Source organism: Talpa europaea, assembly GCF_964194135.1.
Source record: "Talpa europaea genome assembly, chromosome: 7".
Lineage (NCBI taxonomy): Eukaryota > Metazoa > Chordata > Mammalia > Eulipotyphla > Talpidae > Talpa > Talpa europaea.
Window position 1 is genome coordinate 76,801,438 of NC_140074.1, and position 58,039 is coordinate 76,859,476.

Consider the following 58,039-nt stretch of genomic DNA (forward strand, 5'->3'; position numbering starts at 1 on the left):
CAAAAACATTAATTCAAAAGAATACCTGCACCCCTATGTTTATTACAGCACTATTTACAATAGGTAAACTATGGAAACAACTCCAATGGCCCCAAATAGATGACTGGATGAAGAAGATGTGCTATATATACACAACGGAATATTACTCATCAAAAAAGATAAACTCATGCCATTCACAGCAACATGGATGGAGCTGGAACGGATCACGCTCAGTGAAATAAGCCAGAAAGAAGAAGAAAAATATCGGATGGCCTCACTTATAGGAGGAATGTAGACGATCCAAATAAGGGATCGGGGTAAAAAAAGTAACTATAATAAAGTAAAAATCAAAATCAACAGACAACTATAAACCAGAGACATTCTGCAGGTGGGGAGAAGGGAATAGGATCAAAACAGGGTCGGGAAGAGTGCAAGGGATCATGGTGATAGTTCATGGGTGAATGGGAAGCCCCTGGATCTGCTGACTCTTCACCTCCATTGCCACCACCCTAGTCCAAGACACTATTACCTAGCTCTGCAACAATCTTCAGCTTGGTGTCCCTGCATCTATTTTGACCTCCCTCCAAGTCACAGCTTCACATTGCACTTAGAATGGCGTTTTCAAATATATATTCATGCTTACAATTTACTTCCCACTGCTCCTAGAATAAAGACCGAAATAAGACCCTCCCCCAACTCTTTGCAATCCAGTCACACAGGATTTCTTCCAGCAGGAATAGGTAGCGCTTCATCCCACAGCAATTCCCCCACACTTGCTGTTGTCACTGCCCTGGTCATCCTTCAGCCTCAGCTTAAGCGTCACTTGCGAGGGAAAGCCTTCCCAAGCTCCTAATTAATTCATGTCCTTTCTTTCGCTATGAGCTCGGAAAGAAGTCCTGCCCCTTTCCTGAACAGCACTTTTTCTGTCTCTACACCTTAAGATCCAAGAAATTACGGAGCTAGAATGCTCCACAATATAATGCCGGCACATAGTAAGTGCTCTATTTGCAGCTGATGAGTGATTAAACGGTTACATAAACTTCAAAGAGAGCAGCCGGTAACGAGAGAACACCAACAACGACAAATAATGGCCGGCAGCCTCCGACCACCACCGAGCGGCCGGGACCCCAGACCTGAGATTACTCCCAGGAGCGCCGCCCCTTTGGCCCCGCCCCTCTCCGCGGAGTCGTGGGGCGGGGCATAGAGGTCGCGTGACGTGACAGCAACCAGTCGCTGATTGGGCTTCCAGACAGGCATGCTAGAGAAGGGGGCGTGTCCGCGTGCGCTGATTGGCTCTCTCGCGGCGGCGGGGCGGGAGGCGGCGGCAGCGCGGGGGCGGGCACCGGGAGGGCCGGGACCCGGCGGGGCTGGGAGGGCGGCGGCGGCGGGCGGGATGGGACCGCGCAGCCGGCTCCGCTGAGACGCGCTCGCGTGGGCTGCCCGCGGCGGGCCCGCAGTGGCCGCGGCGGCATGAAGGGCGCCCTCGGGAGTCCCGTGGCCGCGGCTGCGGCCGGCGCCGCCATGCAGGAGAGTTTCGGCTGCGTCGTGGCCAACCGCTTCCACCAGCTGCTGGACGACGAGTCGGACCCGTTCGACATCCTGCGCGAGGCCGAGCGCCGGCGCCAGCAGCAGCTGCAGCGCAAGAGGCGCGACGAGGTGGCGGCGGCCGGGGCCGGCAGCCGCGGTGGCCGGAGTCCGGCCGGGGCCTCGGGCCACAAGCCCGGCGCGGGCGGCGGCCGGCGGGAGTCCCAGAAGGAGCGCAAGAGCCTCCCGGGCCCCGGCGCGCCGCGGCCGGACAGCCCCGGGGGCGGCCCGCCACCGCCGGGTAAGCGCGCCACGCCCGGGTGGGCGCGGGGGCGGGAGGGGAGAGGGAACGGGGTCGCGGCGGTCACCCCGCTCCGGCAGCCCGGGACCCCGGTGCCGACTGGAGTCGCTGGAACGCGCCGCTGCCGGGGAGGGCGTCGCGGGAGGCGGGCTGAGCGCGGTGCCGCGGGAGGGCGCGCCGGGCCCGGCTGAGGGGTCACGCCCCTCCGGCCTTTCCCGGTCTAGGGGAGCGCAGGGGTGCTGCGGACTTGAGGGGGGTCTTAAAACCCGGGACCTGGGCCTCTGCAAGTTGGGCGAAGTTGAGCAACATGGCTGGGTGGGGCGCCTTCTCCTCCCCCAGCCCGAGCCCTGCCGGGGTCCCGCCGGGAGGAGGGGCGCCCGCGGCCCCGGAGCGGGAACCCTGGATGCGCGGAGCGTTCTCGGGGACGTGCGGCTCTGGGCCTTCTGTGATGGAGGGGGCCGGGGTGACCGCGGGGGCGGCTGTGACGTCAGGGCCGCCTGCCGCGCGCGGCGGGGGCGGGGTGGGGGCGCGCGCGGGGCCCGGGAGCCTGCCCGGCTCGGTGGCTGCGTCCCATCCCCTTGCGGTGGCTTCGAGCCCTCCGCCGGCAGCTTTTCCCGTGCTGTCTGTGGTGTTGATGGGGTGTGTAACTTGTCACTAACTCGGGCTGCTTCAGGAGACCGTTTTTAACCTTTTCAACAAGAATATTAACGTTCCCTACCCCCCGTTTAGCCGGCATGGCCAGTACAAAGCGCGGTGCCCCGCTGTCTGCGTCCAGGTAGCAAAGTACTGGAGATTTCGCTGCTCACCGGAATTGCATTAACGAAATAGCAAGACTTCACGGGTGCCTCCATCTGTTTTTCCTAAAGCAAAGCAGTTGTGCTTAAGTTTAATGAGAGTGTTAAGATGTGTAGTTCGACCTGCTCCAGCCAGTGTCTGGCATGTGTTCTAGTGGGCTTTACTGACTTGTTCCTTGCGTGATAAAAATTGTGCATTTCACCTAGGTGATGTTTACTCTTACCTGAAAAAGTTCAGTCCAGCATATAGCTTGAGAATCAGAAATCAAGTCACTGTAATAAAGATGTTAAAAAGTATTTAAGGGCCTCCCCGGTGGCGCAGCGGTTGAGCGCTGGGTTGCGAAGCTGCCTGCGGCCTCTGCGGCGCCGGTTTGATCCCCGGCTGCTCCCGGCCACCGGAGGAGGATCCCACATGGTGCGCAGACCTCTCCTGCCACCCGCTGCTCCCCTCAGCAGTGTACTTCAGTCCCTCTGCCTGCTCTGCTCCCCACTCTGGCTCTGGTGAATTCTCTCACCCTCCCGCGCTTCTGACTGTACCCAGTGCATGTATAAACAAAACAAACAAATATAATAAATAAATAAAAACATGCCTCTATAAAAAAATAAATAAATAAAATATTTAAAAATTTAAAAAAAAGTATTTAAAATGCTATACTGATTATGTCAAGATCCCTTGGTAGATCAGTAAGATTATGAGCCTATTTCAACAGTGAGACTTGAAATTTATTGTGCTCTATTTTTTTTCCTCTACAATCCATTTAGATAAATATAATAAAAGAATTGAAGACTAAACTTTTCCTGTTTTATCACAAATGAACATTTGTATTTTATCCATAAAACAGCGTGAAACTGCATTTTGTGTTGATTCCATACATTTTGTATAAAAATTTTAAGCAATTCACAAATACTATATTTTAAGTAAAATGAAAACTCTGAATTTTTCTTACTGTTAACAATTTGCATTTATATACATAAATGCTGAAAGCTGTTTTTTCCCTAAAGTGATATAAACTGGGTTGCAACTTACTGTCATTTAACATTATAATCTAATGTATTTATAACTGTTTTCTGTCAGTTGTTCATGATCCAGATGATCTGCCTTTTGAGTTCTGTGTTAATGATCTTAAGTTGTTTTTGTAGTTAGGATGGAAATTCCATGTGTGTTATTTCAGGAACAAACAGCTCATTAATTTCCTTTTATGTATTAAATTTATGTCTAATGGATATTAGCTACTCTACCAAGGTTTTATATTTGTAACACTCAAATATAATTAGAATTGGGTTAGAATTAGGGACTCCCCGGTGGCACAGCAATTGAGCGCTGGGTTGCGAAGCTGCCCGCAGCCTCTGCAAGACGATTCGATCCCGGCCACCAGGTGAGGGTCCCACATGGCTCTCAGACCTCTCCTGCAGCCCACTGCTCCCCTCAGCAGTGTATTTTGTCAGTCTGCCTGCTCTGCCCTCCGCTCTGCCCTCCACTCTGACTCTGGTGAATATTCTCACCCCCTCAGGCGCTTCTGACTGTACCCAGTGCTTGTATAAATAAATCTTTAAAAAAATTTTTTTTGGTTAGAATATTATAAGTGAATTCATAGTATAGATAAGAATCTAAGTCAAAATGTGTCATATAATGGAAACATTAATCTGAAAAGGTGATTCATAAGGCTTTCTCATGGATATGGTGGCTTTTAATGTGCTCAACTATTTTTATTCTAGATATACAAACCATTGAGTGAGCATTGCTCAATAAATTCATTCTGCAAGTCCTGGGAACCTGTTTTAGTTTGGCTTTTCCTACCCTTTCAGAACTGTTTTTGAGTAAAAGCTCATCTTCATTTTGTAGGCTATCTCACTAAGTTTCACTGTATTTTGTCCCTTCATATCCTCTTTAGATCAGCGATCAGACTGCACGTGTCAGTCTTTTATTGGATTGGGCTAGTGAAATTTAGTGTTTGTGTTATCCACCTAAGCTGCCCATCTAGCACAGAAACAAGTTATGTGTGGTTGCAATCTTGATGTCAGTACTAACTTGTGAGGAAAAACTGAACCCCTATATCATTGTGGTTTTTTTGTTTATTTTAGTGAGAAAATAAGATGTTTGCAAGATATTGATGGTAATTCTGAGAAGTACTCAGTCATATTTAATGGTTTTCAATTTATGCACAAACTTTGGAAGAAGCTTTAATATAAGTATGCAGTGAATGTCATTTTTAAGTTTTTTTTTTAAATTTTAAGATTTATTTATTTATACAAGAACCGGGGTACAGGTCAGATGCACGGGAGGGTGAGAGAATTCACCAGAGACAGAGCTGGGAACAGAACGGGCAGATTGATGAAATACAATGCTGAGGGGAGCAGCGCACAAGACAGAAGAGGTCTGCCGCACCATGTGGGACCCTCCCAGGCCCCAGGGATCGAACTGGCGCTGCAGAGACTGCGGACAGCGTCACAGCACCACACTCAACCGCATGCCCCACCAGGGGAGGCCCCATTTTAAGTTTTAATTTGCGAATGCCAGACTTAATTGATATAATTTTGAAAATAACCTTCAGGAAACAGAAAGAAAGTGGGATAAGCCACCAAGTAATTTTGTTGTTGAGTAGCAATATTGTTTTTTTAATTATGGATTATAAATAAGAAATTTGAAACTATTAAAATAACTTTACTGAGGGAAAAGTATTGAAAACTATTGCATCTTTGCTGATGGCTGTTAGATCATGGTCTAGTACAGCTTTCAGATTGTTAGATAATGAACTTTCATAGTATTTTCTAACTTACATTTCAAATGCTACTTCTAAATTTGATCTCTGTTAATAGTGTATGTGCCCTCAGATCTGGCATTGCATACTCCTGAGATACTGGGCATGAGTATTAGTTAGTTTTATTCTTTATGCAGTAAAAGCATAATGATCTATTGATAATAATGTTGTTCCCATCTCAACATGTTACAAGCTCAGATTGTGACTATAGTACAGGACACAAATCTATTAAAAGGTTATGGGACGTTAAGATTGAACTTAACATCTATTGTGCAACTTTTCACATTGGAAAAAGATAGTTAACTAGCAAGTAAACTACAGTTTTAGTGGTGTCACAGACATAATTTTTATTTTAAAGTAAAATCAGTAAAGTAATGGAACTTAATATTTGCATATGCCTAGTTTATAACATTTTGGTAAAAAAATATTAAGTGGAAAAATTAAAATATGTATAAACATATGTTGAATCATGTATTTATAAATAGGAGAGGAAGCCAGCAGTTTGAAAACCATTAATTTTAAGTAAATCTGGGTTATAATCTGATAAAATTTTCTTTTTAGAAAGATGACATTGATGATGATAATCATCAACACTTTAATAGAACTCAGTGAATGGTACACACCATTCTGAAAAATAAATGCATTTTATATTTTATTGCCATACAACCAATCTGAAAGGTAATTTTGTACCAAAAATAACTGATAACTATAACCTGCTGTAAAAAAAAGGTACATAACATTTGAGGTGGAGACCTTTTAAAATGTATACAAAGGAAGCTATATAGACATTTTTGGAAGAAAACTTAAGTGACAGCTCTTCACAACGTTTACCAAGTATCAGATGTCTTCAAATGTAGACTGTTTAAAATTTCTAAAGCATCAAAACTAGATAGGAGTGAGAAAGGTAAGAGGAGAAAGGACTAGACTAGAGTGGCTGTCCCTTCTTAGTGCTGGACTCTCGAGGGACGGGCGAGGCCCCCTTCAAGTATTGACTGGCCCTTGTATGAGATTCCAATACCAGTTTGGTTTCATATTTTGGAAGTACGATCATAACTATATAAATTTCATCAAAGAACAGGGAAATTGTTTTCAAATGAAAAAGATATAGCAGTACAAGCTATTTAAAGGCAAAAATTTTGTAGCTAAAAATAAACCTTATTTGGGATTGTGAAAACACAATTTGAAATACAGAGAGAGAGAGTGTGTGTGTGTGTGTACATGTGTGTGTATGTTCTTTTATTTTCTGGATAGAGCTTAGCTACTGTGGTTTTGATAGAGCTGCTTTTGTGAAATGCAGCTCTTTAGCAATATATATATATATATATATATATATATATATCCATAACCATCACAAAATCATTGTTAGATACTTTCTAAGACATAAGTATAAGTATCTTATAGTTTCTAGGACATAAGTAACTTAGAAGTTTTATTCTAAAGTATTTGATCCTGGGTAGTATTTGTCCTTGGCACTCTCCTTCTTCTTTGAACTTTCCTAAACTTTTAAAATTTTCCTATGACCGCTGATGTCTGTAAAAGTGAAATTGAAATGATGTGCTGTTGCAGAGCTATGCTCAGCTCTTTTCTGTGACCTTTTCCTGGCAGGCCAGAAGCGAACTCCCAGAAGAGGGGAGCAGCAAGCATGGAATGATAGCCGGGGAACAGAGGTGGCACTTGATAGAGCAGAGCGAAGATCCTACAGGGAATATCGCCCCTATGAGACCGAGAGGCAGGTGGACTTCACACCCGAGAAGTTTACAGGTGAAAAGTACGTACAGAAGGCTTAAGCCAGGAGGGTTGGGAAGCCAACAGATTTTCAGAATACTACTAGTCTTCTCAACCTTTTTGTGGCACCAGTCCTAGGACTATTTCATCAATTTAGATAGTAAATCACATTACCTTAGGTGACATGTACAGGATCTTCCATTGATCTTATAGATGACCTTTAAGTCTTGGTTCAACAGATGAGTCTACACTGAAAAATGAATTATTTATTGGCAACTATTGCAATCCTTATAAAAAAAACTTGTTACATGTAAAATATCAAAAATTTTCTTCTGAAATTCAGGCTTGAGATTTAATTGTATTTTTTTAATTTAGCCTTGCTAACTTAGGCCACTAATGAATTTACATAAATTCTGAGCCCCAGGGTCAGGTCAATAGGCTATTGTTGTGAAATTGGAAGAAAAACTAATATAATGTGTAGCACTGGTTTCTGACTTCCATACTTTCCCTAGAAAGTGCTCTGACTTGGCAGCTGCTCTCCTTGGGCCCAGCTGTACACAGGTAGCAATTTTTTGTGTTTTGTGCTTGGCACTAACAAGAAACATGCTTGCTGCCTAAAGTTTTCGTTTAACTGCTAAACCCACATAGCAATGAGTTTAGATTAAACAGAAACAACTTGGGAATTGCATTTGAAGGAAAATAAAGCTGAAAGGTAATGAAGACTAGAATAATATACAGTCTAATGTCACGGTAGTCCATTATTCCCAAAGTCTTTCAGTTTTTTGACTACTTGTACATCCTTGCTACAAGTTTTAACCAAAGAACATGGCTTTATGAAACTATACGTGCTCTAGAGTCCATTGAAACAAACCAAAAACCAAAAGTTCAGCAGAGAATACTCCACCTGAGAGGGCTGAGCAGCTGGTGATTTCTGCAGATCTGCTCTGGAAGGAACACATTCAAAACATCAAGATGGTGGATCTGCCACCATGTTGGAGGATGAGGGTAAGAGAAAAGCTAAATTCTTCTCTTTTTGGTGATTGCTTCAAATTTGCCACAGCCTGCTTGCTTACATAAATCCTTCTGGATCAGAGCTGCTTATTTTTGGAAGCATTGTATATTTTTTTCTTACCTCAGGGATTTATTCTGTGGAAATAAGGAAATGATAGCTCAGAAACAATGCCATGTTGCCACCTATATTTAGTTGCAAAACTGAATCTTTAAAAAAAGGATGAGCAGTCTTTATATGTTAACACGAAAAGATGGCTGTTAATCACAGAAGTATGTAAGGATAAGGATAGGCTGAGACATGGGATTATGAAGAGTTTTTTTTTTCTTTAAAAATAATTTTAGATTTACAGAAAACTTGCCAGAGCTATACAAAGAATTCCCATATACCCTCATCCCTCAAAAATGTTAATTAGTCTGCTTAAATATCCTCCCTCTCTCCACCTGCCCCACTCCCCAATCCCATCTCACCCTATTCTTTGTCATTTGAGAGTAAGGTACGGGAATGTGCCTTTATCCCTAAATACTTTAAATAAATGTATTCTCTAAAAACATAGTACAGTTACTGGGAATCTGTCTGGTGGCCTAGGGGTTAAGTCTCAGCATTATCATGCTATCACTGCTACAACCAGAGTTCGACTCCCAGCCGGAGAGCTAACCCAAATCGCGCTGCAGACTTCTCCTGTCTCCCCGCTGCTCCTCTCACCAGTGTATTTCAGTAGATCCGCCTGTTCTGCTCCCCACTATGTGGTGAATCCTCTCACCCCTCCCCCCAAACCTCTGGCCTACACCCCAGTTATTCTGTGCAGAAATAAAAATCTTTAAAAGATACGTATTTAAAGCATGGTAGAGTTGGGCCTCCCCTGGTGGCACAGGCAGTTGAGCACCACGCTGTGAAGCTGTCTGCAGCCTCTGCAGTGCCGGTTCCATCCCTGCCGTCCGGTGAGGTTCCCACATGGTGCGGCAGACCTCTCCTGTCATGCCCGCTGCTCCCCGCAGCAGTGTATTTCGTCAGTCTGCCTGTTCTGCTCCCTGCTCTGTCTCTGGTGAATCTTCTCACCCTCCCGCACATCTGGCCTGAACCCCGGTTCTTGTATGTATGTATGTATGTACAAATAAATAAATAAATAAAATCTTTAAAAAAAAAAAAAAAACATAGTAAAGTTACCAGTGTCTTTAATGTAAATGTACTATCTAATTTTCTGAATTAAGTAATCACAGACTAAAATTTGACTAATTGTCCTAATAATGTCCTTTTAGCAAAAGAAAAACATTTCTGGTTCTGGATTCAGCCCAGGAATATGCATTGCATTTAGTTGTCTTTAATTTGGAATAGCTCCTAGTCTTTATCTTTTATATATTTGACATTTTCGAAGAGTTTGGGGCAGTTATTTTGTACACCAGCCCAGAATTTGACTTTGTCTTATTTTTCATCCTGGAACAAGGTGTATAATTAGCAGGAATTACCACAGAAGTGATGTCTTATGACCTTCTCAAATGTATCACATTAGAAATTTTTACTTTCAAGGAAATTTGGAATTTTTTTGATTCATCATGTGCTATCAGGAAAGATGGTTTCCTTAGTTCCTGAAAAAGTACACTTGTATTAATAGAGACTCATAGGATCTTTAATAAAAGTAAATTACAGTCACGTTAGATAATTTGGAAAATTCATTAAATTATAAAAATTATTGTAATTGCCTTACACCTGAGATCATTACACATAATGCTTTTGCTTATTTTTCCCTTTTTGCATAAATATATGTAAATACTAAGATGATAATGCATTTGCACTGAGTATATTTTTTCTTTCCACTTGCCATGGCAGAAGTCTTTTCCATGTTAGTAAAAATGTTTGGTAACCATGTTTGGTAAGCATTTTAATGGTTCCATTGTGATCTGTTATTTGATTGTATTATAGTCTAAATGTTTCCATAGTGCTGAATTTTCCCTCAGTTACCAGTTTTTTTTTGCTTTATAAGTAATACCCAGTGAGCAGTTTTTGATAAATGTTGGGACTTTCCCATATGGAGTTCTAGAAGTGGGAATCCCAGTTAGGGTCACAAAACAGTGGTTCTCAGCTGGGTGTCATGTATTCATATCAGTTTAAGCTTCAGTGCAAGAGTTCATGGGAACATGTAGTATGAAAAGGAACGAAAAACTGAAACATGGTCAGGGAACTATTGATAGAGACAATCACTACACTAACTTAATAACCTATTAATTTTCTTTGTCACTAATATCTATAAAAAGCATTTCTCTTAGCACTTTCTCCAGGCTTGAATATATTGGATCTTTGCTTATTAATAGTGAAAAATGGTATTATCTTACATTTTTTAGATACCTGGACATATTTACGAGACAGACTTATACAGTCTTAGTAATATTAAATGATTTCCTGATTCAGTCCTCTTCATTTATGGATGTGGAAACAAAGACCTAGAATTTTGGCTGACTTGCATTTTTAGTCCCTAAGGCAGAACACAAATCTTCACATGGAAGCGTTGTGTCTTGGTGCTTCTGGAATAACTGTGAATATGACTCAATGCAGAACAGCCACATGACTTGTTATAGCTGGACTGGGAGAGCAAGTACTGTTTCTAGTGCAGTAGAATTTTTTTTTTTTTTTAGGCTCCAAATGATTAACTTAAGTGAACTCTTAAATATAGACTATTTACAAATTAATCTGCCTCTCTCTGGACTTTTGCTCTCTCTCTGGCTTTTTCCACAGTTTACTGCCAGCCATTTAAAGTCAGCTCTAGGGCCTCCCTGGTGGCACAAGGGGTTAAGCACCACACTGTGAAGCAATCCTCAGCCTCTGCAGCACGAGTTCGATCCCCGGCCGTCCAGGGAGCAACCCACATGGCAAAGCAGACCTCTCCTGTCTCGCCCGCCACTCCCCTCAGCAGTGTATTTCAGTCAGTCTGCCTGTTCTGCTCCCCACTCTGTCTCTGGTGAATCCTCTCATACCCAGCATCTCGGGACTGTACCCCAGCTCTTGTATGCATAAATAAATAAATCTTTAAAAAAAATAATAAAGTCAGCTCTAGTTGAAAGAATCACTTAATTGTTTAAAAAAAAATTTTCCCTCTCATAAGGAAGCATTTAAAAATTGTGGTAAAATATATTGAATAAAAAAATGTACCATTGTAGGGCCTCCCCAGTGGTGCAGCAGGTTGAGCGCCAAGCTATGAAGCTGTCCGCAGCCTCTGCAGCGCGGGTTCAATTCTCAGCTGGCCAGGGAGAAACCCACATGGCGTGGCAGACCTCTCCTGCCTCGCCCACTGCTCCCCTCGGCAATGTCTTTGGTCTGTCTGCCTGTTCTGCTCCCCGATCTGTCTCTGGCGAATTCTCTCATCCTCCCGCGCCTCTGACTATACCCCAGTTCTTGTATAAATAAATCTAAAAAAAAAAAAAGTACCATTTTAACCACTGTTAATTGAAAAGCTCAGTAGCATTAAGTCCATTCTCATGTGCAACTAACAACACTGTCCATCTTAGAACTTTTTCATCTTCTCAAACTCAGACTCTGAACCTGTTAAACTCTCCATTCAGCCTTCATTGAGCTATAAAATAATATAAAATTGAGGACTATGAAATAGGCACTCATGTCTACTTAATAGGTTTGTGTTAAGAGTAGATTACAGATAATATGAAGCAAAATGTTTGGCTCAAATGTTATTTTCCCCTTTTTTGCTTGTAAACACATCAGAAATAAAGCTCTAAAGAGTACAGGAGTCCTCAGTGCTCACCAGCATGTTAAAAAGAGGATTTATTTTATAATAAGGGGATTATAAAGGAGCAAATATATTTAGTCGGGGTGGAAGTAAGCATGCGGGTAAAGAAGACAATGGTTAGAGGGATTAAAATATACCATACGCACAGGTTGTTTTTAGGATGGGTCTTGATCACTATTATATTTTGGATGAATTTGATGTTTTGTCAGTATCTCAAAAAAAAAAAAAAATCCTTAGCCCTTCAGTCCCACTCACAACTTATTATTACATTCATCTTTTCCTAGACCATTTGACAGACTTGATCGAGATAGACTACCAAAAGGACGTGGTGGCCCAAGAGGGGGCATGCGAAGCAGAGGCAGAGGTGGTCCTGGGAACAGAGCTTTTGATGGTTTTGACCAGAGAGGAAAACGAGAATTTGAAAGATATGGTGGGAATGATAAAATGTAAGTTTCTTTGTAAATGCTATTTTTACTTTAAGATCTTTGTAATTATGTGGCATAAATCTGTTATGTTTTCCTTTTCACTTGACTTCATCTTAGTTACTATTATTCCCAAGGGAGCTGGTTCCAGGAAAGCTTTTATCATCAACTTTGCTGACTTGCTGATGGACTGGAAACCAGCTTCCAGTTTAAGGGAATATTCTTTCTTCCTCTAGAGCAATCAGAACTGAAGACAACATGGGTGGATGTGGAGTTCGCACCTGGGGATCAGGTAAAGATAGCAGGTATGGTGCAAAGGTGTACTCTCTGTGAAATCTCTGTATTTTTGTTCGCTTTCTTGAAAGTTAAGACCTTTGTGTTGTGCTTGTAATGTATTTATATACTGGTGTGCCCTTCCTTGGAGATTGTTTTTTAGGCTTTTTTTTCCCCCAGTGACATAACTTGAAAAAATCTGCTACACTGTGGATTTGAGAGTGCTTTTATATTCTCTTATTTTAGTGGAACAAATTTTGAGGGTATATTTGCTGATACCCCAGGCATGTGATGTGGAATGTTTGATTTTTAAGCTCCTGAATCAAGATCAAAGCTTAATGACAAGATTCACCTGAGATTCAAATTTCTGAGGCTTCATGGTACCATATATCTGTGCCAGTTTAAGCACTTAGGTAGGGTGCTTCATTCTGCTGTTTGTGTCATTTCGTGACTACTGGGAACAGTGCCTCCCTGCTGTCTGCAGAGGAGCAGGCTTGGGGTGATTCAGACTTCCACTTTAGTTCTTTTGAAGAATATGATTTTTACATAAACTTATTTTCCTTTAAAGCCTTCTTTAAAAAAAAAAAGATTTATTTTTATTTATACAAGAGCCGGGGTACAGTCCAGATGCACGGGAGGGTGAGAGAATTCACCAGAGACAGAGCAGGGAACAGAACAGTCACACTGACTGATATACACTGCTGAGGGGAGAAGCGGGTGAGACAGGAGAGGTCTGCTCACCATGTGGGTTGCTCCGGCGGGGATCAAACCGGCACTGCAGAGGCTGCAGACAGCTTCACAGTGCTGTGCTCAACCACCTGCACCACCAGGGAGGCCCTCCTTTAAAGCCTTCTTAAAAGACAAATGTGCAGAATAATATCAAATGTAATGTTTATTTTACTGCATCAGACATATATGTTGTCCTTGAAAGGATGAAAAATTTGTTGAATGTGTCTCAGTCTTGATTTCCATAGGATGTCTATCACAAACCTTTTAATTTTGTTTTATTTTACTTTGTAGATAATTGGATAGAATCATCTGATTTACCACCTTATCTAATACTAAATAAACCTTGTCTCATTCTTGGTTTCCATAGGATCTCTATCACATACCTTTTAATTTTTACTTTTACTTTGCATATAATTGGATAGAATCATTTAGCACCCTTATCTAATACTGAATACCATTTCAGTTTGCATTTGAACATTTGCTCCAAGTAACTATGTATAGTGGCCTTATTATAACATTAAAAAGGGACCATTATGCTCCCATCAGATCTGCTTGTTAGTGTTAAATGTTAAAATAACATGCGTCTCATGTCTCTCATTTCATACAGTTTTGTGAGTTATAAAGTAAAAGCTCTTAAGTGATAATTTGAAACTAAAAGATTGTCATAGAATAAGACTTAAATTTTTTATTTATGAGATTTAGTATCACAAAAACAGTGTAGAACAGTGGAATTATGTTCCTTCTTTGATAAATGAGAGCTGAGCAGAGGTAAGAATAAGTGATGTGCTCATGACTGATGAGGCCCAATAACACATAGTTTGTTGTCCATGTGGGGAGTTGGCTGTAGTTTAGTATTCCTGTTTGAAGACATTGGTAGTAAAACTAGATCCATGGACAAGATGCTTTTAAAATGGAATGACTAAGCTATTTCCAATGTTACTGGTTTTTTTAGCATTCTGATACTGCATGTTTTTGCTGAAAATAGACTACTCCCGCTGCAGTAATTAAAAAGTATAATATCAGATATTGTTTTCATGTTACCAGTTGAATAGACACCCATGAATGTTTTCAGTAATGCCACCTTCCAACTTTCATTGTGAAGACATGACAGTGTTATGTGGTAATCAAGCTATATTTGATTAAAATTTGTTCATTGCCAAAGATTAGGTTAAGTGTGAAATCTGATTAAATTTGAACTAGATAAACTCTTGAAGTGTTTAACCTTATTTTGTCATATGTGCAAATAGGCTTTTTTAATATTCGTATAACTGAAATCAAAATATAGACATAGGCCCTGGGGCAGTATTTCTCTTTTAGTAAATCCAACATTGGTGATTTTCTTTCAACAAAATCTGCCAAAATAAATTGTTTTGTGATTTTTGAAACTTGATTGTTTTGTAGTTTTGGTTATAAATTTCTGTATAAGCTCTAAGAACAACATTAGTTTTATGGTTATTCATAGATTATAGGATGTTGGGGTAAGGAAGTCTGATTTTTCTTTAAAATTGGCTGCTCAAGTATAAGAAAAAAAAATTTTTACATAGCCTCTTTACATAGACTTTTACATAGTCTTTTACTTTTTATATTTTGATTTTTTTTCCTTCCCTGTATTTTATAGCCTGATTATGATTTCAGTTATAGAAAAATGTTTTTCTTCCCCTTAGTTTATTATGTGGCCATCAGAATAAAGAGAAGGTTGAAGTAATTCAGTGTTGTCACTGCTGCTAGATTTGGGGGCACCTGGGTGCTAAAACCTCCTTAAGCAACTGAGTTCAGACTTGTGTATAGGAGGCGCCTCTGTGGCGAGACCTCCTGCCTTGCACAATGCTGTCAATGTCCTGCGAAGCCTGAAGTGCAGTTGATTTAGGGACTTTTTTAAAAGCAAAAATGATTCAAATTTTATGTTGAAAAACTGTTAAAAAATTGATTATAATAGCTTTAATTGAGAATTTTTTAAAACAAATATTCTGTTATTGCAGTTCAATTTATGCTTACTACTTCTTAGGGAAAAAATAACTATTAAGCTTTTTCCTGAATTGTGAATGAAAAAATAATGGTACCGTATATAAAGTGTACTCTACTTCCTGTGGATATACTTATGTTGACTAAGCATTTTCCTGCAAATGAAATTTCTTTTTCTGGGACTTAGTTTTTATTTTTGAAAAAAGGAATATTCCAGTAAGATTGATGTTAACACCAAAAAGAAAAATTATGAGCATGTAGATTAAAATTCAAATTGTTTTTCATTGCATGTCATTACCATCTGTAGGATGTGTACTTAGATGTGACATATCAATTGGTGTCTCAAAGTCTTATTTTTCCAGCATAAGCATCACCAACTTATTTGTACACACTCATTTTTATAGTGGAATCTGTTCTAAGTTTGTGACATATTCTAATCTATAGTAAGTCATTTAATACTTAAGAATTTTTATGGCCCTTGTTATATTTGGAATTGCCTAGGATAAGAGCAGTTTTGAATAATCATTCTAGTCCTTTATAGCCTGTTCTTAATTTTAGGCTATCATGGAAACTTTTATTTCACAAAGTACTTGTCACATTTTTGGAAAGAATTAAGAGCATTTTCTCTTTTTCATTTTGATATGTATATAACCCCTTGAAGAATGTTTACTTAAGAAAAAAGGACACTAAAATGTGTTTGTTACTCTCTTAAATTATATAGGGCATTAAGATGAACATATTTGTGTGACAGGAGTGGTTCTTGCTGCTTTTCAGTGACATGGAGCCAGCTGCGCTGATGGAAGAGACCACAGTGGTGGAGGAGTTCTTGGGCCCCCCAGAGGAGGAAGCTCCAGCCAAGTGGGTGTTTCACTTATTTTCCTCATGTTGGTCTTTCTATTTATGATTTCTTCTAAGAATACTTCATAGAGCAGGAAGCTCAGCCTTTTGTCATATCACAGAGTTTACATTTCTTAATGTAATAATGAATAATTGTATTAAAATTTAATTCAAATAATCTATGGATGATCATTTAATGATAATCATTGGGTTAAATTAATATCTTTAGCTCTGTGCCCACAAGCAGCCTGTCCTGTGACTAATGTCTTGTTAGGACCCCCTTCACCTGCCATTTTATTCTCCCCCAGTCATCTTCCTCCCTTATTTCATGCACCTGAGGTCCCTGGTCCCTCTCTAGAATGCCTATTGAGTCATTAATCCCGTTGGATCTTTTGAACCTTCCTAGCAAAATCCATCTCTTATCTGACCTGTCTGATCACCCATAATCACCAGCACTGATCACCAGCCTTCTGAAATGGGCCCTCAACACCCCACACATCAGTTGCTGATTCTTAGAGATTTACTCTTTATCCCACTCTCTACAATGACTGGCTCAGGCCCATCTTGTCTTCTCAAAAGAAGACAAGATACTCCCTGATACATCCTGATACTCCCTCCTACTTCACCCTTCTCCTAGCCTGTCCACATCTGCACCTCCTCTTTCATTTTCTGGATACAATTTTGCCTCTTATGATACTAAGGAATTAGGAGCCATCAGTTGGGGGCTTCATCAAAAGGAAAGGTACAGCCCTGCCTGCACCTGTACTCCTGACCTCCTTCCCTCAAGGGAAAATGGAGGCGCCATTTGTCCTTCCACCTCTTGTAGCTTTGGATCCTGTTTCCTACTAACTTCACAGAAACCTGGAACTATCAGTTGACTCCTCCATTTTTAGGTAAATTCACCTCCTTCCTCCCAACTCCACTCCTCCAATCAACATTTTATACATGGTCAGTCTCTTTCTTCTTTTCAATCTTCTCCTCTTAACCCCACATTCTCACTTAGCTACCCTTTTCAGAGTTGTGTGTACTTTTTCATTCTCCTCTCACTTAATCTTCACTCCTGGCCTGGCACTGTCCTCTTTGTCCCTCTAAAACAACTACCCCATATTTCTAGACCTAATGGATATTTCTGTCTGTGTCTTTCTCGACCTCTCAGAACATTGGCTTTATTGATTTCTTAAATGAATTCTCCCATTGGTTTCTGTGATAACTTTCACTCTTCTGATCTTCTGCCTCCCAACTCCTTACTTTTCTGATCTTTTAAAATGTCATGTTTTTCCGGACTCTACCTCAAGCCTGCTTCTCTTTCCCTAGCCATATCTGTATAGGATGTCATGCTCCCCTAAGTCTTGAATTTTCACTTATCCACTGACTCCTGAATCTATACCTCTGAGGACAGTTCAACATGAGCTACAAGCCTGTGCACCCCTCAGCTACTGGACACCTCTCCTTGGGCATCCCATATGCTTCTCATATTTAGCACGTCCAAGACTGAGGTGCACAAACCTCTGGCCCTCGTTAGGTATTTCCATCTTGTGGGAAAGCTTTGGTTTCCACTCAGTTGCACAAACTGGAAACATAGAAATGTCCTTCTTCATCCCCCTCACCCCCAAAACCAATCTGTCATCCTGCCTGGTGCTTTGTACCTCAAATAGCCACCTCTCCATTCACCACTGTGTTCTTAGTCTCTGTCATCTGGGCTGTTGTCACGGCTCCTACAAGGCTCTCTGCCCTCCCACCTCCTTCCAATCCCTTTCCTCACCAGAGTAGTTTTCATACTGGCATTCAGATTGTCATCTGCATCCCAGTGGTGCAGTGGGTTGAACACAGTGCTGTGAGGCTGTCTGCAGCCTCCGTGGAGCCAGTTCAATTCCCGGCCGGCCAGAGAGATTCCCACATGGCACAGCAGACCTCTCCTGTCTCGCCTGCTGCTCCTCTCAGCATTGTATTTCAGTCCTTCTGCCTATTCTGCTCCCTGCTGTTTCTTGTGGATTCTCTCACCCTCCTGTGCCTCTGGCCTGTACCCCAGTGCTTGTATAAATAAATAATTAAAAAACAAAACTAAACAGATTATCATCTAAGATCCCTAGTGATTTCCTATCCTTTTTCTGTCCCTTTCCTGATCTGCATGGTCTTGTATGGTCCGGCCCTTTCAGAAGTCTTAAATGTCACCACTCCTGTGCCTTGTCTGGATTTACCACCTGGCCCTTATTTCATGTTTTCAAACATACCTTCCTTCTACTCTCCCTCCCCCCATACACACACACTTCCATGAAGATTTTAAAATTTCCTTGTATTTTTGTACCTCTCCTCCAAAGCTCCTTCACCCTTCACTGTTTAACTCCTGTTCACCCCTCAGCTGCCAAGAGGCAGTGTATCTAGTGGTTGAGAGTACAGATACCAAGTCAGTATACTGGGTTCAATTCCAAGCTCTGCCACTTATTAGTTTGGGCAAGTTATTTGTTCTCTCCATGTCTCAATTTTCTTCATCTGTAAAATGGGAATAATACTAGTACCTACATCAAAGGGTTGTTATAAGGCTTGTTTGGGTATGTGTGTGCACACGGCATAGAGTGGTGCCTGACGTAGTTATTGCTCTATAAATACCTGCTATTGTTATTGTTACTTCTTGCAAGAGAAGAATACTAAAATGATTAATGATTGTGAAAGTAGTAATTTGCTACTTAAAACAACTAAGAAATATACTTAATGAAAGAAATAGATTAACAGCTAATATGAAGGTTAATGTGACAGTGAGTTAACATAAATTAATAGTATATATTAATATTAAGAAAGTGAGTTAACGCACTTCAGGAAAAATTATGTTCTTTTTAAACCAATAAACATTTATAGAAATTCAGGTTGTATAATAGAGAATAAATTATAACATAATTGAATCAATTATTGATTGAGGTGTTCTAATATTCATAATTCATATTGGACAATTTTTTTTCAATTTATTAATCTCTCTGGGAGACAAATAATAGTTGATGATTTGGTGGCAGTCTCTTTGTCTGCACCCAGCAGAGCCAGCCATTAGGTCTCTCTATTGCTCTTTGTGGTCCCTATGACCACAGTGCATAGGGAACATCTAGGTAGAACAGCAGGAGCTGCATGGTAGAGCCACGTGGGTAGTCTGTACGCTGGCCATGCTGAGCAGTCGTTTCTGTACTGCCTTGCTAAACTTTAAAATGATTGCTAAAATGTCTAATCATGGCCTCCCTTGTGGCGGCTCCTGAGAGCAATGTGACAATTGCCACAATCTCGCATTAATTGGGTGGCTGTGCTAGTGTGGCATAATAAGCCCCCTGCCCCTGTGCGCTGGACTGGACAGTCAATGACGGGTAAGATCAGGAAGTGAATTCTGACAACCTAAGACAGACGCAGTCCCCGAGGGGAATTTGGTTCCCACCTTTTCAGCCATGACGAATAACTGGAACAATTAGGCCTGGGCGTTGTTAAGGCACCACCAAAATATGTTGTTACTCATTGCCAGTAACAAGGATCATAGTAAAGGAATGCAGCCATGGAAACTGATTCTATTACTTAGTAAATAATATAGCCAAACAAAGGTATAAGAATAAATAATAGTATATGAAAAATATAATACTAAAATAATAATAACAATGTAATCATAATGCAAATGTGCTAGAGTGAACCTCCAGTATGGAGATTAGAGTAAGAAATGTTCTTGATTTGCACTTGATTTCTTGATAGATAATAAGCAAGATGTAATGATATATGACACAATATGCACTTATGCCTTGGTAAATGATTAACCAGACACTGTACAAAACACAATGAAGTAATTACTGTAAAAATGTATAAAAAGAGAAGATTGCTTTCAATAAATTGCACTCAGATTTTCACTCTCCCTTGAGTGTGTCTGTGTGTCATTCTTTCTTGTCCCTCGCCCTAATTCCTTCGATCACCTTTTGCTCATTCACATTCAACCCTGAGATTGTCTCAATCTCCCGCCACTGCTGGGCTGGTCCGCGGCAGCTGGCGCCCAAACGTGGGGCCCGAGTCCCAAACTGTGGGAGCTCTGTGAAGCTGGACGATTTGGCCTTCTCTGCTTTGTGTGCCTGCGTGTATGTTAGTGTGAGTGCTTGTGTTTGCGCTCCAAGGCTCTTTTGAGCCGCGGAGCCTGTGTGGGCTCGTACCTGCAGTTCCGCGAAAGCCGTCACGGTTTAGTGGGGTCTCCCTTGGGAGTCCGAGACCGGGGCTTATACGGTCACCCCTATACCAAGGCTTTCTAATACTCCGCGAGGAGTACGGTCAGGCGAGCATCGCTGAGTGTTTTTAGTTTCGCTTTCTAAGCGATCCACTCTCTAGGTTTTTCCTTAAGAAGAAGACGTGTTCGCGAGGAATGAGCTCTAGGTAAGCTATCTCTTCGCTTTTATATTTTCCTTTATTATCGAAGGATAGGGAGTCTCGTCGGGGCGCCGCGGGCCCGCTGGTAAAGGCTGACCAGTTAAAGAAGGCGAGTAATCCATAACTATGGGACACTCTTACTCTAGAAATAGAGGACTTTTCCTTTCAGTTTTAAGTCACATGTTGAAAAGCCGAGGGATGACAATAAGTAACAGATCCCTCAGTGAATTTTATGAGTTTATTTTAAGAATCTGCCCCTGGTTTCCTGAAGAGGGCAGTTTGTCTTTGACAAATTGGATACGTGTAGGAAAAGAAATTCAAAAATTTTATATTCAAAACGGCCCTACACAGGTGCCCGTTCAGGCTTTTCTTCTATGGGTACAAATTAGAAATTTATTAGTTGATACTACAGAAGCAGATCTATGGAAAGGAGAAATCTCAGAAAAAAGTAGTGATCAGGAAGCTGTTCCTTTTGCCAATAAATCTAAAACATATTCGGGTGCTGTGTTCCCTACTGCACCTATTGCAGAAGGAGAACTTGTAGATTGTCACCCTGGAGATCCTGAATATGCAGAAGTTATGGGTGATGAGGATAATAGTGACTTTGAAGAAGCATTTGCTGATCTTTGTAGGACAACAGAACCAAAACAAAACCCCGTGCCACAGAATACTCTTATGGCTCCAAATTATTTTAACAAGAAAAAACAATGTAAATGCTCTAAACCAAAGAGGCTGCACACCCCTCCTCCAGGAACAGTAAGTGACATAAGGATGGACATAAATTAAAACAAATAGAAAAGAATCAAAAACAAAACTCTCCTCTCAGAGGGGCAAGCCCTCAGCCCCGTAAACGAAAGAGGGTCTGACTCGGCGCCTAACAACATCACACCGACTGAAGCGCCTGACTCTACTGTAACCATACATGAATTACCTAGAGGCACTCCAGGAAGTGCCGGACTTGATCTTGCATCGGTTGCTGATGTTATTGTTTCAGCCATCGATGGAGTTACACCTATTGAAACCTGCTTAAAGGGACCACTACCCCAAGGAACAGTGGGGCTGATAATTGGCCGTAGTTCAAATTATAAAAAGAATTTTGAAGTACTTCCGGGCATTGTAGACTCTGATTTTACTGGAAAAATTAAAGTTATGATCAGACCTTTAAAGGAAACAATACAAATTCATAAAAATCAGCGTATTGCGCAAATTCTTGTGCTTTCTTATATTAAGTTACCAAACCCAATTTTGAAGGAAGAAAGAGGAGAACAAGGTTTTGGGTCCACAGATGTGATTGCTTGGACTCAAAATATTACAAAAGAAAGACCATTGAAAAAGTTAATTATTAATGGACACCCAATTATGGGATTGTTAGACACAGGAGCTGACCGGTCATGCATTGCAGGTAAAGATTGGCCTGCGGCTTGGCCTGTGTTAAATTCTTCCTCTACACTGATTGGATTGGGCATGGCCAATAATGTTGCTCAAAGCTCACAAATGTTGTCTTGGCAACTGGGGTCACAGAAAGGAAAGTTTCAGCCTTATGTGATTCCTGCCTTGCCGTTTTCCCTATGGGGACGTGATATTATGGAATCTTTACAAGTGTCTTTAGTTACCCCTGATGTAATAGATGAACAGGCTTTTTTATAGGGGCCATTGAAACTCAACAATATGCTGATAAAATTAATTGGAAAAATGAAAATCCTGTCTGGATCGATCAATGGCCCCTTACTTCAGAAAAGATCCAGGCTATTCAAACTATAGTTAAAGAGCAATTAGCTAAAGGTCATTTGGAACTGTCTACGAGTCCTTGGAATACTCCTGTTTTCTGTATAAAGAAAAAATCTGGCAAATGGCGATTATTGCAGGATCTGAGAGCGGTAAATGCCACAATGCAAGACATGGGGGCCCTACAACCAGGGTTGCCCTCTCCTGTAGCAGTTCCAAAAAACAGCTATGTTATTATTATTGACCTTCAAGACTGCTTTTTTACAATTAAATTACATCCAGATGATTGTAAAAAATTTGCTTTTAGTATTCCATCTAGTAATTTTCAGAAACCGTGGCAACGTTATCAATGGAAGGTTTTGCCACAAGGTATGAAAAATTCTCCTACTTTATGTCAAAAGTTTGTAGATCAAGCTTTACAAAAGACAAGGTTAAAATTTCCAGAGGCCTACATTGTTCATTATATGGATGATATTCTCCTAAGTCATCCTATGAAAGAAATTGCGGATCTAATATTGAAACATCTCATAGGACAATTGACTACATATGGCCTAGTAGTGGCCCCTGATAAAATTCAAAAAGATAGACCTTTAAATTATTTAGGAAAAGTCATATATAATAATTGCATTATGTCACAAAATTTACAGATTCGTGTTGATAAACTACAGACTTTGAATGATTTCCAAAAATTATTGGGAAATATTAATTGAATAAGACCTTACTTAAAAATTACTACTAGAAATTTACATCCACTTTTTGCAATTTTACAGGGAGATTCAAACCCTAAATCTCCTCGTAAATTAACTCAGGAAGCATTGCAGAGTATTAAATTGGTTAAACAAAAATTATCTGAAGCAAAAGTTATTCAAGTGAATTATTCAAAAACTTGGGACTTATTAATTATTCAGACTGTTTATACTCCAACAGCTTGCTTATGGCAAGACGGCATCCTGGAATGGCTGCACTTGTCACATGTACAAACACGTGTGGTCACTGCATATCCATTAATGTGTGCCTGGTTAATCATAAAAGGTATCCTGAGGTCTCGAGAATTATTTGGCAGAGATCCAAATAATATAATAATTCCATATAACAAAACACAATTTAAATTTTTATTGCAAAATAATAATGATTGGGGAGTTGCCATACAAAATTTTTCAGGACAAGTTAAATTTCATTTGCGTCAACATCCATTATTGAAATTTGCAGAAAAAACTAAACTTATTTTTCCAAAAATTATTAATTCTAAACCTGTACCCAATACAAAGGTCATTTTCACTGATGGCTCTTCATCTGGAGTCTTTGCAGTTTATAGTCTTAGAGATAAACCTTTGCAAAAAGTCTCTAAAAATGTCTCTGCTCAGCAGGCTGAAATAATTAGTCATTATGACACTTGAGCATTTTGCTCAGCCTTTAACTTTGTTTTCTGATTCTAAGTATGTGGTTAGGCCATTTATTCTTTTAAAATAAATAAATAAAATATTTCTAAATAATAATATTTAAAGTTCATTTACTATTGCTAAGGTAATAAAAAATGGTTAAATATAACTATATAATATAACTAAAGGTTTTTATAATGATATTCTAAACCCACTGCAACGAATGGGTGGGGGCTGCCCCTGATCTCAACAAGCAGCTGCCTGGACTTTTTCTCCAGTGTTGGGATCACTGGCAAGTCTCTACTGCCTTCCTGCTATGGGGGACTAAACTGTTTTGGTTCATTCTAGGAAAAAGGTTTTATTTCCCTATGTTTTTTTTTTTTTTTTAAATTTTAAAGTCTAAATTGTCTAAGTAAAAAAAATACTGAGTTATTTTAAATTTGCTAACAAGCTATACAAAATGCTTATTGGTTGAATAAAAGTTTTTAGATTTACTTATTGGACCTGTAAAAGGTTAAATTTCTTGTTAAAATTAATTAACCAAAAAAAAAAAAAAATTAAATAATAATACAAACATATTTGAGCTAAATTCAAACCTCAAATTTTAATAAAAGCCTAAAAACAAACAAACTGTAAAAATTTCCCTCTTCTTCTGTTATCAAAATAACAGTATTCTTTTTTGTTTTAATATATACTTGCTCTCAGTATAATAAAACATTGACAACCTAAAGCCAAATAATCACTTCTTAAAAATATAAACTCAAAAAATATTCTCTTATCTAAAAAAGTTAATAAAACTGCCTGATTGTTGTGGTCTCGAGCCCAAGGTCTTTAATAATAATTAAAATTAAATACTTATTTTCTGCACAGTTTTTAGCTTTTAACTCATTAAAAAACCTCAGTGACGTCACAAAAATTAATAAAATAACTATCTCTTAAATTATATACATATGGCCAAAATTTTAAATATATATATCAAGAGATCTCTGTATCTGTTTGTCTGTCTTTGTGTTTTGTTTTGTGTTGTTTTATTTTGTTTTGTTTTTGACCTCTAGAGGACTAATTATAAATGGCGCCTATATAAATTCTCATAAAAACAAATCTTACAATCACTATCAAAAATTTTTTTTAATTTTTGGAAAACAAAAACTAGTTCAAATTTTATAATATAATTCAAGGCATATATGCCTTAAAATTATGTTAAATATTAATAATTTACTTTGTTTAAATGTGTTTATTAAAAAAAAAAAATATTGAGTCACCTCTATGTAAAAAATGTACAAAGTATCTATATGGTACTCTAATTTTTTTGTTCCTTTTTATTAATTTATCTAATACTTGTTTAATGATGCTAATTCACCCATCTGGTCCCTGCTAAATTAAACCAACACCTTGGTTCCTCCTCTGCACTGACTGAAACCTGAAAAGTCACAGATCACCTACTTCTTCACCACTTCCAATGGAACTCGTGCTTACTTGAACTTTTTCGTCTTTTTGCTGCTGTGAATACTATCAAACTTTTTAGCACCAGACAAAATATCTACGCCGTATGAAATTTCAATCTTCGTGCCTGCATTGAATACCCCTATACATTGCTTTTTGGATCTGCCAACACAATGAACATTTCCTGCCATGGGAATTCCTATTCTGTCACCTGTTCTAAATGTGTGTTGTCTAATTGCCTAACTCCTAATATTGTTCATAATTTTTCTACTATGGTTATGTTAAATAGACCTTCTTATGTTATATTACCTGTGGATTTACAAAATACCCCATGGTTTGACAATATTGCTTTACAAATTATTCAGGAAGTCAATGCTTTAATTCATTCTAAACATTTTGTTGCTACGCTTATTTTACATATTACTGCCCTGATTGCAATTGTTACTTCTCTTGCAGCATCATCTGTTGCCTTGGTACAGGAAACACATACAGCACATTTTGTTAATGATCTTACACAAAATGTAACTTTGGCACTTGCTTTGCAACATTCCATAGATAGAAAAATGGAACAAAAGCTTAATGCTCTTAGAAAAACTGTATTGGCACTGGGAGAGGAAGTACAGCAAATCAAAAAACTTCTCTCCACTCGTTGTCATGCACAATTTAAATTTATTTGTGTTACACCTAAACCTTATAATTCTTCTCTTGATTGGAATTTTGTTAAAAATCTGCTTGGTGTTTGGCGTGAAAGTGACTCTAGTCATGATATGTCATCTCTTCAGGCAGAAATCTCTGCGATGAGCCAGGCGCATTTGTCTGAACCAGCATTGTCTGATTTTGCTTCTACATTTTCTGATTCTCTGCGTTCTCTGGCTCCCTCAAATTGGCTGCATTTTTTAATTTCATTTGGAGTGATTACACTCATTGTTTTGGTTGGTTGCCTTTTAATGCCTGTGTTTTTAAAGCTACTTAACAAAAATCTGAAGATTCTTCGTCGTGATATGCATTTTGCAGCTTCAATTTAAAAAGAAAGGGGGAACTGTGGCGGCTCCTGAGAGCAATGTGACAATTGCCACAATCTCGCATTAATTGGGTGGCTGTGCTAGTGTGGCATAATAAGCCCCCTGCCCCTGTGCGCTGGACTGGACAGTCAATGACGGGTAAGATCAGGAAGTGAATTCTGACAACCTAAGACAGACGCAGTCCCCGAGGGGAATTTGGTTCCCACCTTTTCAGCCATGACGAATAACTGGAACAATTAGGCCTGGGCGTTGTTAAGGCACCACCAAAATATGTTGTTACTCATTGCCAGTAACAAGGATCATAGTAAAGGAATGCAGCCATGGAAACTGATTCTATTACTTAGTAAATAATATAGCCAAACAAAGGTATAAGAATAAATAATAGTATATGAAAAATATAATACTAAAATAATAATAACAATGTAATCATAATGCAAATGTGCTAGAGTGAACCTCCAGTATGGAGATTAGAGTAAGAAATGTTCTTGATTTGCACTTGATTTCTTGATAGATAATAAGCAAGATGTAATGATATATGACACAATATGCACTTATGCCTTGGTAAATGATTAACCAGACACTGTGCAAAACACAATGAAGTAATTACTGTAAAAATGTATAAAAAGAGAAGATTGCTTTCAATAAATTGCACTCAGATTTTCACTCTCCCTTGAGTGTGTCTGTGTGTCATTCTTTCTTGTCCCTCGCCCTAATTCCTTCGATCACCTTTTGCTCATTCACATTCAACCCTGAGATTGTCTCAATCTCCCGCCACTGCTGGGCTGGTCCGCGGCACTCCCTGGTGGCACGAGGGGTTAAGATGCAACCTATGAAGCTATCTGCAGCTACAGCAGCACAAGTTTGATCCCTGGCCAGGGAGCAGCCCACATGGCGCATCAGACCTCTCCAGTCTCCCCGCTGCTCCCCTCAGCAGTGTCTTTTGGTCAATCCGCCTATTCTGTTCCCCACTCTGCCTCTGGTGAATCCTCTCATCTCCCACACCTCTGGCCTGTACCCCAGTTCTTGCATGCATAAATAATCTTAAAAAAATAAAATGTCTAATCAATTATAATTTTTAAAAATAATTTCAAAATTAGTCTGGGAACTGAAAAATATATTTGAGGATGGTGATGCCTCTGATCTGTTTAAGTATCAATCTAATATTCAGATTTCCAGCATTCAGGCTAGAATGTATACTTAATGTGGCCTATTGGTTTCGAACTCTGTGATAGGCGAATTTAATGTGTCCTTACCTGTCATCCCAAATACATACATGTTCCTCAGATTGGACACATTTTGTTGAAACGTACATGTACTGTGCCCTTCCTTTCCTCCTTCTTTCCCTCTATCCCTTTCTCTCTCCCAGCTCCTTTCACTGTGAAAGTATTGTGTTCCTTGTCACATGGTATTCTCATGTCAAAGATAATCTGTGACAACTTCTTGTATTTTTTTCCCCCCAAATCTAATATCTCTAGTAAGCATATGTTGTGTGCTAGGAACTGCTCTACATTCTTCCCTGTCAGCCCGTTTAACCCTTTCTGCCCATGAAGAAGATAGTGTTATTATTTTCATATTCAGGCATAGAGGCTGAATAACTTGCGGAGAAGTGACAGAGCCAGAGCTTGAACCAGGTATTGTGGCATATTCATGCCTTAACTTTGTTGACTGGTAGGAATGGCTAAAGTGCCCTTTAGACTAACTTGCTTTGAAGAACTGTATACAGGGGAAGAGCTGCCGGCATCACTGAGGATTCTTGTTCAGTTATATGTGGTACAACTCCTTTCCTTCCTTAAAAATAAAAAACTCTTAAGGAAAAGAATGTTGAGGAAGCATTATTACAAAATAGCTATAATGTATCATTTTTGTTGTAATTTATTTCCAAGTATATTTGCTTAGAAAATGAAGACTTTTTTTACTCAGTTTTCTTATAGCAGGACAATGTCTATCTAAAATTTATATAGCAAATTTCTGAGGAATTCTAAGTTCATTATGAAATTTACTTCCCTTTCAGCACTTTGGGGGTGTTGTTTGCATGCTAGATTGAACTTGCCCCTGTCAGATATTGTTAGGAAAGTTTTACTATGAGAATCCATTTTCCTTCATTCACGGCATACTTTCATGTATTCAGGTAAAAAGCTATTGTCTGAATGGGAATTTGGACATGTCAGTTGATAATGGGTTTGGAGATAAAATGACTAGATGTGAAAATTGACTTTTACTTACTTGTTACAGCTATATGACTTCTCGCCTCAGTTTTCTTACCTGTGAAATGGAGCTATGAATTGTATCTAACTTGAGATTAATTATTATGGATTAATTAATACAGAGGGCTTTGAATAGCAACCATCTGGTACCTGATGGTTATAGTGAATGTTATATAGTTATATAGCATATAGTGAATGTTAGCATTATTATTCCATTTATTTCTAAATGAAGGTAATTGTTGTCAAAACAGTTCCATAATTTCACCCATTTAGAAACAAATATATAACTATTTGCATATGGCATTGTTCACATTGTAAGTCATAGATATGACTATCTTATATCTATAAGCAAGTTTGATGGAAAATTCTCTCCCAAGATATTTTTTTTAATTTTTTATATTTTTATATCATTTTTCATTTTTGCACAATGTATGCATTTTCATCTTGGTATCATTACCATACAATTCCCTACTCTTTCCCCCCCTCCCCCACCAGTGTGTCTCTGGTTTATAGTTGCTTGTTGATTTTGATTTAGTCTTTTTCCTGGTCCCTTATTTAGGTTTTCTAAATTCCTGCTATGAGTGAGACTATCCAGTATTTTTCTTTTTCTTTCTGGTTTATTTCGCTGAGCATGATCCCTTCCAGCTCCATCCATGTTCCTGTAAATGGCATGAGTTTATCTTTTATGATTGCTGAGTAATATTCCATTGTGTATATGCACCACATCTTCTTGATCCAGTCATCTATTGGAAACAACACAAATGCCCATAAATAGATGACTGGATCTCCCAAGATTTTTAATTATGAACCAAGGACTATTGTTCCATTGTTGAAAATCAGTTACCCATGGATGTGTGGGTTTATTTCTGTATATTTTGTTTCATTGACCTGTATTATATTACAACACGACATACTATCTTAATTACCATTAAGTCACTTGTAACTCTGTTTTTCTTTCTTTTCCTTGCAATTTATTTATTGAAGAAACTAGGTTATATATCCAAAGAGTTTCCAGGTGTCAGGATTGTACTGATTGCATCCCTGTGGGTAAGGATGTGCTGGTAAATAATTAACACCCGGCTCTCTGGGATGAAAAAACCCAGATCTACCGCACTTAACGCAGTGTGACTATTCCCTCCATGGCTAATTTAAAACTACCAGCATTCAGCACAATGTGACATCACTAAATGTAGAATTGAGACAAGATGCACACTAGTACACTATACGTAAGACTTTACTCATGCTATTGGTCTAAATAAATAACCGTACAGCATATGTAATGTTGAAATGTAATAAAATAATTTGGGAACAATGATCTTTATTCATTACCTGTGTTTTTATAGGTAATTCTAAGTTTATATAATTTAATTTTCAACAACTACTGGTTAGCAGGTGACTCACAAATTCCTGAAAATTTAACAGTTGCGGGCCTCCCCAGTGGCACAGCGGTTGAGCACTGGGTTGCGAAGCTGCCCGAAGCCTCCTCGGCGCTGGTTTGATCCCCGGGACTGCTCCCGGCCACCGGAGGAGGGTCCCGCATGGCGCGCAGACCTCTCCTGCCGCCCGCTGCTCCCCTCAGCAGTGTACTTCGGTCCTTCTGCCTGCTCTGCTCCCCGCTCTGGCTCTGGTGAATTCTCTCACCCTCCCGCGCTTCTGACTGTACCCAGTGCTTGTATAAATAAATAAATAAATAAATAAATAAATAAATAAATCTTTTTTTAAAAATGTAAACAATTACTATATAAAAAAAACCAGTTGCTTGTTGAAGTGAATTTTAAATAATAATACTATTATCTCTATATATAAATTCTATATATAGAGAGATGGTAATAAAATTCTTGCTTGCAAGGCACTGTAAATAGCTTCTCCAGTTGGTTATATCACCAACTGGACAAAATTACTTTTATTACTTTGCTTTCAAATTTTAGAGATTGAATTATAATTTAAACCTATTTATAATTATGTAAAATATTTGTGTTTCCAAAGTTAAGTCTGGAAAAAAATATATTTTCCAACTGGTTCCTATTCCGGTACACATGCACATACATGCGTGTGTGCACACACTTAGATGCGTGTACACGCACGCTTGCCCATATGGATGTCTCCCTATTTCTTAGGTGAAAGGTGACATGGTATACACTCTACTGGCCTTTTCACTAGCATATCCAAGAAGTGGTCCATAGCAGTTTATATTAATATTCTTCCTTTTTAAGCTGTTTAGTATTTGTATTTAATACCTATAATTTTCCACCAAATGCCTCTCTAGATGAGTTTGGACTGTTTTCTAGTATTGTGCAATTTCAGGGTTTTAAAGTCTTTTCAGTTTTTTGCCGATATGTGTTTGAAATTTTGGTGTTTTTTTCTTTAGATCAGAATTGCATTTTCTTTTTCCCCACCACTATCCGTTAGACTCCTTGAGCCCTTAACCTTGGAGACCTCACTTTATTAGCATCAACAAGTTTCTTCAAATATTTTGCTTTGTTAAATCATTTGCTTTGTAATGTCCAATATTTGTCTTTGTCATTCTGATGTGCTTTACTACACATAGTAAATGGCAACATTTTATCTTTCCTTATAGTTGAGTAGTGTTCCGTTGTATGGGTATACTACACTTTTTTTTTTAAGATTTATTTATTTATGCATACGAGAACGGGTACAGGCCAGAGGTGTGTGAGGGGGTGGGAGGATTCACCAGGGACAGAGTGGGGAGCAGAACAGGCGGATTGACTAAAATATACTGCTGAGGGGAGCAGCAGGCGAGTCAGGAGAGATCTGTTGCACCATGTGGGTAGCTCCCTGGCCAGGGATCAAACCCATGCTGCAGTGGCTGTGGATAGCCTCATAGGTTATGTTTCAACCCCTTGTGCCACCAGGAAGGCCCTACCACAACTTTGTAATCCAGTCCTCTATCAGTGGGCACTTAGGTTGTTTCCAAGCCCTGTTACTGTAAATAATGCTTTAAAAACATTGTGGAGCATATAATTTTTTTGAGTTGATGGTTTCATATGTTTGGATGGATTCTTATCAGTTGGAATGCTGGGTATTTCCATTTTTAGTTAGGTAAAACCAGATTGTTTTCCAAAATGACTGCACCAGTTTACATTCCCATCAATAGTGTGATATTTCTCCACATTCTTTCCAGCACTTGTTAGGGTACTTTATAATATATACCATTCTCACAGGTGTGAGAGGAACCCTTATAGTTTTGAACTGTATCTCCTTTTTTAAAAGTGTTGATGAACATTTTGTCACCTATATATTGGCCTTTTGGGTATCCTCTTTGGTAGGTTGTTCCTTCAGATCTGCTGCCCATTTGTTGTATTTGGTTTTTTTTAATTGTTAAATTATATATGTTTTTTGCATATCTTAGATATTAACTTATTGGTTATGTAATATGTAAATATTTTCTCCCATTCAGTAACTTGTATTTTTAATCTACTTATATTTTCTTTCCCTTTGTAAAAAAAATTTTTAAAGATTTATTTATTTATACAAGCACTGGGGTACAGGCCAGAGGCATGGGAGGGTGAGAGAATCCACCAGAGACAGAACAGGGAACAGAACAGGCAGAAGGAGTGAAATACACTGCTGAATGGATCAGCAGGCGAGAAAGGAGAGGTCTGTCGTGCCATGTGGGAATCTCCCCGGGCCAGGCAGGAATCAAACTGGTGCTGCAGAGGCTGCGGAAAGCTTCACAGCGCTGCACTCATCCCGCATCCCGCTGTGCCATCGGGGAGGCCCTGTAAAAAAAATTTAATTTGGGGTAATCCCAATTGTTTTTGCTTTTATTTCCCTAGAGATCCAATCTCAAAAAACATGTTTATGATTGATGAAATGCATTACAATTTTATTGTTAAATCTTATATCTAAGTATTTAATACACTTCAGATTTATTTTCTGTATGGAGTTAGGGGGAGATTCAACCTCATTCTTTCACATTTATCATCCATTTTCCCAGTACCTTGGAGAGACTCCTTATTCCATTGTGTTGTGGCTTCTTTATCATGCATTAAGTATTGTCATATGCATGGATTTAACTTTGACTTTTTATTCTCTTCTGTTGATCCATGTGTCTCCTTTAGTGATGTTAGCCCATATTATTTTAATTACTTTTGATTTATTGGGTCATTTTAGAGTCAGGTAAAATGATGCCTCTGTTTCTCTTCTTTTTCTTCAGGATTACTTTTGCTGTTGGAGGTCTTTAGTAGTTCCATACATATTATTTTTTCTTTAATTTCTTTAAAGAGTATGGTTGGTATTTTGATTGTGATTATGTTAAATTTATATATCGTGTCTGGTAAAATAGTTATTTTGATATATTGATTGTCTCTTTCCGTGAACATTGAATGTCTTTCCATCTACTTATGTCATAATGTAAATCCTTGAATAATGCCTTGTAATTGCCATTATATAAGTCCTTCACCTTCTTGATTAGATTGCTTCCTAAGTATTTGATTCTTTTTGAAGCTATTGTGACTATAGTTATTAATTTCTTTTTCTTATATGTTTCTACATAAAAATGAAATAGATTTTTATGTTAATTTTGTAACCCTCACTTTGCTGTATTTGTTTCTTATTGTTTATTGTTGAACTCTAGGTTTTTTTATATCTAGTATAACATCTGCAAGTAATGGTGGTTTCATGTCTTACTTTCCAACTTGGATTCCTTTTGTTTTCTATTGTCTCTTAATCTCTAGTTATTAAATTAATCAGAAGTGGTAAAAGGGAGCATCCTTGTTTTGTTCTTGATTTGAATGGAAAAGTTTCCAATTTTTCACAATTTAGTATTGGTGAGTCCCATTTTGTTTAGAGTTTGTATCATTAGTGGTGGTTGAATCTTAACAATTATTTTCTCTGTAACTCTTGATATCGTATGATTTTTATCTTTACTTTTTTTGATATATTACATTGGTTGGTTTACATATATTAAGCTATCCTTGCATCCCTGGAGTAAACTCCACTATATCATAGTATATGTCCTTACAATGTACTGTTGGATTCAGTTCGCTAATAATTTGTTGAAGATTTTCATATCAATATTTATCAAGGATATTGATCTGTAGTTTTCTTGTGTTATTTATATCTGGTATTGGTATTTGGATGATACTGCCTTGTAAAATTTGTTTGGGAGAATTCCCTCTTCTTGGATTTTTAGAAATAATCTGAGAAAGACAGGTGAAAGTTACTTCTTAAATTGTTTGCTTCTAAAGCCATCTAACCCTGGGCTTCTGTTTTGGGAGATTTTTGACTGCTGTTTCAATGTCCATACTGTGATTGGTATACTTAATTCTTTTGTTTCTTCCTGATGTAATCTTGGTAGACTGTAATGATGTAGAAATAAATCCATTTCTTCAGGTTATCAAATTTATTGGCATGTAGTTCATAACTATATCTTATATCCTTTATATTTCTGTGCCATTTGTGACAATTTCTCTTCTTTCATTTCTAATTCTGTTGATTTCATTTCTTTGTTAGCCTAGGTAGCACTTTGCTGATTCTGTTTGTCTTCTCAAGGAACAAACTCTTAGCGTCATTAATCTTTTGTACAGTCTTTTGGTCTGTATTTCACTTAGCTCCATCCTTTATTATTCTCTTCTATTAATTTTAGGTTGCTTGTTCCTCTTTTTCAAATTGCTTTAGGTATGATATTAAGTTGTTTATTTGGGTTTTTTCTTGCTGCTTAATCTGAGCCTTTATTGCAGTTATCTTCCCCCTTAATACTGTTTTTTTTGTACTGCATAGACTGGTAGCTTCATTAGTCTTGAGGTACTTTTGATTTGTTGTATCTTCCCTTTTTAATCCAATTGCTGTTAAGCAGCGTTTTTTTTTTTTTTTTTTTCATTTCCTTGTATTGATAGTTTTTACTTTTTTTGTTATTGATTTCTAGCTTAATGCGTTATGGTCAGAAACAGTACTTACTATGATTTCAATCTTCATAGCTTTATTGATCATTGCATTATGTCCCAGCATGTGGTCTCTTTTGGAAAATGTTCCATGGTAGTGGGAAAATGTGAGTATCCAGTGATTTTAGGGTAGAGTGTTCTGTAGATGTCTGCTAAGCCTATTTGGTTTAAATCCTCATTTAAAGCTGTTGTTTCCTATTTATTCTCTGTCTTATTGTAAATGGAGTGTTTAAATCCCCTAATACTTTGTTATTGTTAATATCTCTCTCTAGTTCTGTTAATAATTGTCTTATATATCTTGCTTCTTCATCATTTGGCACATACATGCAATGTTTTTCTCATTACCTTTTTAAATTAGAATTCTGTCTTATCTAATATAACTGTAACTGTTCCCAGGCTTTTTTTTTTTTTTTTTGATTGCCATTTGCTGGCAGAATTTTCTTCTAGTCTTTAATGCTAAAACTTTAACTCAAAAACTTGTCTTTGTGAATAGGATGGGTTTCCAGTAAACCACAGGAGGTTGGGCTTTGTTTGAAATCCAGTCAGTCACTATAACTTTTAACTGGTGAAATCAAGCGATTTACAAATTTAAGGTCATTATTGAGACATAAGTACTCACTGACATTTTAAAGTGTTTTATTTTGTTTTTGTCCTTATTTTTTGACATCTTTTTTGTTTTGCCTGAGCTCCACTGCCATTGTCTTTGTTTTCTTTAATTTTATTTATGTATACTAGCCTGGGGGAGGCCAGTTCTAGAGGTGCAGGGGGCGGGGTGAGAGGATTCACCAGAGACAGAGTGGGGAGCAAAACTGGCAGATCTATTGAAATACACTGCTGAGGGGAACAGTGGGCAAGGCAGGAGAAGTCTGCTGCGCCATTTGTGGGTTAGCTCCCTGGCTGGGGATTGAATTCATGTTGCGGTGGCTGCTGATAGCTTGATAGTGCTGAGACTTAACCCCTTGTGCCACCGGGGAGGCCCTGTCTGTTATGTTTTTATTGATTTTTGTTTGAAGGTTCTGCTGAGGTTAGTATAGGATGCACTATTTTTATGGCCCCATCAACTGTCTAGTCTCAAACTCACCCGGATGGGCCACATTTACTCTCCTCTTCCTCCTCCTCTTTGTTATATAGTTTAGGTGTCTTTTCCTCTATATTAATAGTTCTCTGCTTTATGTAACTCCTTTAGTGCTCCTTGTATGTCTGACTTATTGCTGAGAAATTCTTTAAGATTTATTCATTTATACATACAAGAACTGGGGTATGGGGTATAGGCCAGAGGTTGTGGGGGTGTTATAGAAATAAATTCTACTTTTTACCCAGGCAGAGGAAGAACAAGCAGTACTTCAGGAATGGTGAGGTCAGGAGAAGCTTTATTACTCATACATGAGGTCCCAGACCTGGGTAGACCCCATAAGGTCTGAGCACCTGTTCGAAGATCAAGGGTTCCTTTTATTACACAACTGTGTTCATATCTGTTGCATTGATAACATCGTTTTTCAGCAGGCACAACCATTTGCAACAAAGTCCCCAGACAAGGGGGGCAAGGCAAGGGGGGGAAGATGCAGGTATTCGGGGATGGCCTTGGAGAGACAGACCAGGTTGGCCAGCTGCCCGACCTTGTAGATAAGAGTGCTGAGGCCCTGGCCATGAATCTTGAAAGGGAAGGAGCTGTAAGTAAAGAACTTGTTGATTATGCCTGCGTTGGAGTGTTTATTGCACCTGAGCTGGAAGTTCTGCTGGAATCTTTATTATATTCATTTGCTCAGTAATATATTTTTGCTTTGGGGCAGGGGGGCGGCGGGTGAGAGGACTCACCAGAGACAGAGTGGGGAACAGAACAGGCAGACTGACAAAATACACTGCTGAGGGGAGCAGCAGGCGAGACAGGAGAGGTCTGCTGCACCATGTGGGTAGCTCCCTGGTGGGCCAGGGATCGAACTCGTGATGTAGTGGCTGCAGACAGCTTCATAGGTTGTGTCTTAACCCCTTGCACCACCAGGGAGGCCCAGTGTTGATAAATTTTCTCAGATTTTACTTTTCATTGACGCTCCTTACTCTATAATCTATCTGTAATGATAATGTTGCAGGGGAAAGGTTTCTAGGCTGGAACTCTAAGTACTTTAAATATGTCCTGTTATTCCCTCCTTGCTTTTAAGGTTTCTACTAAAAGTATGCAGATAGTGCAATTGGTGTTCCCTTATAGATTACTCTTTTTTTTTAATCTCTTGATGCTTTTCCTATTTTACCCTTGTCATTCACAGTTTTATTATAGTGTGTCTTGTAGTATGTCAGTCTGGTATTATTTTGTTAGGAACTCTTTAGACCTCTTGGATCAGGATATCTGGTTTGTTTTCTAGGTTGGGATGATTTTCAGAAATCATTTCTTTAAATAAATTTTCTATGACTTCTTTTCTCTTTTTCTGGGACTCTCATAATATGGATGTTATTTAAGTTATCAAGGGGACTCTTACACTGTTCATTTTTTTCCTTCTGTTGTTCTGTTTGTATGCTGCTCTATGCCAGTTTCAAGTCCAGCAATTCTCTCTATTTACTAGTGTTTGTCTATTACATTTTTTAATTTCCTTATAGTATTTTTAGATACATCAGTTCTCATATTTTACCAATCTTTGTTGTTTTTCTGGCTTACATTATCCATTGTCTTTCTTAACTCAGCAATTGAAAGCTGTTACCTTAAATTCTTTTCAGGCATACTCCACAGTTCTGCCAAATTGAGACTTCTCTTGGGTGTTTTTTTTTTTTTTTCCCTCTAGCATTTTGTAGTTCTTCTATCTCTTCATTCATTTTTAATTTTATGAATTTCCTTTTCCTATCTTAGTAAACTGGCTTTATACCCCCCCCTACAAGAAGCTGGATATAAACTATTTTATCAGGGATGTTAGGTATGAATTATTTCCCAGACTGCTGCTTTTGAAGCTGGTCAGATTGCCAGGGCACTGGCACCTGCAAGGGGTAATAGGTAGAAAGGAATCAGGGCAGTAAGACACCAAAAGGTCACCTCCAGTGAACATCAAGAGTTCAAGCTTCTACTATGTTGTGGGTATACATGATGTGTGGTGGGGATCCAGAGTGATTCCCTCCCCTAGGCCAACTCCTAGGCCTAAATATCTCTTACTAGTTTTATGCCAGCCTCAACCTCTAGATTGTATTTGAGCACTAGATTCAATACTGGATAAGGATTATAATTGAGACATGTCCATAAGCTGTGAATTATTCTCTTTGCCTTTTGAAAATGATGCCTTAAATATGATGCTTGCTCTTGTTATTAAGCTTTATTTAGTAAAATCATTTAGTTCTTATCTTGGTTTTGGCACTTTGTAGGTGTAATACAGGTATTTCAAAATAACAGCTTTAGGGTGCAAATAATAGCCTTTTCTCTGAGAAGACACATTTGATCCAATCTGGCTCTCCCCGCTGGCTCAGGGTCCATTTGTTTTAAATTGGGAACTTTAAGCTCAAGTTAGTACTCATCACTCTGTGCTAAAGTGTATCCTTTATCCTACGCATCAACCTTGTGTACCTCCTTATCCAGCACTTTGTTGGGTCTCTAAAGTGTCTAATGTGGCCATGTGCCCCTGAGTCAGCAGTAGCAGTGGGGCTCTACAGAGCAACTGTCCCTCCCTATCATGGGTTGTACCATTCCAGTATCACTGCACACACAGTTCAATTATAGTTTTTACTACCCCTTTCCCAGGACTGTTGTTCCTGATACAAGGGAGTAGTTATCTGTTTGCCTTTCAGGGGTTGTTGACTTTGCTGCGATTTAGTTGTAAATATATGGAGGAGGTGAACTTGGAGTCTTCACTGCCATCCTGCTGTATTCTGGAATGTTTTAATATTAGTACTTTTCCAACATTTTTATTTAAATGGAAAGTTTCAAATATAGCAATGTTTAGAGAATTTTACAGTAAACATTGTCTATACCCACTACCTAGAATTATGTAAAATCTACTGTGAAATGTACAAAGATTCACTGTTTCGTGGAACCCAAACTCCTGTCAAGCTAATAATACAAGCCAGAGTTTAAGCACCCGTTAACAAGCAAACACCCTAGGATAAGGCTCTCTGCTAGAAAAGAAAATAGAACAATTCCTGGCCTGTGACCCCATATCAGCTACAATTTTCCAATTGCTGATCTAGTGTTCAAGTACAGCCTATAGGTAGAAGCTGACTCCAGACTATTGATGACATGTAGACCAAGGAGCTAGCCTAGAAGAGGAGATCACTGTGGATCCCCACCACATTACTCTAGCACCCACAGCACAGCAGGAGGTGATCCTTCAATGTCGTACTATCCTGGTCCCTTTTAACCTACATCCCTTGCTGGCACCAGTTTTCCAATTATTTCTGCAGGTGCAAAGGCAACAATCTGAATCTTTGTCCCTATTACAACCCATAAAAAGTCAAAATGAAGAGACAGAGGAGTACATCACAAATGTTGGAGGAAAAAATCATGAAGGGAATCATAAACCTGCAGAACTGCAGAACCTAACTGAAGAGGAGTACAAGGTAACAGTTATAGTAACACTTATGGAACAACAATGGAGGATATAAAATAGGATCAGAATAAAGACCAAGAAAACATGCAGCAGTACCATGAAAAGTAGTGTAGCTAAGAAATACTATAACCAAATTTAAAAAACAGCCTCAACATCAGACAAATGCAGTCAAGAGAATTAATGAACTCAAAAGCACAATGTTGAAAACATACAAATAAAGCAACATAGAGAAATAAATGAAAACATTGGGATAATCTAAAGAAAAATAACAGCCATACCATGGGGGCCCCAAAAGGAGAAGAAAAGGAAAAAAAGGCATAGAAAATTTATTCAAGGAAATGATTACTAACAATCATCTCAATCTGGAAAATGCAGCAAATGTGTTGATCTAAGGAGGCCTAAAGAGACAGACACACACCATTACACAATGACAGCCAATGACAAGGACAGAATACTAAAAAACACTGAGTAGAAGGGATAGTTTCTAAGGGAACACCAATCAGAGTGTCCTCATAATTTTCAGTAGAAAGATTACAAGCATGAGGGATTGGTAGGAGATATTTAAAGTACTTAAAGAAAATGATTTGCAGCCTAGACCAGTGATTTGCAGCCTAGAACTTGCAACCTGAACTGTAGCAGTAACTCAAAACAGAAGTAAAGAACTTAACTGAAAACAAAATTAAAAGAATAAATCAACACTATGTCACACATGAAAGAGGTACTGAAGGTATTAGTATAAAGCAACAGAACAATGAATATAGAGGAAACAGATACCTAAATCATGTAACATGGAAGAAGAAGAGGAGAGGCCATATCTTGGGTCAATTGTCAATAAAACCTTGAAGATCAAAATTATACCAAGTACTCTCTGACCATAATGCCCTAGTTAGAAATCAATTAAAAAAAAAAACTACAAGTATATGGAGACTAAGCAATAAGCTGCTTAATAGTTATTGAATAAAAGAGGAAATTAAAAACTACATTAAGACAAAAATAGAGATACATAGGAATGTATCTATGAATGAATGAATCTGTGTTATGAAGCATAGGCAGGCTGAAAGGGGAAGATAATGGCAATACAAACCATTTTAAGAAGCAATGAAAATCCCAAGTAACTAATACAATACTTTAAAGCAACTTGAAAAAGTAACAAGACCCAAATTAATTAGAAGGAAATAGTAAAAATAAGAATGGAAATAAATAAAGGTCAAACAGACTACACAGAAAAATCGATGAAACAGTGTTTGTGAAGATAAAATAGACAAACCTTTATGCCAACAAAGAACAGAACAGAGAAAAGAAACAAAATTAGAAATGAGCCTGAAGTGATTCAGCAATACAAAGAATCATAAAGATTACAATGACTAACTCTGTGCCAATAAATTGCTATGACCAATTCTGTGCCAATAAATGTGCAAATAAATCTGGATCATTATCGTTTACTAAGACTAACCCAGGAAAACAGCAGTTGAACATACTGATAACTAGCAGGAAAATTGAAATTTTGTTTAGCAATAAGAAGTCTTCCCAGAATCAAAAAGCCCAGGTCCAGATAACTTTTAAATTAATTTTAGCAAACATTTAAACAAGAGCTTATGCTCATCTTGCTCAGGTTATTAAAATCCAAGAAGAGGAAATGCTCTGTAATATATTTTATGATGCCCACATTATCCTAATACCAAAACCAAGTAAAGACAGCAGAAGAAAATTAATAGACTAGCCTCCCTGATGAACATTAATGCAAAAATCTTCCATGAAGTATTTTCAAACAAAATTAAACTAGTAAATAAAATTAAAGAGTGTGTCACAAGGATTATACTTCATGATTAAGTGGGGTTTATTCCAGGGGTGTGAGGATGATTTAATATATGTAATCAGTGTGACCCATCATATCAATAAAAGTAAAGATAAAAATCATATGCTACTGCCAAAATGTAAACTACTACTACTGATACAAACTTTTTAAAATTCATATGCTATCAGTAATTGCAGAGAAAGCATTTGATAAGATTCAGTACCCATTTATGACAAAAGCTCTAAGCAAGATGGGAGTAGAAGGAAGCTACCTCGATATAATAAAAGGTCGTATATTACAGTCAAATAGCAATAGAATACTTAATGGTGAAAAACTGAAAGCTTTCCCCATAAGATCAGGAACAAGACAAGGATGCCCACTGATACCACTTCTGTTTAACTTTTTTTTTTTTTAAAGATTTATTTATACAAGCACTGGGTATAGTCAGAAGCACAGGAGGGTGAGAGAATTCACCAGAGCCAGAGCAGGGAACAGAACAGGCAGACTGAAGAAGTACACTGGCTGAGGGGAGCAGCGGGCGTGGCAGGAGAGGTCGGTGCGGCAGGAGAGGTCTGTGCACCATTTTGGACCCTCGCTGGTGGCCAGGGATCGAACTGGCGCTGCAGAGGTTGAAGGCAGCTTCACAGCCCAGCGCTCAACCACTGCACCACCAGGGAGGCCCCACTTCTGTTTAACTTATTGCTAGAACTTTTGACCAGAGCTGTCAGAAGAAAACAAGAAATAAAGGGAATTCAATTCAGAAAAGAAGTGAAACTATTCACAAGTTAGATATTTATACACATATATATTCTAAAAAGTCCACCAAAAAGTTATTAGAGACAATAGATGAATGCAGCAGAGAGGCAGGTTACAAAATCAACATCTAAAAATCTGTAGCTTTTTTATTTACAGTGAACAAGAAGCAGAAGAAATCAAGAAAATAACTCCATTTATAATTTCTATTTAAAGAATTGAATACCTTGGAATCAACCAAAGGAGGTAAAGAACCTATTCAATGGGAACTTAGTGACTGTAGATGAAAAGATAGCCCATGCTCATGGATGAGAAGAATTAATGTAATCTTCACAGGATACCAGCAGTATTCCTCAAAAGAATTGGTGGAAAAAATACTGAAATTTATTTGGAACCATTAAACACCTCATATTACAAAAGCTATCTTGAGGGAAAGGGAGAAAGATGAATATATCACATTACCTGACTGCAAAATTTTACTATTTGCAATGATGCTAAAAACAGTATGATATTGGCACAGAAAAAGATACATGAATCAATGGAGTGAATCAGATGCCCAGAAATAACTCCACATAGATATCAACACCTAATATATGATAAAACAATTATGGCCATACCATGGGGAAAGGACAGTCTCTTTAATGAACGGTGCAGGGAAAACTGAAAAGTCACAAATAAAAGAATGAAGTTGGGTCACTAACTTCATACACAAAAGTAAACTCCAAATGGATAAAGAATTAGATAGAAAACCTAAAGAATAAATATATAGAAGAAGACATTGGTGATATATTCCATGATATCAACTATAAAAGATGGTTTTAGAGACTCAAAACCTTATGGCAAGGGAAATATAAACAATTCAGATTACTTCAAGCCAAAAGCTTTTACACATTGAAAGAAAATATGAGATTAAAAAATATTAAGTGGGAGAAAATATTCACACTATAATTGCTAAAGTATGTAAAAAACTGACAGAATTCAACACTGAAAGTATAGAAAAGGCTGATCTGAGCTGGGCACCTCGAAGAAGCCAAAAGTGAGCAGTGTGAAATTGATTGGTGGGGGGTGGGGATGGAGCAGCGGCTTGATGGGGGCCTCTTACAGGTGCACATTGCTCCCCCAGGGCATAACCAATAACCAGACTCTGGTCCCCAGCCAGCTGGAAGGAGCGGAAGGGCCTGAGGCAAGCAGGGCAGGTCCCTCAGCCCTGCAGTTACTTCACTTCTGTTTGCAGAATTCCACCACGGAGCCTGTGAAACATTGCTCTTGAGCTCCCAGCTAGCTAAGTGCTCTGAGAAATGAACATGGCACGTGTGCCATCCCAACAAGCCACCTGTCTTTCACCTTCTCACAGCAACCTAGTAACATTTAAATAGTTCCAGAACTCCAGAAATCTGAAGAGGACTCATTTCTTTAGGCCTCTGAAAGAGTGTTTTTCCTAAGTCTTTTATGAACCAAGTTGATAATTTTTCTTGAATGCCTTCTCCCACCTGCAAAAGTCTGCCTGATCACTTCAGAAAGAAAGAAGTTGGAGTGTCACATGACCAGGGACCCACACTTTCCAGCTGCCCAGTGCTACCAACTGGGGAGTATCCTTGCTTCCGTCTCTGCCCAGGGCCAAGGAACTGCACTTTTTTCTTGCCAGTCAGGTGGGGCCCAGCCTCCTCTGAAGTGACTCAGTTTCCACAATTTTAACTCAGCTCAGGGGTGTTGGCAAGGTGGAGGGGAGGCAGGGATAGAGCTGCTGAGAGACCGGTACTGTGCCTATCACTTATGGGCACCCTTATTACCTTTTGTGTGTTTGAATCAAGTCTGAAATACTGTTGACTTTGTGTCAGTAAAGACATGAAACAATGAAAAAGCTATGTAATAAACAGGAAACAGTATTCAGAATGCCAGTAGACAAAAAATGTTCATCATTGCTCCTAGTTAAGAGAGATGTAAGTTAAAACCACAAGATACCATCTCACACCTGTGAGAATGGCTCATAAGAAAAAGACCTGGGCCTCTCTGATGGCTCAAGGGGTTAAGCACCGCACTATGAAGCAATCAGCAGCCTCTGCAGTACAAGTTCCATCCCCGGCCGGCCAGGGAGCTACCCACATGGGTGCAGCAGACCTCTCCTGTCTCGTCCGCTGCTCCCCTCAGCAGTGTATTTCAGTCTGTCCTGTTCCCCACTCTGTCTCTCTGGTGAATCCTCTCAACCCTCTCCCACCCACCCCCCATCTCTGGCCTATACCCCAGCTCTTGTATGCATAAATAAATAAATCTTTAAAAAAAGAAAAAGACCTCCAACAAGTACTAGAGAGAATGTGGAGAAGGAAAAATTCCTGTTATATTGCTGGTGGGAATATAAACTGGTACATCCGTTATGGAAAGTCATCTGGATTTACCTTATCAAATGAAAAAGGATAAAACCCAGGATTACTCTGCAATCCTGCTCTTGGACATCTATCCAGCAACGAATATGAAACCATCAACACACAAAAAAATGGTATGTTCTGCATCATTCCCAGCATGATTATTTACAATAGCTAGGGCGTAGAAGCAGCCTCAATGTCTGTTTTTGGGTTATTGGACCAGTAAGTGGTAAATCCACACTGTGGAATACTATTCAACCATAAGGAAAGATGAAATGTAGCCTTTTTCAGCAAAATGGAGGTAGTTTGTGGGCCTTCCCGGTGGTGCAGCGGGTTGAGTGCTGCGCTGTGAAGCTGTCCGTGGCCTCTGCAGTGTGGGTTCAATTCCCGGCCGGCCAGGGAGATTCCCACATGGCATGGCAGACCTCTCCTGTCGCACCTGCTGCTCCCCTCAGCAGTGTATTTGGTCATCTGCCTGTTCTGCTCCCCGCTCTGTCTCTGGTGAATCCTCTTACCCTCCCGCGCCTCTGACCTGTACCCCAGCTCTTGTATAAAAAAAAAAAATAAAAATAAATGGAGGTAGTTTGAGAGAATTATGTTTAGTAAAACAAGTCTGATAAAATTAGGTACTGGGCATTATATAGTATGCGATTTGATAAACTAGTGGATGTTAAAAACACCATGAGGGTTCTGAGGTTAAGAGGGTTGGGCGGGTAGAAGGGGACAAGGGTTGTAAAGAATAGGATAAGGAAAAAACTGTTATAAAAATAGAGAGGTCCGTACCACAAATGATGGAACAAATAGCCTGGGAAAAATTAAACCCAGCAGAACTAGGTAACTTACATGAGGAGTTTAAAGCAATAGCCTTAACTATATTTATTGAAGTAACAAAAACAAATGGAAAAAAAGTGTTACCATCAGACTCCAGGGAAAAACCACTGCTTTGAGATTTTTTCCTACCATCAACTTGGTTTTTAAAGTCATTACAAAATGTATCTATTTTGGATCCTTTGTGCTCTCTTGACTTTGCTTATTATTAATCTGTAATCTAGAACCTTAAATCACATTTGCCCTTCAGTGAAGGTATGGATTTGCTTTCTTTCTCACTCCCCAGCAGATGTTTTTGATTCTTTCAGACAACCTTACTGAGATCTAAACACTAAGCAGTTAGCCATTTCAACTATCATTCAATGATTTGGGGTATGTTACATTATTAATTTTTTAAATTATGGTAAAGTATAACATAAAAATTGCCATTTTTAACCACCTTTAAACTTAATTATATTCACATTGTGTAACCATCTATTTTAAGAACTTTTTCATCACTAATAAAAACTCTGTACCTGTGAGACAATAACTCTTCTTTCCCCCCTCCCCTTAGGCCCCAGTAACCTCTGTTCTACTTTGTTTCAATGAATTTGCCTATTTCAGGTTTCACTACATTCTTAGTGGAAATTAATATTTGTCCTTTTGTGTCTGTCTGATTTCACTTAGCATAATGTTTTTTAGGTTCATCTATGCCATGGGTTGTAGTAGTACTTCATTTCTTTTTTGTCTATTTTCAGTAGTAAAATATAAGATTTACAGTTTTATAAAGTGTGTACCTCAGTGACTTTTAATGCATTCACAGTGTTGTCTTTATCTAGTTCCAAAACATTTCCACATTAGTAGTCACTCCCTACTCCACTCCCCTAGCAACTGACTACTAGTGATCTTCTATCTCTCTGAATTTGCCTCATCTGAATAGTTCATGTAAGTGGAATCATACGTAAGCTTTTTGTACCCAGTTTATTTCATTTAGCAAAATGTTTTCATGGTTTGTATTGAAACCTTTATCAGTACTTCATTTCTTATTACCAAAAATATTCTATAGGTATATGCCATCTTTTGTTTCTATTTTATAATTAAGTATGTTACATTAATTTAATTTGGGTATAATACCCCAGAAATGTGAACAGCATGATTGAATTCATATGCCATTCTTGGTAAGTTTGTACATGGTTATGTTTTCATTTCTTTTGGGTGTATACCTAGTGAAACTGCTAGGTCAGATAGTAACTGTTTAAATATTTGAATAACTGCCAGGCTGTTTTCTAAAGTAAATACATAATTTCACATTCCCACCAACAGTGTATGACATTACAATTTCTTCACATCCTCACCAACAATTATTAAATAACGCCTCTGATTCTAACCATCCAAATGAGTGTGATGTAACTCAGTGTGGTTTTGATTTGCATTTCCTGGATAGCTAGTGATATCAAGCATCTTATTGGCTATATGTGTGTGTAGACCTGCTTTGGGGAAAAAAAGGTCTCTTCAGAGCCTTGCCTATTTTTTAGTTGGGCCATTTATCTTTTCATTGAGTTGTAAGGGTCCTTTATATATTCTAGATATAGAAAATATTTTCTACCATTCTGTGGGTTATCTTTTCACTTTTTTGATGGCATTCTTTGCAGCATTAAAGGTATCAATTTTGGTGATGTCCACCTTTTTCTTTGTTGCTTGTGCTTTTGGTATCACATGTATGAAATCATTGCCTAATCCAAGGTCATCAAGGCTTTGTGTCTCTGTGTCCTCGTAAGCGTTTCATACATCTAACTTACATTTATGGTGTGAGGTGGCATCCACCTTCTTTCTTTTGCATGTGTATATCTAGCAGCAGTATTTGTTGGAAGACTTTTCTTTCTCCTTTGAATTATCTTTGGCACCATGGTCAAAAAAAAAATTGATCGTAAATGTGAGGGTTTATTTCTGGACTCTGGATTCTACTCCATTGATCTGTTTGTTAATCTACTTTCTTTTAAAAGCTTTAAAGAGGATGTTGATAAAAGTGTGCATTCATGAGTCACTGTTTCATAACCTCTGGTCATGGTTTCCTATATTTGTTTTGTCTCCAATAGCTTCTCCCATTTTCTTCTCTAATTAGCTCATTGGTGTGCAATGCCATCTAGGAAGGGAGTGACTGACGGTAAGGCTAATGTTAATGTCATTGGGAGGGCGATATCCCCGTTTTTCAGAAACTGCTTTGAACACAGACAGGAAGTATCTTCACTTAGCAATAATAACATTAAATAAGGAAAATAAAATAAGAAAATTTATGATTCAAAGCTTTTCTTACCTTCTTTAGACTTGAGATACAGTCCTCAGATAGTATTTAAACTAATGGTTATAGCTTTTTCTTTGAGAAAGTAAATGTTTCAAAAATTAGTCTTTACGGTTATCCTCCTTTATAGAGTTCCTGACTTAGAAGTAGAAGAAGAAACTCAAGTTCAAGAGATGACCCTAGATGAATGGAAAAATCTTCAAGAACAGACCAGACCAAAGCCTGAGTTTAACATCCGGAAACCTGAGTCCACTGTCCCTTCCAAAGCAGTGGTGATACACAAGTCCAAATATAGAGATGATGTAAGCATGTTTTGTATCTAGAGGTAATATCCACTGTTACTTTATTGGAAACAAAATGGGCCTTTCCACTTCTATTTTGAAAATGGAACATTAGTAGTTGGCATTCTGTTTCTGCCTAATGGTAATCAGAGATGATGTGTGCCAAATTTTACCTTATCTTTATTGTTCATTAGGAAAAAGAATTGAAACCTGATCTATCAACACTTAAGTACAAAGTGTTAGTGACAGTGCATTTTCTGCTCTATAACTGTGCTGAGACTATGCAAATACTTCATTTTTTTGTCTTGCAAGGGAGGTACAGAATGTTTCCTGAATAATGCCATTTCAAAGGATAACTATGCTGTATTTCCATGATTGGATTACATTCAGTGCTAATTAAAAATGAGAACATTTAGTTGGGAATAGTTGATAATTAACTAGTTTGGGTCTTGTGCTCAGTGAAGCCTTGCTCCTGGTACTGCAGCAGCTCCGTTCTCTCTGCATCGCTGCCTGACTGTGGAGAGGACTGCAAAGAATCTGGCAGCATGACAAGCAGCTCTCAGAACACCGTTATGCTGCCGGACAGCTCAGGGCCTCTCTCCAGTGAGGGCCTCATTTTTCACTTTGTATGTTCAGCTCTCTATTGGAGGCCTCAGCTTTGAAAATAACTGACTGCATATATTGATGAGGATGGTCAGCAAGTCTTTTTTTTTTTTTCTTTAAGATTTATTTATGGGCCTCCCCGGTGGCGCAGCGGTTGAGCGCTGGGTTGCGAAGCTGCCCGCGGCCTCTGCGGTGCCGGTTCCATCCCCGGCTGCTCCCCGGCCACCGGAGGAGGGTCCCACATGGCGCGCAGACGTCTCCTGCCGCCCGCTGCTCCCCTCAGCAGTGTACTTCGGTCCTTCTGCCTGCTCTGCTCCCTGCTCTGGCTCTGGTGGGTTCTCTCACCCTCCCGTGCTTCTGGCTGTACCCAGTGCTTGTGTAAACAAAACAAACAAACAAATAAATAAATAAATAAAACATGCCTCTATAAAAAAAAAAAAAAAAAGATTTATTTATGCATACAAGAACTGGGGTATAGGCCAGAGGTATGAGGGGTGAGAAGATTCACCAGAGACAGAGTGGGGAGCAGAACTGGGGGATTTACTGAAATACACTGCTGAGGGGAGCAGCAGGTGAGACAGGAAAGGTCTGCATTATATGTGGGTTAGCTCCCTGGGCAGGGATCAAACTCAGGCCGCAATAATGATAGTGCTGAGACTTAACCCGTAGGCCACCAGGGAGCGCCCTCCCCCCACCACCACCTCCTGCCCAGTCAACACTCATTTAATCATATTCTGTTTAAGTGACTGAACTTAAGCATTTGCTGAAGCATTCTGATTTTAAAATTGGGTCATGAGAACACCACTGTTTTTCTGGATAATGCCAGTCTCCGTGTTAATGATGGTGATGAGCAAACTATTCTCTTTGATGGGGAGTATTCATTGATTTCCCACTTGAAACCCAGGGATTTTGTGTTACATAAATTTGTCTGCGTTCCATTTACACTGTGGTTGGTTGTATTTGAATACCTTCATTAGGAAGTCATTTATGGCACAGGATCCTCTCCCACCCTCCTATTTTGGCCACTCCAAACTCTTAGCGGCCTTACTAATACATTTTGAGCTGTTCTACAAGAAATGGCTTTTTGTAAACCTGGGAAGCCAGAGCCATCTTCTTGTGGAAAATCTCTGTGAAGTGTTTTTACAAGTCCATCAGCCAGCTGGTTGATACTTTTCCTATCCACTTTCTTTGTTCTTTTTGTTCTGGGACATTGTAAATAAAGCTTTGCCTAAAACAAATGTGCTGTCAAGATGTGAAATGTGCAGCTGACATGGTAGGTAAAAATAGAAACTGCTCTTCCTTAATCCACACCAAATTCATCCTCCCTGGCTCCAGAGAGTGTTCTTCTGGAATATTTGAAGCAACTGGGTTAGCTGAGTCATCCCACTTGGTCTCAATAAAAGGCATAGCTTTAGTCCTTTTTGATCTTATGGCACTGAAGATTTTAGCCAGCAATTGTTCTTAAAGCAACAGAAGCAAAAATCTTGGGGTCATTAGTTTACATTCGTATAGGCACTCTAAGAGACAAAGCTCTACAAAAATAAATACCTCTTGTTTGTGGGAGCTCTGTGGTTTGCAAATTTCGGACCTAATGCTAGTCGGTGAAATGATCTGGGCCCTTCAGTGCTTTTGCCTTTGACTGTTACTCAACATTCTGTAGTGGTAGCGGGAAGAGGATGGGGAGTAAGCCTGGAAGCCAGTTATTTTCTAAATAAGGTAGGAGTTCACAATTTGCCTCTTATTTTTTTTTTTTTGCTTATCATTTCCTATAATTCAGTACTCCCAAATTGTTCTTTCCTTGTTAGCTGTAAGAGTCCATCTACTTAAGGCCTCCACTTTCTTTTTAACATGAAACTTTGACAGGATATAAAACCTGCAATGAACATCTGGTAAGAAGGGGTTGATAACACTCAGGGAAATTTGATTCCACTTCCTGCTCAAGCTGTAGGAATGTCTAACATTACATAGCACTTGGGAGATTCTCATTCAAGGTCAATGGCACACTTTCTGTCAATTTCTGTTTTTACTTGAAAGTGAGTTTTTTGTTTTTCCCATTATGAATTTGAAACCAAATCAAATTTGGAGATTTGTATAATACAGTTTTAATAAGAGACAGTTCTTTACTTCTTGCAATAAAATACGAACTTTCTCAAAGATTCTGAACTGAAGTGGTTTTTAAAACCTTTGTACAAACATCCCACTGTGGCATATAGAGAAAAAGTGATGAAATAAACAAAATTAAAATAGACTATAATTTTTTAAATAATAATAAAATTTAATTTTAAAAAATCAGCATTGGTTGCAACTCTCAGATAACCAGTATGTTGTTTTACCATTTCCATATATCTTGAGTGAGAATTGTTTATTGTACCTCATGCAGTTTTTAACATATGGCATTTGTAGAGTCAGCACTCACATTGAAAAGAATTTCTCCATCAAGTTCTATTCCAGGAAGATGATATAGCCTCATTTATCACAGTAGTATTTAAGAAGAAATAAAAGATAGAAATAACACTTTCTTACCTCAGCAAAATATACTTAGATAGGGCCTCCCTGGTGGCTCAAGGGGTTAAGCACCGCACTATGAAGCAATTCACAGCCTCTGCAGCACGAGTTTGATCCCTGGCCGGCCAGGGAGCTACCCACATGGCACAACAGACCTCTCCTGTCTTGCCCACTGCTCCCCTCAGCAGTGTATTTCAGTCAGTCTGCCTGTTCTGTTCCCCACTCTGTCTCTGGTGAATCCTCTCACCTCCCCCTCCAGTCTCTGGCCTGTACCCCAGCTCTTGTATGCATATATAAATCTTTAAAAATAAATAAATAAAAATTTAAAAATATATACTTAGATACAAAATGTTTATATTGACTGTTGTTAGGTTACAACTTAACCTTTTATACCACAGAAATTTGGTTTCACTGAACAGATCAAAGGTGTATATATTAGGACTGTGAACTGCACAGAAGCTACCAGTGCCTGAGCTGGGACTGAAGCTCTTGTATCATTTTTTTCTGCCACGCCTGGCAGCCTGTGGCAGTGACAGGTCAGGGAGACTGCCTTTTGTAGCCTGATACCATCCCAGCTCTAGAACAGTGAGCCCAGTGAGTGTCCATGTTGATGATTGCGTATGTGCGTTTGATGCTATCTCTGTGTTTCAGATGGCGAAGGATGACTATGAGGATGATGCCCACGTTTTCCGGAAAGCGGCCAATGACATCACATCCCAGCTGGAGATTAATTTTGGTAACCTCCCTCGTCCTGGGCGTGGAGCCAGAGGTGGCACACGGGGCGGCCGGGGAAGGATCAGGAGGGCAGAGAACTATGGACCCAGAGCAGAAGTGGTGGTGAGTGTTTGTATTCCACTTGCAGGATGGTTTTCTCAAGGAAGCAAGAGCATGAGGATGCCCTGGGCCTACACATTCCAATTCTGAAGGGTCATCCAGTTTTGTTACTGATTCCTCCTGTCTGGTATAGGCCTAAGGTTGGAATATTTGGGTTATGTCAGCATCATGAATGTCAGGGATAGCGTATTCTAAAGCCTTGGACTCCAAGGATCACCAGCGAGGTCTGATCTGCCATGAATGTGCACTCAGAAGTGAGAAAAATTCACTCAACTGCATCACATGAGAGCCTGAGCATAGGATTGAGTCAGAACACCTGGCAGTTGCTTACTACTCATCTAATTGTATGCGCTGTGTCCTCATGATACTTACAGGGAGTGCAGAATCTTTCAGAAGGTTCCAGGCCTCTTTTTTTTTTTTTTAAAGATTTATTTATTTATACAAGCACTGGGTACAGTCTGAAGCATGGGAGGGTGAGAGAATTCACCAGAGCCAGAGCGGGGAACAGAACAGGCAGACCGACAAAATACACTGCTGAGGGAAGCAGCGGGCGTGGCAGGAGAGGTCTGCGCGCCACCAGGCCTCTTTACGTCCTCCCCAGGCTCCCTTACACTTCAGATTTACACCCTGGGCCTTCTGCACCTACTGCTCCTTCTCTTACGATGCTTGCTTACCTAGAAAAAGGTCCTCTAACTTCTTCTGAGTCGTCTTTGATCACATTTTCCTTCTATACCAGGTCAGAATCTTTGAGCAAAGAATTTTCTTTGACACATATGTCCATTTCTAATTGTATTTTTAGTGTGGTTATTGGTCAGTGTCCGCTGTCTCTATAGTGGACACAGAAACTGCTTTTGCTCATTATTGGTTTTCCGGTGACTAGCACGATGTAAACCTGTAGCGGCACGTCAGAAATGTTTCATGAGCAAAGATTTGAACACCTATTGAGTGGGGTTGGGCTCAAGACCATGTAGTAGCACTTCTGTGAAAGCAAAGCAGGAGCAGCCCCTTTTCTGTGGCTGGTCTTGGAAATATTTCTTTTGCTGCAATTCCCTTTCCAGAGAGCAGCCCCTGGGAGAAGTGCCTAGTTTGTTACACAGCAGTGTTTTTCCTGGGTACATTTGAGGCTAGGTTGGGAAAAGAATCTGTTCTAGGAATAGAAAATACTCCTATCCAACAGCAAAGCGCCAGCCACCCATAGTACTGACTATGGAGGAGGGACTCCGCCTCCCCTGCCACCCACCTGCGCTCTTCCAGCGGAGGGATGCCCTGCGGCCCTACCCCCATCAGGGTCAAGGTGCACTGAGAAAGTTATCAAGTAGTGACTCCAGTAACAGAGGAAACAGGGCCCACTGTCGGGGGGAGCCAGTGTAATTCGATGACATCCGTGTGGTCAGGTAAGGTTTTCTGGAAGCATCTCCTGGAAATAAGATCAGATAGTGAATGATCAAAGAGAGCACAGAGCCCACAGCACTCTAAGGAAGCTCCTAAGGACAGGACCTGTGTTTAATTATCTTCTTATCTCCTGTGTCTAACATACAGAAAACACTCTGTCATTATTTATTGGATAATGTAAGTGCCAGATACAAAAAGGGTCACTCAGTAAGAATTTGTAAAGGGAGAAGTCAGATGCTGCCAGACACTTTGCAGAGGGGATAAGAGTATATCTGGGAAGGGAGAGGCTGGGCTTCACAGTGGCAGTGGAAGAAATGACAGTTTCAAAACTTCTTTTTCAGACACCAGACGTTGCTCCAAACCCGGATGACCCCGAGGATTTTCCTGCTCTGGCTTGAGAGCACCCTATTTCCCTGGCAACTTACACAGCGCTGGTGTACCTATGAAGAGACTTTTCTTGCTGTGGGGAAGAGAGTCAGACTCTAAGAACAATAGATGTTGCTTTTTCCCGTGAAGTGTGACTTCATTGCACTTTTTTGGCCTAGGGGTGTGGGGTTTGGATTTCTCCAGACACTCAGGGCAGCAAGTTCTGTGCGGGGGCTCATCTGGAACTTTCCCGGGAAGGTGGAGAATGGTGATTATTTTTTTATTGAAGGAATTCCAAATGAAGTTTAGAAATAATGTTTAAAATATTATTTTACATAGAGTTTGTATTAAACCCTCCACAAAGCATGGAGAGTAAAGTTGTAAAATAGAATTACTGAGATTCCTTAGTAAGTTGTATAGATAGCAAAAGGCTGTGTCTTTAGCTTTAGAGAAAATTCATATAACTGGACCATTTAAAGCAGTCACAGCCTAGTTTTCAGAGACCAAGAAATTAAAATACAATTGTATTTATTGTTCACTTGTAAATGTGATACTCTTCTAGAATTTTTTGAGTTCTGGTTTTCATTTAACCAATCAACTCCTGTTCAGCCACTGGTTGTACACTTGGTGACAGAGAATTCGGGCAAGTATTGACACTTAATGAAGATTTAAACTACCTCGTGGCTTCTGTGCATGTACACTCACATGCACACACAGTTGAAATGTGCATACTTCTGTGTGGTTTTTAGGGTGAGGATTAAGTATATATGGTTTTTAAAATCATGTTATTCAGCTCATCAATCAAATGAGAAGGGGTCCAGGCAAAAACATTGTGACTTAACACCTTAACCCTTTTCTCCCTCAAACTAACCATCAGAACTCAACAGCTGTGTACGAAGACCTTCTGTCCTTGTGTTGGGCAAGACTTGTAAATAATATTTATTGAACACCTATGTGCAGTATTTCTCACTCAGTGTTTACGACACTTCGAGTTCCTATTTCTTGCCTTTGGTGAAGGATTGGCGTTAGAGGCCATCTCAGAGGCTCACTCACCCCAGAGTGCCACCCTGACAGAGCCCTTTGGGTGGAGTAGGGACTGGGGCAGCAGCAATAGCTGCCGGAAACTCTCCTTGCTTTATTGACAGAACTGCAAGTACCGTTTACCTCTTGTCACATAGTTAATGTGCTTGTGTTGGAATCTGAACCTTGGTCCCAGGATCTGTGCTTTGCTGTACTGTCTAAGGTGGTTCTAAACTTGAACCAAGTGTAAATAAAGGTTGGTATTCCCTCCTGCCACTTTTGGCCTCTTTAATATTAAATCTGTCTGCTCCCTCGGTCATATTAACTGGTGGTTTTATTCCCTCCCTCTAGAAAAAGCACCATTAATATGAGCACCTGATAACATTAAGTCTTGTGAAAGTGAATGTGGGTTTGGCCATAATAATTGGCTGGTGCAAGGCAGGCAAGTCTGTGCTGTTCCTCAGCAGGCTTGCCTCTGTCATGTTGAGTCATTTTGCCATGTGGGCCCTCAGTCTTTAAAAGGATCCGCTCTCTGTGACATCTCTCCCGTTCTGGCCTCTTCTAGGTTACTTCCTGTGACATGTACCTGGTATGTGAGGCTTTGCCTGCCTCCCTGTCCCAAGGGGTCTTAACATATGTGGTAAAGAGAATGGGGAAGGAAAAATTCAGGGTATTAAAAAATCTTTATTGTAAAATACAAAATGAATAAAAATGCAAAACTTCCTTGTACCTATCATGTACTCTTCCCCGGAAGCCTGTCCATGTGACCATGCCAACCATGATCTCCCTCCCTCTGAAAGGAGCCTTTCTCTCCACTGACAGGGATCACTGCCTTCTCCTGCCCATCCTCTTGTTGCAGAACCTGGGTTACTTGAGGAAATGAGCATTTCTGGAGTGGCCACTGTGTGCTGCTCTATAATTGTCTCCTTATTTTAGTCAGGAGGAAAAGACATCTATCTAGCCTCCTCCCTAACTAGGATCTGGGAAGAGGAAATAGAGACCCAAACAAGATTGTGTCCCCACCCCTAAAGTTCATTCTATACACTTACAAAATGTCCAAAGAAATGACTAGTCATTTTGGCACGGCTTCTGGTAGACAGGGAAAGAGAGGACATGAGTATTCCCAAAAGGAGCCTTGTTGGGTGTGTGCAGTGTGCTGCTGTGCTCTGCCAGCCTCTGAGGCCAGGAAGGGAGTTACAGCAATGCAGTTGTGACCAGGTGCAGTAGTAGCTTAAGGCTTCTGAAAATGTGATGGGATTAGAAGTGGTCTTAGGAAACTTTACTAGTTCTTGAGAGGCCACAGTTAGGTTCAAGGCCACCAGCAAGGCACTGGTGGGGATGAATAAAGCTCTTGTCTCATGGAACCTCACAGCTCTCAAGAAGCCCCTCAAGCCCAGTGGGGCCCAGGCTGCCTCTGCCCACCTTCTGTTGCTCCAGGGAAGCCTTGTTGGCCACAAGGTTCTCTATGACTCAGCGTAATGGGGATTCCCTCAACCAAACCATAAAGGTGCTCAAATCCATCACAGCTGTGTCCTGGGCAAAATAGCCCTATGGTGTTGGAAGGGCAGGTTGAGTCTGAGTAGTGGAGAACAAACTGCCTTCTAAACATAGTTTCTTTTTAATAATGTGACCCAATTTCATAGGGTTGACTAACGCTGGGAGCACAATATTACCTGAAAGTTGAGAAACACCTGTTGTGTGGGAATAAAATGGTATCAACTTTAAGTCCCTCGGGAGACTTAGAGTTCTCAAATGTTCTTAGATGCTGAGGTTGGCACCAGGGATGCCTCAGCCAGAAGGGTATACTGCTCACCCACAGTGTAGAGGCAGGATGGCCCAGAGCTGGTTATGATCTGAGTAGACGGGTGAAGGAGGAGTCCTGGAGCCCTCGGTGGCTTTTTCAGGCTTTTATTGAGTTTACCAGGTACACGGCAGGCAGGGGTGCCGGAGGGCCAGAAGGCTGGCAGGCCTTCCAGCCCCTGGCGAATCTTCATTCTTTCTGGGTTCCCTGGCGTGCTTGTTCTTCTCTTGTTCTCTATCTTCCTTTCTCTCTGGTGGCTCTGCTTCTCTACTGGTTCTGCTCCTCTGGTGGTTCTGTTTCCACTCTGCTGGCATCCCCGTGACGCCGCCCTTATAAGCCCAGTCTTAGCCCAGCTGTATCCCACCTACGTATGCCCACACCCTATTCCAGATATCCGCCATCAGGCATGCAGTAAATCTAATGGTAGGAGGGAGGAAAAGCCTGATACTTTTACAGGCACCTCACATAGATGAACAACATACACCATGTTGGCCTGGGCTCACTACCCACTAACTCACTGGCAGCTGGTGGTACATAAGAGCAATAGGTACATAAGAGCAATAAGAAAACACACAGGATCTGATGTAAGTCGAATACTCAGCAATACAAAATGATTAGAACCTTATAAGTTCTGGTGACAAGGGAAAGTGAGCTAGGGAATGAACAGGGATATTGGGGACGTTTCCAGTAAGAGCAGGTGGATAGAAGCAGGAGAGACATGGCGGCCAGTGGCCCAGTGAAGGAAGTATCTCCGTTCCAACCAGGTGCTGTGACCAGGGTAGAAAGACACTGCCCAGGGATTATCTCCAAAGATTCTTAAAGTCCCAAGGGGGCCGGGGGAGGTCTTAGTGTGAGTGGTGAACAGCCATTTTTACAGCTCACTTCCAGGGACACCCTTCACATTGTATCTGTAGGAAAGCAACCCCCCATCCTCTCCAGAACTGGACAGAACAGTGAGGCCAAGTAGGCCTGTCTGTGCACTCTTCAAAATTATACATGAACTTTTCTGTAAAGAAAGCTCCTTGGCTTCCATTACATAGTTACAGGGGCCCTGAAAGTAAGAAAGTTAAATGCTTTCTACTGGGCTTGGGCATGCACCACTACCAGAGAAGGTGGCAGCTCAGCTGCTTCCTTAACCCCAGCCATCCTCCAGAGGTCACCCACATGAAGACCCAGCTCTGACCCTGGTTTGAAATTGCAATACCCAGTGGAAGCAAAAACCGTTTTTGCTAAAAAGCTGAGGCATAGGTCTAAGGAAGGTCTTTTAAATTGTATCTTGAGAGATTTCGGTTGTGAGCGCTGTGCTGTCTTGGAGAGACCTTCTCTGGAAACCTAGTCCCTGTGAATCCCGAGCCAGACTAAAAGTCGATCTAGAAAGGAGATAGCGCGGGACAGCCAACCATCACTGGAAAAGGGAGGATACAGACAGTTAGATTTATACCACCAGAACCTGTCTGAGGAAATTCACTGGGTGTGGCAAGAATAGTTTAATACGCTGGCTGGTGTGGTGTGGCCTCTCCCCCACCTTTGGGAGAAGTTTATTCCCAGCACATCAAGCCCAGCTGCTGCCAGTTATAAAACCCATTTTACAGCTTTGTCCTTTAGGGTGCCCAGATGTGGCATGGAGCAAAAAAATTACAAAGCTTTGGGGAACCTTGTCACTAGGACCCCTTTGAGCTCCCGGAAGAGTCACACTATCTGCTGAGGCTGGGGGACACTGTAACTCAGTAATTTCAGCAGAAGCAAACATAACAGGCTGATTGCCCTTCCCCTTACTCCTTGGAGATCCGGGTAAGTTTATAAGTGGAGCAAGCTACCACTGGTTGCAGACACCTGCACCTTGGCCTGGAAAAGTAACATAACAAGACAGATTTTGTGCTAAAATTGAGAATAGGTACAGTCACAAGGGGAGAAGATATAGCAAAGAATTTTAGACCCAGGTTAACCCTCCCCATCCCAAGATGGCTGTTAAATGAACCCCCTCACCCTCTCACAACAGACCCCTTTCTACACACTCTTGAGGCCCTGAAAAACAAAGTAGAAAACAAAAACAAGAATCACAGCACCACCTACTGGAAAAACAAACGCTAAAATAGGTAAAAACCCTGTGGCAGAATGAATGAGAAAGATAAATCTTCAGAATGCATTCTTAGTGACACAAATTGGAAGTGTAATGACAGTGAATTTAAAATAAGTTACAAATGGGGAATATAAAAATAAAATTTATTATTAAAAAAATAAGTTACGAAAAATATGAAGCTCAGCAACTGTACTCTAGCACAGGCTGAAATATTAATGAAATAAGGAAATACAGGGGCAGGAGTTCTTCAAAGAGATTGAGGCTATACAGAAATTTCTAGAAAATATTGCACCTGAAAAGCTCAATGAATAACATGAAAACTTTTATGGAATGTGACAAGTGGGCTCAATCTTTGAGCAGAGACAATCAGTGAAATTGAAGATAATACTTCAAAAATGACTCTATGAGAAGAGGAGAAATGAAAATTAGGAAAAGTGAAAAAACTCTACAAGAATTATCTGACTCCAAGAAGACAAGGGAAGATAGCAAAAAAGGAACAAAGAGCCAATTATTTCAAAGAAATAAC

The 58,039-nt window shown here is 39.7% G+C and overlaps 1 protein-coding gene across 1 annotated transcript; it reads left to right on the plus strand.

The window, feature by feature from the left end:
• Positions 1-1,449: 1,449 nt before the first annotated feature.
• Positions 1,450-52,644, plus strand: HABP4 (hyaluronan binding protein 4; the record flags this gene model as incomplete). The annotated part of the gene is made up of 8 exons (XM_084239213.1): positions 1,450-1,804; positions 6,963-7,125; positions 12,112-12,273; positions 12,486-12,554; positions 15,988-16,071; positions 46,762-46,933; positions 50,672-50,857; positions 52,588-52,644. 8 exons carry the CDS (start codon positions 1,450-1,452, stop codon positions 52,642-52,644), a joined length of 1,248 nt encoding a protein of 415 aa, XP_084095339.1.
• Positions 52,645-58,039: the final 5,395 nt, after the last annotated feature.